A 72,089-nucleotide genomic window follows, 5' to 3' on the forward strand; every position below is an offset into this window, starting at 1 on the left:
AATAAGGATTCCTTTTTAAAATCTCCTTTTTTGTAGAACATTAACCAATACTCTCCATCATGATAATTATTATATTTCTAAATTGGGGGAATGGAAACTGGTAGAAAATAAAGCCTTTTATTGTTGACAGTCAATAAATGTTAAAAAAAAAAGAAAAGAAAAACAAAAACTGCAACAACCCTAAAAACAGAAGTAGGATCCTTCAGAAGGGAGAACTGAGAAAACAGGATAGACCGAGATGTTAACCAACAATCATAATTGATAAAGTGCAGTGTTTTTTTCATATATATATGCACGCACGTGCACACACACACACGCACCAGTGCTAATAATGTATATGAAAATTTGATAGAAGAAAGAAAGGAATGAGGGCCTCCTTTATTTTGTGGTTTTTAAAATAGGGATTTATAAGAAAGGAGTTCACATAACATATTAAGAAAAGCAGATGAGAATTATCTCTACCTTTGTTTCAGTGCTTTGACAATTACACTAGCAAGTATTGATTAGTAGGTATTATATTGATAGATACTCAATACACCCTGTGGGATGAGTTAGTACTTTTAGATCATAGAATACTTACATAAATTTTTCTAAACATAATACAGTTTCATTCGAGATGCTATCTTCCACCCATAGCTTTTGAGAAGCAGATATGCTCAGTGATTGAAATTGTCTTAGAGAAACTGAGTGTGGGGTTTTTGAATCCCAGTTCTACCACTTGTTAGCTGTATGATGGAAGGTAAGCTTGTTACATCCTTGAACCTCAGTCACTGGTTATTTGTATGTAAAATGTGTACCAGTGCCATCTCCACTGTGTTATGGTCACAATTTATACACGATACCAGGGTGTCTTCTTTTTACTAACTGTAGTAAACATTGTATCTCTTCTTTGCTCGTTTTCTCATTCTCCTTCTCTTCATCCTTCTTCTTTCTAATTTTAATTTCCCTCCTCTGTCTTCCTATTACTACTATTACATTCTGACATGTCATTTAGAATCACCATATGATTTCTGCCCCTTTTTAAATCAAAATTCACTAGATCAGACAAATGCAGCACCACAGCAGTAGCCAAAAATAGTCACCTTAATGGATTAATGAAAAAGAAATATAGGGAAAGGAATAGTGATATCTCAGTTTCTCAGACTTCCTCCTTCCATTGACTCCACCTTTAAAATAGGTGCAATAATGCAGTGAAATGACTCTGAAGGAGTCTGTCAGAGGATCTGGCCTGAGGATTGCATTGGGTGGTGCCTGTGGTCCAAACAGCCTTGTTACCAGCAGAACTTTATACATAGTATCTCTTCTAACATCTCTTCTGCCCCACTATACTTATAGACTGGTGGAAGGAGTTAAGAATCTCCTTTTTGGAGGGGGTGGCAGGAGGAGTTAAGAATTCAGTGGCAAAAGTTGAAGAAATTATGAGGATTCTGACATTTAAGAATTTCTTTTTGCTGTGCCTTATAATTTTTAAATGTCAGAGAGAATGGAATGGCTATTAAGTCTGAAGATCTTAGCACGCAGTTAGGTCAGTTTTATTTTACTAAAATTGGCTTGTTTATTTCTAGCAAGTAAGCATTGTATTTCTTTTCTTTATATGTTACTACTTCATCATTGGTTGTAAGGCAAAGGGCCACAATTTCAAAGACAAAGCAATAAAAAACAAAAGTAGATTTGCTTTATTGACTATAGGGATTTTTGTCTATTGGGGCAATAAAACAGGAAAGAAGCTAAAATCTTTTATGTGTTTCACATTCAAATAGTTTTATTATTGAGAGTCTTATCAATAAGGCATAAGTGCACCTATTCAGAGACCCCAGGGTCATCTTTAAAGTAATATTGATATTTAGATTTTCTATACCAATCAATTAGGCTGTAAAATAGTGTTCTTTGAAAAGTGAGCCCAAAGAAAAAAACCTGGTAAACTACATTTTCACTTGATTTACTACCAGTAAAAGATGAGAAATTTCTGAAGCCTGTAATAAACATCAACTTAGGGTGCAACTTGCCAACAGGAGGGGGAAATTCTGAATGTAAGAGCTTCTGCTCTGACTTTTTTCTATTATCTTGTACACATACAAATCATTTTGATATGAGTTGTTCTCCATCCTTAAGACTTGGTTCAAAGGCTATATTCTTGATGAAACCTTCCGTATGGAAGCTACCCCATAGGGGAACACTTTATCCCTACTTTGAATGACCAAAACAGTTCACACCTCTTGTTCACTACTCATACATATTTTCTACCTTATGTTGTTATTTCTATACAATTTGTATATTACTTATTATGTGTTAGTCTAGAGAAGCAAGACATTTGTCTTACTTTTATATTCACCACAGTGCCTTACAAAAATAAACAATCAAATTACTAAGTATATGAATGAATGGCTGCCACTTGAGGTCCATCACTTTGGGGCTAAATGTCAAAGGGAGAGACGCACACACACATGCACATACACACACCACATGAAACAGTCTGAAATGTGTGCCATAAACAGAGGTCGAAAGTTTGGAGTGAGATCTAGAGATCTTTTTAAGTATTGGCCCATATTTTACTCAATAATATGCTGAAGCTCAGGGAAATTAAATACAAACAGTGAGATGAGCAGTATGGCTAAGAACATAAAACACATAATATAATATATTATAATAATACAATATTATGTATAAGTGAATATTATATTATTCACTTACTATATTATTCATTTTTTCAAGTGTTCTTGAACTGTAAGAAAAGTTGAGATTATATTGTTTAAGGCTTTTATTATTTTCAGAACCATTTATATATGAATGTATGTATATACATATCTATGTGTCTATGTGCATATGTATGTATGTATTTCCTCTTTTTAATGAAAGAGGCCCTAAGAGGCAAGTGACTAGTAAAGGCCGTATCAGGAATTCCTGGCAAAGCTAAAACTAGAATCCTGTCTCCTAGCCCTGGTGTTTTACATCCTGGAAATATTACTGCTTCTCAATTGCCTGGACCCACTATTTATTCCTGTATTTGGCTCAACTAAAGCACCCAGCTCACATATGTTATATGGGAAACGGAGCTGAATGAGGATTCCCAATATAGATAAGTATAGGAGACAGATAGGATAACACAGATTTCTAAGACTGTAAAAACAAATTTAAACCCTATGGGCTACCATTTACCTTTATGTTAGTATATCACTTTACTCTTCTTAGAAAAGAATCTCTAGATTTTGTTGTAGCTGTAAGAAAGATGTGAGTTCTCACAAATCTCCTCTCACATGTGATGAAGCAAAAGACACAGAGATGTTTTCAGAATTGTATACTGAATTGGAGATAGTACCAGGATTTGAGCCTAAATGTTTAAAGTCATGGACTTGTGTCCTTTCTTTTTCCATTGATGCCTCCAAATATGTCTGAATAAGTAGCATATGAAATAAAGAATGAATACATTTATTTAGAAATGTTATCAATTGTCCTAACAGACTACCTTTCTATTGAGGAAGTCAAAACCTCTTGAACATGCAGCTTGAAGATTCCAGTAGTTATATTTTATAGGCCATGAAAGTTAGAAAATGTGCTTTAATATTGCATTCTTTATCCAAAGGGAGATTCAAGCATAAACATTATTTTTATTTATTAAAAGATTCAATTTATTTTTTTGGCTTTTGTTTACCAAGTATTGGTAATAGCTAAGTGGCTTTTTACATACAACAAAAACAACAACAAAATCAAACAAATAAATTTTGTAGGTGTTATTTTCTGTATCCTTCCATTTTTACTTTGCCATAAATAATTATCTGAGACCTGATAATATTTTTAAAAAGGAAGTGTAATTGGCCCACAGTTCTGCAGGCTGAATGGGAAGCATGATGCTGGCATCTTTTGGGGAGATCTTAGGTAACTTAGAATCATGGTGAAAGACGAAGGGGAAGCAGGCACATCACACGGCCAGAACAGGAGCAAGGGAGAGAGCAATAGGGGTGGGGGGACTATACACTTTCACAAAACCAGGTTTCACAAGAATTCACTCACTATCATGAGGACAGTACCAAGAGGGATGGTGCTAAACCACTCATGAGAAATCTGCCCCATGATCCAGTCACCTTTCACTAGGACCCACCTCCAACACTGAGATTACATTTCAATATGATATTTGGGTGGGGATACAGATCCAGACAATGTCAGTCTGCCTGGTACCTCCTAAATCTCATGTTTTTCTCAAATTTCAAAATACAATCATGCCTTCCCAATAATCCCCAAAGTCTGAACTCATTCCAGCATTAACTCAAAAGTCCAAGTCTCATCTGAAATAAGGTTAGTCCCTTTTGCCTATGAACTTGCAAAATCAAAAAACAGTTAGATACTTCAAGATACAATCGGGGTATACACTTTGGGTAAATACTATCATTCCAAAAGGGTAAAATTGGCCAAAAAATGGGGGGCTATAGATCCCACTCAAGTTCAAAACCCAGCATGGAAGTCATCAAGTCTTAAACCCCCAAGATAATCTCCTTTGACTCCACGTCGCAAATTCAGGGCATACTGGTTTAAGAAGTGGAATTTCAAGGCTTTGGGCAGCTCTATCCCTGTAGCTTTGTAGGGTTCAGTCCCTGGAGCTGCTCTCATGGGCTAGCATTGAGAGCCTGTGGCTTTTCTAGGGGCAGAGGGCAAGCTGTTGGTGAATCTACCATTCTGAGATATGGAGGAGGATGGCCTACTTCTCATAGCTCCAGTAGGCAGTGTCCCAGTGGGAACTCTGTAGAGGGACTCCAGCCCCACATTTCCCCTCAACACCACTTTAGTAGCAGTCCTCTGACAGGGCTGTGGCCCTGCAGCAAACTGCTGCCTGGATACCCAGCCCTTTCTGTACCTCCTCTGAAGTCTAGGTGGAGGCTCCCAAGGCTCAACTCTTGCACTCAATGCACCTGCAGGCTTAATACCACATGGAAGCCACCAAGGTTTACAGCTTGCACTCTCTAAAGTATTGGCCCTTTGAGCCATGGCTGGAGTGGCCAGGTCCAGGGAGTGGTGACCCAAGGTTGTGTAAGGCAGCAGGGCCTGGCCCTGCCCATGGAATCCTTCTTTCCTCCTAGGCCTCTGGGCCTGTGATGGGAGGGGACCCTGTGAAGGTCTCTGAAATGCCTATGAGGCCCTTTTCCAATTGTTTTGGGTATTAGCACTTAGCTTCCTATAAATTATGCAAATTTCTCTAAAAAGTGGTAGCTCCACAGCCTGCTTGAATTTCTCTCCAGAAAAAGGTTCTGTGTGTTTGTTTGTTTTCTGTGCCACAGGACCAGGCTGCAAACTTTTCAAAGTTAATCTGCTTCATTTCCCTTTTAAATATAAGTTCCAACTTTATATAATTTCTTTGCTACTGCATATGAGCATAGGTTGTTAGAAGCATCTAAGTCATGTCTTGAATGCTTTGATACTTAGAAATTTCTTCTGCCAGATGCCCTAGATCATTACTCTCAATTTCAAACTACCACAGAGTCCTAAAGCAGGGGCACAAGGCAGCCAAATTATTTGTTAAAGCATAACAAAAGTGATCTTTGCTCCATTTCCTATTAAGTTGTTCATTTCATCTAAGGCCTCAGCAGCCTGGACTTCATTGTCCATATTACTACAGCATTTTGGTCACAACCATTTAATCAGTCTCTAAGAAGTTTCAAATTTTCCCTCATCTTCCTGTCTTCTTCTGAGCCCTTCACACTTTTTCAGCCTTCTCCTGGTACCTAATTCCAAAGCTGTTTCCACATTTTCAGGTATCTTTATAGTAATGGGTCACTCCTGGTATCAATTTTCTGTATTAGGCCATTCTTGAATTGCTATAAAGAAATAACTGAGACTGGGTAATTTATAAAGAAAAGAGTTTTAATTGGCTCACAGTTCTGCAGGCTGTGCAGGAAGCATGGCAGCATTTGCTTCTAGGGAGACCTTAGGGAGCTTTTATTTATGGTGGAAGGCAAAGTGGGGCAGGCACATCACATGGTGAAAGCAGGAGCAAGAGAGAAAGGAGGGAGGTGCAACATACTTTTAATGAACAGATTTCTCAATAACTCACTATCTGGAAGACAGCATGTATTAGTCTCTTCTGAAGCTGCTAATAAAGACATACCCTAGACTGGGTAATTTGTAAAGGAAAGAGGTTTAATGGACTCCCAGTTTCACATAGCTGGAAAGGTTTCATAATCATGGTGGAAGGCAAAGGAAGAGCAAAGGGACATCTTACATGGTAGCAGCCAAGAGAGAGTGAGAGGCAAGTGAAAGTGGACACCCTTTCTAAAACCATTAGAGCTTATGAGACTTGTTCACTACCATGAGAATAGTATCGGGGAAAATGCTGCCATTGGTTAATTATCTCCCACCAGGTCCCTCCCACAACACATGGGAATTATGGGAGCTGCAATTAAAGATGAGATTTGGGCAAGAACATGGCCAAACCATATTATAGCACCAAAAGTGTAGTGTTGAATTATTCATGAGAAATATGCCCCCATGATCCAATCACCTCTCACCAGGACCCACCTCTTACATTGGGGATTACATCTCAACATGAGATTTGGGTGTGGGCACACATCCAAACTGTCTCAGTAGGTGAATACCTGGATAAACACTGCTGAGCACTTCAAGTATTCTTCAAAACCTTTTTATGCAGACATAAACATAAATCTAAACATATTATGGGATATTTAAATTTTTAGTGGAATACTATTTTATTACTGGCTTATTAATTTTATGTATGTAATGTCTTTAATCACTCTATTACTGGATATTTAGCTTGTATTTTTTCTTTTATATACTAATTTGTGAAGGCACATCCTTCCCCTTATACCTTTATACACTTTTGCACTTATTTCCTTATGATAAAGTCTTATATATAGAAAAGCTGGTTGTTTCAGATTGGGTTTCCCAATAGCATACTTTGAGGTGAAGGTGAAGATTGTATTTATTTAGGAGTGCTGGTAAAGCCAACACCTGTGGGATATAAGTGAAGGGAGGAAGCAGAATTAGTGACATATTGACTCTCAAAGGAAAGCTAAAATCTCAACTTTTACTCCAGGGAAATTTTAAGCTGGAATGGCCTCTTAGAGTCATCTCAAGTTGGAGTGAGGTGGATTGGCTCTGAATTGATTAGTCATTGACTGCAGGCTGCCCAAGGAAGGGCTGCTCTGCCTTTGAGCAGGTGGTTCTCTTCATCCAGAGTGATTCCTGAAGACAATGGACAGCTGAAGACTATCTGGTAGAAGCACTCCCAGCAGCTGTGGGAATGAATCCCACATTCCTGAATGTGGTTGGGCTGGACAGCATGTCACTGCACTAGGTCAAAGGCAATGCATGTGATATAAGTGATAAAGTGTGCCAGATTACCATCCAAAATTTGCTAAATTGTACTAATTCCTTTAGCAATGTGTGAGAGTTTTTGTTGCCCCATACTTTTAACATTCCTGAGAAGTATCAATCTTTAAATTTGCCAACATGATGGACAAAAACATCATAGCTGTTTTAATTTGCATTCATTTATTAATGAGATTAATATCTTTTCACATACTGAAAGGCCATGCATATTTCTTCTTCAGTGACTTGCCTATTTATGCCTTTTTTGCCATTTTCAATTCTTGTGCTAATCTTTATGCAGTAAGAACATTAACCATTTACTTGTTACATATATTACAAGTACTATTTTCAGGTTTATAATTTGTTTTTTAGTATTCTTTATTTACCCATCATCGTAGTCTTTTATATAATCAAATCTTTTTCTGATATCTACCCTTTATGGTAAGAAGACACTTTTCTTACTCAAGATTATAAAAAAAACTTCATATGTACACTTTCGATACTTCATGCTAAGTTGAATCCATTTTGAATTGATTTTCCTAAATATATATGTGATACTAAAATTTAAGTTGTGTTCAGACACCAAGATATAAATGATCCCTTATTTCTTAAGTATCTAGAAGGCCAGACATATGGAGCCATTGCAGTTTCATATCATGATGGTTGCAGCACTTCAACCTCTAATGACATCAGGAATACATGAGGTTCAGGAGCTACTGACTAAAGGAGAGCATGGTCATTGGATAAAGCTCTTACTGTCCTATGAGTCTCACTATCATTCTGGGGGAGGAATGGTATAGATGGATCTCCTTTCGCTTTAAGGAGACTTCTTAGCAAGTAAAATGAGTGCTCTCTGAAATTTCAGGATGTGGTGGATCAGTGTCTGATGCATGATAGAGAACTTAACTTCAAAAGCATGCTTAGCTCATTAGCTTCTTTGACACTAGAATGAAGGATGGGTTGCTGCTGAACTGTTGATTGGCATTCCCAGAATTTCTCAAAACAGAGGTTCCTTAGTGTTTCTCATGCAGCAGAGGCAGATACTTGCTCCTCCAAAATACCCCTCAATACAAAAGCACACAACATGGGACAATTTGGGCCCTGTGTCAAAGGGCCACCAACAAGGTAAATAGATATTATCAGACATCAGCTCACATTTAAAGGAAAAAAAAAGAAGAGACAAAGTTGGTTTATAATTGCAACCTATGCATTCTGCCTCTTCAAAAGAAGAGTTACAATGGTATGAGACAAGGCTGTAACTATTTCTTCCCCTCAAAAGCAACCAATTCTTTCAGTATTATTTACATAGAGATATACCACCTCACCCATGGATTTGATATGCCACCATATTTATATATTAAATTTAAATACCTATGTACTTTTTCCTGTATTCTATACTATTCCAGGCATATAATCATTATTCTGCATTATGAATCCCATTAATAAAATTAGTTCATAAAATATTTTAATTTCTGGTCATAGAAATTCGTTATTCTCTTCCTCCAAATATTTTTGTCTATTTTTTGCATCTCTTTTTTTCCAAATGAATAACATAAACTTTGATCAATCATTCAAAATCATAGATTTTTTTTTGAAATTACATTAAACTTACAAAATTATTTTTGGAGAGATTTGACTTTTTTACAAAATTTAGAATTCCCAACAAATACCTGGTATGCTCTTCTGTCCTTCAGTAACTTTTTACCACTTTCTTCATGTATATTTGCACAATTTTCTTTATGTTTATTCCTAGATATCTTATATTTTAATTACTCCTAGCTAATTAGATTATCAATTTTCATATTTTCAGACTTTATAGGATATTGTATATATATATATGTAACAGCGATATATATATATATACTGGCATACTAATAAATGCTTAACTGCTGACTTTCTTGAGGAAATTTTTTTTAACTCTGATTTTTAGAGTTTGCTAATTTTTCACTGTATTTCAATGGCTAATTTTAAGATGTTAGCATTGATGCGACTGAGTGTGGCATTAGGAAAAGTATGCCTTATTTATCATTAATAATAAATAACAATTTATCAGTCACTTAAATGTAATAATTATTTATTAATAATAACATTCATAAATAAATTCTTTCTTGTGAGCTATAATAAAACAATTTCAGGATATCACCGTCACATATTTTCTAGTTAAATGACTCAAAATAATTACAAATGACTACTTGCACAGTTCAAAATGAACTTTAGAAATGAGAGTTTAGAACCTAAGAATTAGTCTAAGAATTAAAATTAAAAAGCATTAAGACAAATTGTCCTTAAATATTTTTTTTTGTTTATTTACTAGTCACTACTATTTTGGTGTACATTAGTTAAAAGAACATTTATGCTAATTGTTTTTCATAAATTCCCTCTTAGGAGCCCTGATTCTGTGGTTTTTCCTTTTCCTGTTGGTGCTTATTCTACAGTTGGATTTGTAGATGAGTTAAGTATGACGCATCAGATGCTGGATCCTACCATACTCAGCACACTCAGTCTCCACTCCACTATGCAATCTCCCTGTACCAAGTAAACATTGAGAGAAAGCACTTAAGGCATAGAATTCTCGCACAATTCTCAAAGCTTTTCAATGTATTCTCTGCTGGACATGCTCCCCAAAGTTTCCTCCAGCCTCTGCGGATTGGATTTTACTGGTGTCTGTATCAAATCAGAGAGGAAACATGTAGTCAGATGACAAGGAACGCTACGGAAATTCAGTAATGTTCTGAATCTTTCTCGTTAGTTTGTTTTAACGTTTTTGTTGTGGTAACACAAAACCACTTGTTAAGGTGCTGGGCTCATGTTCTTTCATCCTTATCTCCCACATTAGGAGCCATTATGTTTACATTACATGAAATCTGGGGACAAATACTGCATTCATTTGCTTCGGGTTGAGTTAAATCGAACTCCATCACCTTTCCCTGCTTCCTGTTAGCTCCTCCCAAGTTAAGGTTATAGGGCATCTTCCCAGCCACTATTATGCTTCAGAGTTTTTAGGGCTTTGTTTGGGAAACACTTGCACTTAGTTTTGAGGTAGGTCAATCTTTTGACAGGTGACTTAGCTTGCTAGGGCTGTCATAATAAATTACAACAGGTGGGATAGATTACACAACAAGAATTTATTTCTTCACAGTCTGGAGGCTAGGGGTCCAAGATCAAAGTTTCAGGTTGGTTTCTCGTGAGGTTCTCTCTTTGGCTTGTGGCTGTCTTTTCCTGTGTCTTCCCATGGTCTTTCCTCTATGTGTGTCTATGTCTAATTCACCCTTCTTATAAAGACACCAGAGTCATCCTGGATTAGAGCTCACACTAATGAGCTAATTACCTCTGCTGAGACCTTGTCTCCAAATATAGTCACGTTCTGAGGTGCTGAGTTTTAGGGCTTCAGTATACAAATTTTCACAATTCAACCCATAACATCAGGGTTAAAATTCAGATTATCGTCCATTAATTGACAATTTACATAATCTGCTTCAAGGATGATATCTAATCTGATTCCCTATTTTTAATTATTTCTCATTTATGTATTTCCCTAGACTTTGCAACAGGATTAAGAGTGAAGGAAAAGATAAACACATGGACTCAAAGCGCTATCATCAGAAATCTTCGGATATTTTCTAATGCCTGTGAAAAAAAAAGGGAAGAGAGAGCAGACTCTCATGATCTCTAAAGTGTACTCATCTGCCCTAACCACACAGCAGATGCGCTAGCATGTACATGAATCTTCAGAGACAAATAAAACTGAAATTTCATCACATTTAGTGCTCACTGTTTGAATTGCTCCAAAATATTTAGAACCCATATTTTAATGTTGATTAATATATAATTAAATATTAATACAATCTTTAAAGTTAAAGAATGAAATACAATGAATTATTTGTTAATTTTCTGGGATTATGGCCAGAATGTCACAGCAACACTTAATTTCTTGGAGTAATTACTGCATATACACAGTAATTTACTGTGCTTCTTTCTGTCTACTTGTGTCCAATTTGCAATTTTATTTTTTCATCATATGCAGACATCAGTATTTATAAACTGCACATGCACTGTTAACAAGCATGGTTAAAAATGGCTCTTAAACTTTCACATTGTAAGACCATTTTCTGTGAATGTATTCTATTCTTTCTTCTTTGATGTCTCAGCTCACACAAGTAATACAGCTGCTCCCTTTAATTAAAATGGGAAAATATATTACTGTTAAAGCTTAGTCTTAAGCAGAGCCAGGTGCAAAATCTATAGTTCCCATAATAGGAGATAATAGGAGATGTACCATAAAATGGAATAAAATAATACATTGATAAATACAGTATATAATTATTTGTTCTGTGTTGTTATCTATTTTTATTAGAAACAAGAAAGTACAAAAGAATTAGAAAGTCTCTGTTTAATACAATAAAAATCTATGAATTATATAACTTATGGGATCTACAGTTTACAAAAAAGTCTTTGAACTTAAAATTCTCCCTATAGCTTTTTACCCTTGATCTATTTTTTCTCTTCTCTTTTTAAGACTTAATACAGTCTTTTTAGATAATTTATCCTATTATTTATTTCATAAGAGCCAATTTATTTAAGGGAAATGTGGATTCAATGCCATGTACTTTATTTTGTATCTGCCCATACGTGCTTTGGCTATACATTGGAAAAAGGAAGAACAAAAGCGGTAATACTAGAAGACAAACTTAAAACACCAAGTAAATATTCCCTGGAGGAGAAGAAACAGAAATATCAGCTGCTTATTCTGGGAGTTGTTCAAATCTTTTAATCTGTTTAAGATTATTCTGATGCTGTGATTTTAGGTTAGAGTTTGGTCGCTGCCTGCATGCCTCAGTCTGCCTCCCGCACCTGTGCTGTTTTTCAGTGGTTAGGATTCTGGAGTCAGGATTTCCCTTCATTCTGCTGTTGGCTGTTTTTGTTCAGTTGGGTGTTTCTACTATTATATTTTGACTCTAATGAAATTTTCACATTTCTGCCCATAAAATAGATATTTCCTGAGAAGAAAGAGAAAGAAATGTGGAGATTGGGGGAAACAACCCAAATAGGCTATTATGGTCACATATATCTGATCATACAGATTGATGAAAATATGCTTCTATAGCTTTTTAAACTGTAAGTTTCATTACAATAAAAAGAAACAGCACGGAAACAGTAATGCAGAGGTATATTTAGAAAAATACTCAAAGAATTTTGAAGATGTTTCTACCACAATATAAAAACAAATAAACTGCACCATTATTCTATTTTGTTTACTTATCCATAGTCTAGTGTGTAGGGATAGAAAACTTAATGGCTCCTCCTTAGAAAAGTAGGGTATAGTATATATTTCATTTTCACTCTGTTTAAAATAAAATGTCAAACTGCTGCACAGCTGTAGAGGACTCTTGACTTAATCCCTGCTTTGTAAGGCAGTTTCTGAAACTCTACGGTTTCCAAACTATCTCCTGGAAAATAACATAGAGACTAGGTTGAATCTATCTTCACCCTCCAGTTATGAGAAACAGAATAATCAAAATAGCATTTATTGAATTCCTACTAAACATCAGACACATTTTCCTATTTTTTTATGACCCTCAATTACTTTGTTAAAATAAGTTATTTTAGCTACTTTCAGAGACAAAAAAAATTGGCACAGAATAATGGTGGTGTGAAGATTTGAATATAGGACTGTTTTATTCAATTACCACGATGATTCCAACTCAAGTAGTTGTTTTGGAAATGCTACTCAACAGCCTGTACTGATTCAGTGCCTTGACGTTACCACAGTACATATGGACTCACAAGAATAGGGGTGAAGCATAGCTGAGGTAGGTCACAGTTCCAAACTTTCTACTTAAAAGTTTCAGCCTAGGAGTAGTAACCAAAGAAATGAGTGAAAACATCTCTCTATAAATCTATTACCCATTGTTCAGTGAGTTCTCATCATCCAAAGGAGACCTTCCCAACTACAGTGTCTGGCAATTCCTCAGATGAAACAGATGTGCTGAGATGAACAGAATTAGAATATTTGACTTCTTGAGATGGTGTGGCTGGTCCCTGGCCCAAGCTGCGTGTCTCCCCTCTTCTCGACTACCACACCATGGTTATGAGTATAGAAATCCTTTACATATCCAGAACATTTTTCACCTCTCTTGCCCTGTCCTGTCTACTGCCACTCCTGGCACAACAATATTAAGCTACTGCATTTCTAGGACATATCATGTTCTTTTAAATCTCCATGTCCCTGATCAAGCTGTGATGTTAATACCACACCCATCTTCTTATGAACACAGTTTCCTATGTCAGGTCTCAGATCAAAGGCAATTGTCTCTGTGATTTCTTTTTTTTTTTTTTTAATTTTTTATTGGATTTTAGGTTTTGGGGTTCATGAGCAGAGCATGCAAGACAGTTGCGTAGATACACACATGGCAGTGTGCTTTGCTTTTCTTCTCCCCTTCACCCACATTTGGCATTTCTCCCCAGGCTATCCCTCCCCACTTCCCCCTCCCACTGGCCCTCCCCTTTTCCCCCCAATAGACCCCTGTGTTTAGTACTCCCCTTTCTGTGTCCATGTGTTCTCATTTTTCATCACCCACCTATGAGTGAGAATATGCGGTGTTTCATTTTCTGTTCTTGTGTCAGTTTGCTGAGGATGATGTTCTCCAGATTCATCCATGTCCCTACAAACGACACTAACTCATCATTTCTGATTGCTGCATAATATTCCATGGTGTATATGTGCCACATTTTTCCAATCCAGTCTATTATCAATGGGCATTTGGGTTGATTCCAGGTCTTTGCTATTGTAAACAGTGCTGCAATGAACATTCGTGTACATGTGTCCTTATAGTAGAACGATTTATAGTCTTTTGGATATATACCCAGTAATGGGATTGCTGGGTCAAATGGAATTTCTATTTCTAAGGCCTTGAGGAATCGCCACACTGTCTTCCATAATGGTTGAACTAATTTACACTCCCACCAACAGTGTAAAAGTGTTCCTTTTTCTCCACATCGTCTCCAGCATCTGTTGTCTCCAGATTTCTTATTGATCGCCATTCTAACTGGCGTGAGATGGTATCTCAATGTGGTTTTGATTTGCATCTCTCTGATGACCAGTGACGATGAGCATTTTTTCATATGATTGTTGGCCTCATATATGTCTTCTTTCATAAAGTATCTGTTCATATCCTTTGCCCACTTTTGAATGGGCTTGTTTGTTTTTTGGCTGTAAATCTGTTTGAGTTCTTTGTAAATTCTGGATATCAGCCCTTTGTCAGATGGGTAGACTGCGAAAATTTTTTCCCATTCTGTTGGTTGCCGATCCACTCTAGTGACTGTTTCTTTTGCCGTGCAGAAGCTGTGGAGTTTCATTAGGTCCCATTTGTCTATTTTGGCTTTTGTTGCCAATGCTTTTGGTGTTTTGTTCATGAAGTCCTTGCCTACTCCTATGTCCTGGATAGTTTTGCCTAGATTTCATTCTAGGGTTTTTATCATGCCAGGTCTTATGTTTAAGTCTTTAATCCATCTGGAGTTAATTTTAGTGTAAGGTGTCAGGAAGGGGTCCAGTTTCTGCTTTCTGCACATGGCTGGCCAGTTTTCCCAACACCATTTGTTAAACATGGAATCCTTTCCCCATTGCTTGTTTTTGTCAGGTTTATCAAAGATTGTATAGTTGTATGTATGTTGTGTTGCCTCCGGTGCCTCTGTTTTTTTCCATTGGTCTATATCTCTGTTTTGGTACCAGTACCATGCTGTTTTGATTACTGTAGCCTTGTAGTATAGTTTGAAATCCAGTAGTGTGATGCCCCCCGCTGTGTTCTTTTTGCTTAGAATTGACTTGGCTATGCGGGCTCTCTTTTGGTTCCATATGAAGTTCAAGATGGTTTTTTCCAGTTCTGTGAAGAAAGTCAATGGTAGTTTGATGGGGATAGCGTTGATTCTGTAAATTACTTTGGGCAGTATAGCCATTTTCACGATGTTAATTCTTCCTAACCATGAACATGGAATGTTTCTCCATCTGTTTGTGTCCTCTCTGATTTCGTTGAGGAGTGGTTTGTAGTTCTCCTTGAAGAGGTCCCTTACGTTCCTTGTGAGTTGTATTTCAAGGTATTTTATTCTTTTTGTAGCAATTGCGAATGGCAGTTCGTTCTTGATTTGGCTTTCTTTAAGTCTGTTATTGGTGTAGATGAATGCTTGTGATTTTTGCACATTGATTTTATATCCTGAGACTTTGCTGAAGTTGCTTATCAGTTTCAGGAGTTTTTGGGCTGAGGCAATGGGGTCTTCTAGGTATACTATCATGTCGTCTGCAAATAGAGACAATTTGGCTTCCACCTTTCCTATTTGAATACCCTTTATTTCTTTTTCTTGCCTCATTGCTCTGGCTAGAACTTCCAGTACTATATTGAATAGGAGTGGTGAAAGAGGGCATCCTTGTCTAGTGCCGGATTTCAAAGGGAATGCTTCCAGTTTTTGCCCATTCAGTATGATATTGACTGTTGGTTAGTCATAAATAGCTTTTATTACTTTGAGATACGTCCCATCGATACCGAGTTTATTGAGGGTTTTTAGCATAAAGGGCTGTTGAATTTTGTCAAATGCCTTCTCTGCTTCAATTGAGATAATCATGTGGTTTTTGTTTTTGGTTCTGTTTATGTAGTGAATTACGTTGATAGACTTGCGTATGTTGAACCAGCCTTGCATCCCTGGGATGAATCCTACTTGATCATGATGAATAAGTTTTTTGATTTGCTGTTGCAATCGGCTTGCCAATATTTTATTGAAGATTTTCGCATCAATGTTCATCATGGATATTGGCCTGAAGTTTTCTTTTCTCGCTGGGTCTCTGCCAGGTTTTGGTATCAGAATGATGTTGGTTTCATAAAATGATTTTGGAAGGATTCCCTCTTTTTGGATTGTTTGAAATAGTTTTAGAAGGAATGGTACCAGCTCCTCCTTGTGTGTCTGGTAGAATTCGGCTGTGAACCCATCTGGACCTGGACTTTTTTTGTGAGGTAGGCTCTTAATTGCTGCCTCAACTTCAGACCTTGTTATTGGTCTATTCATAGTTTCAGCTTCCTCCTGGTTTAGGCTTGGGAGGTCACAGGAGTCCAGGAATTTATCCATTTCTTCCAGGTTTACTAGTTTATGCGCATAGAGTTGTTTGTAATATTCTCTGATGATGGTTTGAATTTCTGTGGAATCTGTGGTGATTTCCCCTTTATCATTTTTTATTGCATCTATTTGGTTGTTCTCTCTTTTCTTTTTAATCAATCTGGCTAGTGGTCTGTCGATTTTGTTGATCTTTTCAAAAAACCAGCTCTTGGATTTATTGATTTTTTGAAGGGTTTTTTGTGTCTCAATCTCCTTCAGCTCAGCTCTGATCTTAGTTATTTCTTGTCTTCTGCTGGGTTTTGAGTTTTTTTGATCTTGCTCCTCTAGCTCTTTCAATTTTGATGATAGGGTGTCAATTTTGGATGTCTCCATTCTCCTCATATGGGCACTTATTGCTATATACTTTCCTCTAGAGACTGCTTTAAATGTGTCCCAGAGGTTCTGGCATGTTTCGTCTTCGTTCTCACTGGTTTCGAAGAACTTCTTTATTTCTGCCTTCATTTCGTTGTTTACCCAGTCAACATTCAAGATCCAGTTGTTCAGTTTCCATGAAGCTGTGCGGTTCCTGGTCGGTTTCTGTATTCTGAGTTCTAACTTGATTGCACTATGGTCTGAGAGGCTGTTTGTTATGATTTCAGTTGTTTTGCATTTGTTGAGCAGTGCTTTACTTCCAATTATGTGGTCAATTTTAGAGTAGGTGTGATGTGGTGCTGAGAAGAATGTGTATTCTGTGGATTTGGGGTGGAGAGTTCTGTAAATGTCTATCAGGTTTGCTTGTTCCAGGTCTGAGTTCAAGCCCTGGATATCCTTGTTGATTTTCTGTCTGGTAGATCTGTCTAGTATTGACAGTGGAGTGTTAAAGTCTCCCACTATTATTGTGTGGGAGTCTAAGTCCTTTTGTAAGTCATTAAGAACTTGCCTTATGTATCTGGGTGCTCCTGCATTGGGTCCATATATATTTAGGATCGTTAGCTCTTCTTGTTGTATCGATCCTTTTACCATTATGTTATGACCTTCTTTGTCTCTTTTGATCTTTGTTGCTTTAAAGTCCATTTTATCAGAGATGAGAATTGCAACTCCTGCTTTTTTTTGCTCTCCATTTGCTTGGTAAATCTTCCTCCATCCCTTTATTTTGAGCCTTTGTGTATCCTTCCATGTGAGATGGGTTTCCTGGATACAGCACACTGATGGTTTTGGATTTTTATCCAATTTGCCAGTCTGTGTCTTTTGATTGGCGCATTTAGTCCATTTACATTTAGGGTTAATATTGTTATGTGTGAATTTGATACTGCCATTTTGATGCTAAGTGGCTGTCTTGCCTGTTAGTTGTTGTAGATTCTTCATTATGTTGATGCTCTTTAGCATTCACCGTGATTTTGGAATGGCTGGTACTGGTTGATCCTTTCTATGTGTCGTGCCTCTTTCAGGAGCTCTTGTAAAGCAGGCCTGGTGGTGACAAAATCTCTGGATACTTGCTTGTTCGCAAAAGATTTTACTTTTCCTTCACTTCTGAAGCTCAGTTTGGCTGGATATGAAATTCTGGGTTGAAAGTTCTTTTCTTTAAGAATGTTGAATATTGGCCCCCACTCTCTTCTGGCTTGTAGTGTTTCTGCCGAGAGATCTGCTGTGAGTCTGATGGGCTTCCCTTTGTGGGTGACCTGACCTTTCTCTCTGGCTGCCCTTAGTATTCTCTCCTTTATTTCAACCCTGTTGAATCTGACAATTATGTGCCTTGGGGTTGCTCTTCTTGCGGAATATCTTTGTGGTGTTCTCTGTATTTCCTGCAATTGAGTGTTGGCCTGTCTTGCTAGGTGGGGGAAATTTTTCTGGATGATGTCCTGTAGAGTATTTTCCAGCTTGGATTCATTCTCTTCGTCCCCTTCTGGTACACCTATCAAACGTAGGTTAGGTCTCTTCACATAGTCCCACATTTCTTGGAGACTTTGTTCATTCCTTTTTGCGCTTTTTTCTCTAATCTTGGTTTCTCATTTAATTTCATTGAGTTGGTCTTCGACTTCAGATATTATTTCTTCTGCTTGGTCAATTTGGCTATTGAAACATGCATGCTTCACGAAGTTCTCGTATTGTGTTTTTCAGCTCCTTTAATTCATTCATATTCCTCTCTAAGTTATCCATTCTTGTTATCATTTCCTCATATCTTTTTTTAAGTTCCTTAGTTTCTTTGCATTGATTTAATACATGTTCTTTTAGCTCATAAAAGTTTCTCATTATCCACCTTCTGAAGTCTAATTCCGTCATTTCGTCACAGTCATTCTCCGTCCAGCTTTGTTCCCTTGCTGGTGAGGAGTTTTGGTCCTATCTAGGCGGCGAGGTGTTCTGGTTTCAGGTGTTTTCCTCCTTTTTTCACTGGTTTCTTCCCATCTTTGTGGATTTGTCCGCTTGTCATCTGCGTAGTTGCTGACTTTTTGATTGGGTCTCTGAGTGGACACCCAGAATGTTGATGATGAAGTATTTCTGTTGCTTGATTTTTCTTCTTCCAGTCTAGCCCCTTCGCTATATGACTGCTGAGGTCCGCTCCAGACCCTGCTTGTCTGGGGTGCACCTCTAGCAGCTGTGGCACAGTGAGGGATGCTACCAGTTTCTTTTTCTGCTATCTTTGTCCCAGAATGATGCCTGCCTAATGTCAGTCTTTTGGATATAGAGGGGTCAGGGAGCTGCTTGAGGAGACAGTTTGTACTTTATAAGAGCTCAATTGCTGAGCTGTGAGCTCTGTTGTTCATTCAGGGCTGTTAGGCTGCTATGTTTGATTCTGCTGCAACAGAGCTCATTAAAAAAACCCTTTTTTTTCTCAAATGCTCTGTGTTGAGGGGTTTGGGCTTTATTTTTGGATGTCCGTTGAGGTCCTGCCCAGCTAGGAGGCAGACTAACCACTGTTTGCCTGCTGAGGCTCCGCCCTGCTGTTGTGAGGCTCTCCCTGGTTCTGCTGTTCTGCTGTGTTCTCCGCCACACCCTGCCGCGGAGTCTCTCTGTTGTAGCGGGTTGCCTCGGCAACGGCAGGCTGCTTCAGCAGTGGGCGTGTATCTCAGTAGGGACGGGTTGCCTCGGCAACGGCTGGCTGCGTCAGCAATGGGCGTGTATCTCAGTTGGGGTGGGTTGCCTCGGTAATGGTGGACGCCCCTCCTTCACAGAGCGTCTCGGGCCATCTGCATGGGGCTTGTTTGAAATTGCGGTTTTGTTCGTCCCACTAGGCCACCCCTAACCCTCTGCCCCTGCAATCCCCTGGGCTGGCCCACTATCCAAGTCTAGCTCTGTCTCAAGTCTGGCCCTCTCACGTCTCCGGTTGCCGGTTCAACAGGGCACCCGGACAAGCGCGCCCTGTGGGGAGCGCTGGGCAGGGCCGGCCGCTGCCACCCCGGCTGCCAGCTTTGCCAGGTGGAGGTTCTGCCTGGCATCCCGTGTCTCCTCTTCACTTGGGAATTTCCCCGTTCCGTGGGCAACAAAGATCAGTCTGGAAATGCAGCTCTGACTCACCTCTCTGCAGACTCAACGCGAGCTCCAATCCTGGGTTGTTCTCACAGCGCCATCTTGAGTCCTCCTCTGTGATTTCTTTAATAAATCCTTAGATAAACCAGAGCAATCCTTGTAGGGTCTAACACACTTTGTGTATATCATTATAAAAGTAATAATTATTCAAATTAAAATGATTAATTTTATATTTCATTCATATCTTCACATTATACTCAACTTATTCTGGACAGAAACAATATCTTCCCTGCCTAAAATGGTGACTAGATCAGAGAAGAAACTCAATAAAATTTGTTCAATTAATTAATTAATGACTGATATAAAATAAGGCCACAGATTCCCTTTCTTTTCAGAGTTTTTTGGCACTGAAACCCCATTATATATACCATCAATCTAATAACTAATGATACCTTAATAAGAATGATAACATACATTCCCAGGAGTATGCACTACAATGAAATAAAAAGTGTTCATTGGGCCGGGCGCGGTGGCTCACGCCTGTACTCCCAGCACTTTGGGGGGGCCGAGGCGGGTGGATCACTAGGTGAAGAGATCGAGACTATCCTGGTCAACATGGTGAAACCCTGTCTCTACTAAAAATACAAAAAATTAGCTGGGCACAGTGGCGTGTGCCTGTGATCCCAGCTACTCAGGAGGCTGAGGCAGAATTGCCTGAACCCAGGAGGCGGAGGTTGCGGTGAGCCAAGATAGCCCCATTGCACAGAGCGAAACTCCATCTCAAAAAAAAAAAAAAAGTGTTCACCATAATTTCAAGATTCCATTTGATAAGAAAATTAAGAAAACAAACTTATTAAGGACTTAATCTTTCTTTTAATAAGCAAAGTCCTATAGTCTTTAAAAATTCTATTGATTATTCTTCCTTTCATGATATTTTATTTCAGTGTTTTATAATTTAAACACTTGAAGTGGCGACATGAATATAAGGTAAAAGAACAGAATGTTTTCTACTTTATGTTTAACAGTAGAACCTTCCAAAAGGAAATACCAAAGCACTAAACCATTTTCAATTAATTGCCTCAAAGAGGCTTTTGTGTACTCCTTTCAGTTAGAGTTTTCAAATTCATATTCAGAAAATTCTGATATTGCTTTGTTTATTTTTAAGTAACTTAAATTTGAATTATTTTGAAAAACATAATCACAATAAAACAATAATATGCCTAAAATTATTACTATTCAAGAAGTATCTTAGATATTTGTATATCTGACATAAATATTTTCTTAAAATGTTTTGGAAAACAGCACTTTGAAAATTATTTTTCTGTGCTTAATTGCACAGCACTTATTCACATTGCACGTAAACTTTTTCTCCTATCACTTCTCAAGGATACCCAAGAGTCTAGCGATATAAAATGAATCCCATAAAATTCAGAGAGGACTTTTATACTGAAGGCTTGTGAAAGTCTGGACATGTTGTTTAGTAAAATTGGTTTGTGTGGAATTAAAGAATAAGCATTGGGAGCCACACAGAGGTCACCAGGAAAACTTTATCAGAGTTATCTCATTTTGCTTTGCCTTGAACAGTGATAGGATAAATATCCTTGTAATTGCATTCCTTTTTTTTGCTCATTCTTTAGACAACTATTTAGAACTTTGGCTAAAAACACAAACAAAATTCAGAGGTTTTAAACTCTATTCCCAAATTATACTTCAGAAACTCTTCATACATTTTGTATACTCTCAATGGAATAAGACCATTTGTTTTACGTACTTTCATCAAAACCATGTGTTATTTTTAAAGAATATTTACCTCTTGATCACTGAAAAATACATCTTATTTAACTCGCATTTTTGATTTGCGATGAAGCTTAGTATGTTCACCTTGCTATTTGTATCTGTGCAAGGGTACATATGTGATTATCTGAAACTTTTCTCAAGGTGGAAAAACTGAATGTCTATCTCTCTTGTGAATTTCAAAAGTTTTGTATATAGTACATGTGCTAACTTTTGCCTTTAATATATTTTTCAAATTCATTTTTCACCTTGTTATTTAATTTTCAGTCTTATTTATATTGGTTTTTGATATGCAAAATTTAAAATTTTTAGTGTAATCAAAATCAATGTTATTTTCTTTTATGGTTTCTGGGTTTCATTTCCTGCTTAAAGTAAAATAATGTTCACCTCTACTTTCTTGGAGTGTGTTTGGCTCATTCTGATGTGGATAATTGTGTGTGTGATTATATTCTTATGCTGATGCACACCTTAGTATTGAGCATAAATAATCCCATGCTGCTGCTTTCCAATCACATGAGGTTTTATGCCTAAGGATGTTTAAAGTTACTTTCAGTTGAGACATGTATGGTCTTAATGTTTGTGTCGCCCACAAATCAAATGTTGAAATCCTAACCCCCTATGTGATGGCATTAGGACAAGGGGCCTTCGGGAGGTGATCAGGTTATGATGATGGAGCCCTCATAAATGGGATTAGTTATAAAAGAGACTCCAGAGGGTTCCCTCATCCCTTCTGCCATGGGAGGACACAAGTAGAAGATAGCCATCTTCAAACCAGGAAGTGAGCTCTCACCATACACCCAGTCTCCCAGTGACTGATCTTTGGATTTCCAGTCTCCAAATAAATTTCTGTTGTTTATATGACGCAGTCTATGGTATTTTGTTATAGCAGACAGAACAGACTAAGACAAAATATTTTTTAATTTTATGATTCTGCATAGTAACATTATTGCTATCAGCGTAAACCTTCATAAATTACTAAGTGCATTGGATGTTAGTTGTGACCAGATTTGGGATTTTGTGGAATTTCCTTTCTCTGGCCATCCCTTCCATGATAAGGGCATAACAACCATAATAACTTAAAGTCATTCAGTGCTCTGTTAGAAATTAGGGAAAACAATTAAAATTGTGGGAGTTTTGACAGAATGGCAAGTGAGTTTCTTGCCATTGCCCCTGTAGGCAAAAGCAGCTCAAACTGCCACCATAATGCTGCTTAGAAAGCGTTTAGTCTCAGAAAGAATTGTTTTCTTCTGTGCTACCATGTCAGTTCTGGTTGTCCTATTTTATTTTGTCTTATGATTTTTCCCCTTTGATGCTCACCTTACCTCTATTTGCTCTCATGATTATTTTACTTGAATCACAGACACGGGGACTATGGGGAAAATGACAGGTCATTATATTCAGACCTCTGTACCTAGTGCATGTTATTGCCAGACACTTATATTATTCCCTTTAGAATTATATTTAATCTCTTTCTGAATGTCTTATTGATGTTTTCTCAATGACCTCTTTGGGTGGCTATTCCATTGTTAAATTGCTCTTGCCTTTAGGACACTTTCTCTTATAAGTAATTTAAACATGCCTTTCTTATTTCTTGTAAAATATTCCAAGTCAACCACAAATGATTCTTCACTTTACTGTGTATTATTTCTTTCTTCTCCAGTAAATCCCATGTCATGGGAGGCAAGCTCTCCATTCAACATGTAGGCCATTCAAAAGAAACCTAACAGATTAATGCCATTTCTACATCTATAAAAGAAACATTTAATGTTCTTTAAAATTCCTCTCAGCACTAATTTTGTGATTCTATGATTTTTACATTTGGTTGTAAAATTATTTCTAAGTCTGTGTTCCAATTTGTTATACCTGTGAAACTAAGTATCGTGTACTTAAATCTATTATTTTTAAATTTCAATCATCAAAAATTATAAATTATATCATGTAGAATTATTAATGCCTCCTTTTATTGAGTAGTCATGATGCACTAGTTTCTTATTAGATATTTGATATTTATTTATATATTTGAGACTTCTCCTCTAATAATATTTTATAGAATCCTGTTGGAGTTAAATATACATACACATGTGTGTGTATATACATATGTTATATATACAAATATATATTTAAATTTCTTCTATTCAAATAACATTATTTTCTTATATGGTTTCTTGGTTTCATTTCCTGCTTAGAAAGATTTTTCACACACTGAGATAATGTTAATGTTCACCTATATTTTCCTGGAGTGTGTTTGGAACCATTGCATTCAATACATTCTTGTTTTATCTTTTATTCCCTTGAGCCATCGTATCTTTTTTGTTTCTTTGTTATGGAGAATTTCTGAGAACACTTGTCCCATGAAGACACTTTACAGAACTCTTATTCTATTTCAGGCTACATGATTTTCCAATGCTTTTCCCTTTGTTTATCGCTAATAAGAATGTTTGTTGACGTAGGTTGATGGAAGAGAATAGAGAACCCAGAAATAAAGCTATGTATCTAGGGCTAACTGATCTATGACAAAGTTGACAAAAAATACACTAAGGAAAGAATAACCTTTTCAATAAAGGGTACTGGCAAATTGGATAGTCATGTATAAAAGAATAAAACTGTACGCCAATCTTTTACAATATAAAATCAACTGATGAGTTAAAGATGTAAATATAAGGCCTGAAACTATAAAAATACTGGAAAAAAAATCTAGGGAAAACACACTAATCTAGGTAAAGAATTCATGACAAAATCCCCAAAAGCATAAGCAACAAAAGCACACATAGACAAATGGGACTTAAACTAAAGCTTCTGCACAGCCAAAGAAAAAATCAACAGAATACATAGATGACCTGCGAAATGGGAGAAAACATTTGCAAACTATTCACCCAACAGGAGACAAATATCTAGAATTTACAAGAAACGTAACAACAACAACCACAAACCAAATAATCCCATTAAAAAGTAGGCAAAATACATGACAGAAACTTTTTCAAAGGAAGACATACAAATGTACAAGCATATAAAAAATGCACAACATCACTAATCATCAGGGAAACACAAATTAAAACCACAATAAGCTATCACCTTACACCAGCAGAATGGCTATTTCTAACAAGTCAAAAAATAACAGATGTTGGCAAGGATGCAGATAAAAAGGAACGCTTATACAATGTTGGTGAGAATGTAAATTAGTACAACCTCTATGGAAAACAGTATGGAGATTTCTCAAGGAACTAAAAGTAGAAATACTATTCAATTCAGAAATTCCACTAATGGCTATCTACCTGTAAACTAGAAGAAATCATTATATGAGAAGGATACTGGCACTTATATTTTTATCACAGCACTATTCACAATAGCAAACACATAGAATCAACCTAAATTTCCATCAGTGGATGATTGAATAAAGGAAATGTGGTATGTATATACAACGGAATACTATTCGGCCATAAAAAGAATAAAATGGTATCTTTTGTGGAAACATGAATGGAACTGGGGCCATTATCTTAAGATTAACAGCTGAGAATTAGAAAGTCAAGTACTGAATGTGCTCATTTGTAAGTAAGCTACATGATGTGTACACATGGATGTAGAGTATGCAATAATAGATATTGGACTCAGATGAGAAGAGGGGTTGTTGGGGTGAGGGATGAAAAATTACTTAATGACATAATTGTAATTTTGTGATGGTTACACTAAAAACCCAGATTTCACCACTATACAATATATTCATGTAACAAAACTTCACTTGTACCCCTTACATTTATACAAAAAAGACTTTTGTTTACATCCACATTTTTTAAAGAACTCTATAGCTATCTAATATTTTTCTAAAAATAAATGTTTTTATTAAAAATTCAAATTGAAACGTTAATCGTTTAATTGATAAGCTCACAGTGAATTTGTTGTATGAAACATTTGTTTTATAATTGATTAGACAATATGGTGTGTGAATAGTGGTAATGTGATTGGGCTCTCATATTGCCTATACCAGTAAAGCTTAGACTTATCAAATTTTTTAAAAATAATTAAATAGTATTAAACTGAAGGCCATTTCTTGGTATGCTCTTTAGGCAACATTCTCAGGTATTTTATTCAATGAAGTAGAAAGCTGTGTCCAGGAAACTCACATGTTCTTAGGGCATCTGACAATAGAAAATAGTTTCAACGCAGTCCACAGCTCCATACTAGGTAAAGTCAGAAGGCACAGAAGGCACAGATAATTCCAGTCTCTGTGTGTTTTAGTGATTTGAAGATGTTGCAAAGAAACTATGCACCTACCTCTTTCTTCTAGCAAGTCTTCTATCTCATTTTCTTGAAAGTTCAGTTTCTTGAAAAATAATTCCAGTTAGTGGAATTCCATAGCCTTTCTTCCAACTCATTCCTCTTTCTATTACAATGATCTCCCCATTTCTCTGTCCTAATCCATACCTCCAACACCCCAAACTATCCTCAACAATGTGGCTTCTTTGGGTTTAAATCCAGTGGACACATTTCAATCCTCACCCTACATAATATATCTGAGCAACTGCCACTATTGGCCATTTCTTTATTCTTGAAACTTTCTTTGTACTTTGGCTTCTGTAACACAATGCCCTTCGGCATTGTGTTAACACAGCTTTCTACTTCATTGAATAAAATACCTGAGAATGTTGGCTAAAGAGCATACCAAGAAATGGCCTTCAGTTTAATACTATTTAATTTTTTTAAAAAAATTTGATAAGTCTAAGCTTTACTGGTATAGGCATTTTCTTCCTAGTTAGGTAAAAATAGTGGCTAATGAATTAACAGTGGTTAATGGTTAAATAGATCCTAGAGACAGATTGTTTGGATTCAAATTCTGACTCTTCAATTGCTGTATAAACTTAAGGATATCAATTTCTCTGTGTAAAGGGTTGAAGCTGAGAACAGTAATTACTTCCAGTGGTTGGTGTGAGGCTATAGCTAGCATTTATAAAGATACTTAGAATATTCCTGGACACACAGTAGGCATTACACATATTAGCTATTTTTATTCTCAGATTTATTCCTAGGATTTTCTTCCTCTTTGGACTCTTATTTTTTGTATTCTTGAAGTTTCTACCTGTGGCTCTCTTTTCTCTTTATAATGCAAACTATTTTGTGGGTATTTTCATTTTTTTCCTAGGATAAAATGACCAACAGTATATGGATTATTTTAGAGCAAATCTGTCAATTGTTATCTAGACTTAAATTTGTAACTACCAATAGGTTATTAACTGGACCTCAAACTCAACATTGTCCTAGTTGAAATCCCTTTGCTCTCCCTTTTTTATCATAGTCAGGTCACTGACTGGCAACACCAGCTATGCCAGTCTTCTCCAGTGTGGAATGCACAACCCACAGGGGAGCATCTAAAATGGAGAAAGAAAATAGTAAAACCTCAAGAATGAAACCAAGCTTTCAGATAGTTAAAATTTGGATTGATGCTGGCTTCCACACTGAGCTTTGAAAGGACGAGACAGCCTCTAAGAAGCAGGAATCCGCAGCAAGGAGTTCATCGTGACGCCTTCACTCTTGCCTTTGCTTTGAACATTTTGTGACACACTGCAGCTTTCCTGTGCCTGATTAAGCTGATCTGGCTTAAAAACCAAATGGAGAATTTTCTGAAAAAGATTTCTTCATCTAAAGCACAATATAAGACAGAATTTAACTTTCTAACTTCAAACTCTTAACTACATTTGGGTCTCTAAATTCAGCAAACTCCAGTGTCTTTGCTCAGTCATTCTGCCCATACCTTAGTTGAAACTCTCCTTACTTGTAATCTGGGTGGTTAGTAGATACTGTCCTCAACAGTCCTCCACCTTCAGTTTTACTCCTTCTGCAATCTACTATCTACCCTAAGTACACTCTTCATTTGATACCCATCATGTGATATGCATGCCATTCCCTTGTTTGACATGATTTGTCTTAGTAAGCACAGGTTACTGTAATAAAATACTATGGACTAGATGGCATAAACAACAGAAATAGATTTTCTTACAGTTCTTGCATCTGGAAGTCTGAGATTAGGGAGGCAACATGGGTGGGTTCTGATAAGGGCTCTCTTCTTGGCTTTCAGATCCAATTTCTCACTGTGTCCTCATGAGATCTTTCCTTGGCACATGCACATGGAGAGAGAGAGAGGTATCTTTCACCCTCTTCTTATAAAGCCACCATCCTATCAGATGAGGACTCCACCCTTATGACCTTATTTAATCTTAGTTATCTCCTAAAAGCCATGTCTCTAAATAGTCACACTGTATGTTAGGACTCACCCCTGTGGGATTGGGGGAGCAGGTATCATTCAGCCCATAGCATCATTCCTTGGTTCTCTATTTTCCATTTTGTTAGATGCGTGGCTCCTGTTCATGGCATCCAAGACTTTCCATGAGCCCATGCCAACCTGTCTCTCCTGACTCAGTTCAAATGGTGCCTAACCCAGTATGTTGTGGCTCAAACCCTACTTACCAGTTCTCAGAGTATACATGTTTTCTCTGGATTCTTTGCCTAGTTTGTCCTCTTTTTTTTTCTGAGACGGAGTTTCGCTCTTGTTACCCAGGCTAGAGTGTAATGGTGCAATCTCGGCTCACTGCAACCTCCGCCTCCTGGGTTCAGGCAATTCTCCTGCCTCAGCCTCCTGAGTAGCTGGGATTACAGGCACGTGCCACCATGCCCAGCCAATTTTTTGTATTTTTAGTAGAGATGGGGTTTCACCATGTTGACCAGGATGGTCTTGAGCTCTTGACCGCGTGATCCTAGTTTGTCCTCTTATGCCGAATTTGAATAGTTTCTCTTCATCCTTGTGAACAGGAAATAGGCACTTTTTCTCCAAGAATCCTACACTAGTAATACTTTCTTTTTTTCTATTTCTTGTTCCTCTACCTTAAGTCTGGGTTAGAGGCCCTTCTTTTCTGCTCTCTGTGTAGGTTAATATCACACTACATTATAATCGTTTGTTTACTTGCCTGCCTCCTGTTAGATTATAAACTCTTTGAGGGTAGTGGCCATGTTTTATTATTCTTACTATTATTTATATTCTCATTGGTTAATATTAAATGATTAGATGTTCATTAAATTTTTTGTTACTGAAAAACGTTTTTAACTGTGTAAATTGATAGGTATGAAAATCAATATGGTTGTTATAAACTACAAAGTCTCTTACTCTCCATAAATGTGTTGAATAATGTCACTGCACTTTATTGGACATGGGTATAGAGTGACTGGAAAGGAGACAGTAAGACACTGCTTAACTGTGCAGAAACAAAGCCAAGGGCAGTGGGTGGGGGACAGGGCAGAGGGAAGAAACATAAGTTGAATTTGTTATCATTGAACAAAGCAGAGTAACATATTTGGGAAGTTTTACCTAAACCACAGCTGAGTATCATCCCTCCACCGTCCACTAGGAAGCCTGGATTCCCTATAGTTGAATTTCTGTCCTTTGGTCAGTCAGTACCTAATCACTTAAAACCTACCAACATTTTCCCCTCTGTAGTCCATGCAATCCAAAGCAATCCTGGCTTTCTTTGCATCGAGCCCCCTGCAGCATGGGTGTGTATTAGTCTGTTCTCATGCTGCTAATAAAGACATACCAGAGACAGGGTAATTTATAAAGGAAAGAGGTTTAATTGACTTGGAGTTTCACATGGCTAAAGAGTCCTCAGGAAACACAATCATAGCAGGAGAGGAAGCAAACACATCCTTCTTCAAATAATGGTAGAGAGAAGAAGAAATGAGAACCCAGCAAAGGGGGCTTCTAAGTTTTTATAAAACCCCTTACAAAACCATCAGATCTCATGAGAACTCACTCACTATAAGGAGAACAGGATGAGGGAACTGCTCCCATGATTCAGTTCTCTCTACCTCTCTTTCCTATGACACATGGGGATTATGGGAACTGAAATTGACAATGACATTTGGGTGTGGGGACACAGCCAAAACATAACAGGGTGTAACATTGCTTCTCTGGATTGATTTGAATCCCATCACTCTAGAAAGCCTGTTACAATGCCTCAACTGAGAGGGTTGAAGAAATCATAGCAGTTACATATGTACAGTCTAAAGGATAAAATGCTCTTGCTATCCCAGGATAAGGCACATGGCCAAGGCCTTCCCTTGCCAAATTTGCTGCTGTGTATGCTTTCTTGATTTTACTCTCAGGTTTGGAGGCGGTGGATAGATACTCCAGTTAAGCCTTAACCATTTTTACTTTGTTTTGAATTCTCTCTTCCTGGGACTGGAGTTTGGAGAGAAGTCTAAATGGAGCAATTCTCTACAACATACACATACCTGCTACCCCACTCTCTTGCCCCATAGCTAAGAAAGAATGTATTTACCTATAGAATTGCCCTGGTTCCTTCTTCTAAATTGGTTGTATTATACAAGAACAACTATTTCAAGGGTAGGTCATCAAGAGAGCAAAAGGTCATCATTTGCTCTCTTCCTGTTCTTTAGATGACAGTGTCATTTTCACTTTCCTCCTACATCAGTTTTTTTGACAACTATCAACTTTTCCTAACAAAATATTGACACTATTAAGACAAATGTTTAGTTATTAGAAGGTATTTCCACAAAGAACCAATTTCTATATAGGCAGTCAGTCATCTTTAGTGTTGTTAGGAAGATGAATATCAGGGTATGGCCAACGAATTACAAAAATGGTTAAGTTGAGAATAATTATTTCATAATCATTGGTGAAGTGTTTTCAGAGTTCAACAATTTCCAGAATTTGTTCCTAATAGTGGATAAGGGAAGATAAAACACAGTAATTCACTTACAAGATTTTGTGTGTGTGTGTGTGTGTGTTTGTGTGTGTTTGTTTAAAATAGATAGTTTATCATATATACATGGTCCACTACATAGTCAAACAATTTCTATATTGTGCAGTAAATGGCCACCCAAAGTGCACTCACACATCAAGAAATGTCCTCAGCAACACAGTTGACGAGATGGTGCTTCCAGAATGGATCCGCCACCAGTGAGTCTGATTCCTGTGTCCCACAGGTCCACAGAGCAACTTCCCCATGCATCCCTACCCCCATTCAAACCCATTAGAATTCACACACAAGGTTGTGATGTGCAAGGCACTTGGCAAGAGGAGGGTCTTCAGAACACACTTTCCATCTTGGCGTGTACCTCCCACTCTCCTACCCTGAGGGCACCTGGCAGCAGATGTGACTGTGGACACACTGGAGCACATGGGCCTCTTTACTGTGTGCCAAGCTCAGCCACCTCTGAGTCAGCACCCACTCCTGTGAGAGGGCATACACGATGTTCTTTGCAACACCTGCAAAATACAGCTGTGGGTTCTTTCTTTAGGTAACATATATTTCTGTGTTTTTTGAAGTGATTACCTTTTGCTCTTCTCACATACCAGCAAAACAAAATTACCTTAGAATGAAAGAAATTTTAAACATGTCAAACATATATGAAGCTGACAATTCTCTAAGGCACAGGAATTCACTTTTTAAGAGGGTAGAGAAATAAGCAAAATGACCCAGACATAAAACTTACCCTAAGAAAGAAAATAGCTGGGAGTGGAAAACCAATTCTTCAGAGGACAAAGATAGGAGAATAATTGGTTCAGAAGAAACACTTCCACCTGAAGTATAGAAAAAGCAGGTTGATAACCCTTGTGGAACTATGAAGGAAGAGAACCAGTGCTGTCTTCATAATCATGGAGGCTGGGATGGCCCCCAGTATTAGAGACTCTATTGTGGATGTTGAAAGAGTAGAAGAAAAAGAAGTCATTGCTCACTTGGAAAGGAACTAAAATGTTTTCAGGCCAAAGAAAATTCAATACTCGAATTGAAACTATGAGGGAAAAAAAGATAAATGAAATGCTAGAGTCAAAAAAACAAAAATTTAAAACTTTTAGAGAAATTATTGAAATAATATGTATTCCCCAAATTATTGAATTTATTTACATTTCTGTGTCTATTAAACCTATGTATCATTTCAAAATAAGTGAAGTCAGCGATAGTCTTTCCCCTTTCTACATACCAATCTATAGGTGTGTATTGAATACTTACATATGTCAAATATAATGCCTGCAGACACTACTCAATGCTATTTGAAGTGCCTAATGGCTAAGCTCTGGAGCAATTAGAGTTGGAATGAGAGATGTCTGTGTGTTTACATGTATTATACTTGGAATGGAATGGCATCTAAGTAATTCTGTGAACAGTTTATATTTGGACTACTTCTGGATTTTTTTGTCTCTCTTTCCAAAAGCAAGAAGAATAAAACTCTAGTATAGCAGATTATGGATTATGGATTTAGAAAAATAAACAGATATAATAGCATTAAAATGAAAAAGCAATTCTTGGAGAAATTAGATGTCTTTAAATGCCATTTATAAAGATTATGTATTTAAAATAGAAGGATGACAGCTTTTACACTAGTTTTAACAGCATTATGCAAAAGAGAAACCAACCTAAGATGCCCTCAGAAACACTCTGGACAGAAAACATAGATATTTGGAAGAGAATCATTGGAAGCTGAAGGTTGCAGAAGGAAAGTACCAATCAGACTCTCAAGTAACATATTCCCTATCCTCGCCCTATCTGTGTGAAGACTTTCTTCTCCTTTTTTAATTTTTAATTTTTATGAGTATGTAGTAGTGTATATATCTATGGGGTACATGAGATGTTTCGATACAGACATGCTGTAGGTAATAATCACATCATGAAAGATAGGGTATTCATGCTCAAGCATTTATTCTTTCTGTTACAAACGATCCAATTAGCTATTTTTAATACTTTTAAAATGTACAATTAAATTATCGTTGACTGTAGTCACCCTGTAAAAATATGTATATATAATGCTTCACAAATTTGCATGTCATTCTTGCACAGGGCCATGGTAATTTTCTTGGTATTGTTCCAATTTTAGTATATGTGTTACCAAAGTAGGACTGTATAAAGACTTTGTTAAAAAGAATCAATTCCCTGTGAGGACAAACTTAGAGCAAAATAAAATATTGCAATGCCATTCAGGAGATGGTGAGAGTTTCTCTGATCTTCAGAAATCTATTAAATTTTGTCTTGAAACTTATATCAATTTCAGAGCCAATGGATGCCCAAAGTCCACAGAGTAGGTGATGTTGGTAATGTGCCCATATTCCCTAGCCCAAATTTCAACTCTAAGCACTTGCATATATTTACCATATTTGCTGGGGCCAGAGGTGTCAAGGAATCTCCTCTGTGAATAGTCCTCAAATAATGACCAACAAGAATTATATATAAATACCCTAGTTCCTTGGAAAATACCTCTGAATGGTGTGTTTTACATGGATTCCCCTTCCCTAACATGATGAAGTCTACATTCACAGTAGTAAATGACTTAATAATGAACATCTTTTACTACCTTCTCTTCCTAGTTTCAGTTCCTCCCTGAGTTAGTTGTGTGTTTTTTTTTTCTCCTCCTGAATAAACAATTTTCACTATAGGCTGGGTGAGGTGGCTAATGCCTGTAATCCCAGCACTTTGGGAAGCTGAGCTGGGTGGCTCACCTGAGGTCATGAGTTCAAGACCGGCCTGGCCAACATGGTGAAATTCCAGCTGTACTAAAAATGCAAAACTTAGCTGGGCATGGTGGTACATGTCTGTAATCCCAGCTACTCAGGAGAGTGAGGTAAAAGAACTACCTGAACCTGTGAAATAGAGGTTCCTGTGAGCCGAGATTGTGCCACTGTACTCCAGCTTGGGAAACAGAGTGAGACTCTGTCTCAAACAACAACAACAACAACAACAACAACAACAACAACAACATCAACAAACAGTTTGCACCAGAGTTCTTGTCTCAGTGTCTGCTTCTGGGGACACACAAACTATGGTACCTTCTCTGAGATCTGTATGTATTCCCTGGGTAATTACATTTGTATAGGCCGCACATCCTCATAAGCTAACTCAGTTCCTCATCAGCAGAACTCCACTGCTTCTTCAGATTCCCCAAATAAATATTTCTGGATGTGTATTAGTCTGTTCTCGTGCTGCTAATAAAACAAATATTTTTTGGATATTTATAAAATAAGTTGTCTCTTCCACAACTTTTATAAATTCTAAAGGCTTTATTGAAATTTTGGAAAGGCCAGGCATGGTGGCTTAGGCCTATTATCCCAGCACTTTGGAAGGGCTAAGTGGAAGGATCACTTGAGCCCAGGAGTTTGAGACCGGCCTGGGAATTGTAGAGGGATCCCATCCTTACAGAAAGTTTTAAAAAATAATTAGCTGGATGTGGTGGTTCATGCCTGTAGTCCCTGCTACTCCAAAGGCTTAAGTGGGAGGATCACTTGAGCTCAGGAGGTTGAGGCTTCAGTAAGCTGAGATCACACCAGAAAAAAAATTTGGAAGGCTCTCTGGAAGTAGTCACCGTGACAATGTGCATCTATTCTCTTTCTTCCCTAACTCTTTCTCAATCTCCCTTTTGCAGACTACTTAGGGGAACTCCCATTCTTCTCATTTCAAGAGAGTAATTTCTTTCTTTCAGAGTTTCGGGCCAGCCAGTCAGTGTCTGGAAGTCCCACATACTATTCCAAAAAATTTGTGCCTTTTCTCAAAGATAATTATATCCCCTGGAGGAATTCTGGAGTCAGCGTTTGAAGTAATAACAATTTTTTTTTTTTGAGACAGAGTTTCGCTCTTGTTACCCAGGCTGGAGTGCAATGGCACAATCTCTGCTCACTGCAACCTCCGCCTCCTGGGTTCAAGCAATTCTCCTGCCTCAGCCTCCTGAGTAGCTGGGACTACAGGCATGCATCACCATGTCCAGTTAATTTTTGTATTTTAAGCAGAGACGGGGTTTCACCATGTTGTCTAGGATGGTCTCGATCTCTTGACCTTGTGATCCACTTGCTTTGGCCTCCCAGAATGGTGGAATTATAGAAGTAATAACATTTTATGCACTTTGTTATGTTCAAAACTTCACTGTATGTTCATACATTACTTTTTTCTTTTTTTTTTTTTCCTGAGAAACAGTCTTGCTTAGTCACTCAGGCTGCAGTACAGTAGTGTTATTCATTGATCACTACAACCTCTAACTCAGGGGTTTAGCAATCTAATTCCTATATTTTAAAACTGTTATTGATTATTCTTTAAGAATAAGAATAAAGCAGTTATTCTCAAAGTTTTGTATAGAGTAAACTGAATAGATTCTTTTTTCTCGATTAAGTATTCAATCATTTTCAACTTTCTTTTTTGTCATCTTGGTAAACTGAGCTAAATAAATTCTCCTAGTATAGTTATGAATAATGGTCTGGAATGAGTCCACTAAACTTGACCAGAGGTGGAACCACGTTTTACTTTAGTCACCCAGGCTGGAGTACAGCCCACCCAGGCTGGGCTTGGAGTAATACAACTTGGGGTGTGCTCTTAGAAAATAAAATATAAGAAAAGGTAGAGGAGCCTTGGAAAGTCCAGAACCCTGAAATTCACCTCTAATTAGCTTCACGGTAAATCTGCTTTAGTATCTGGCTTTCTGACAAGAAAATAGCATGTTTTAAAATCATCCCTTCTAAAACAAGAAAGGGTATTTAGAACATTCCAAGAATATAGCAAGTCTTAAAACCACTCCATCAAAAACAACCACAATATTGAGTACTTACAATCTTTCAGGCATTGTAAGAAGTTTCCTAAGACTAATTTATTTAATTTATTTTAATCCAAAATTTACAGACGAGGATACTATAGGACAAAGAAGTTAAAAAACTTGATTAAGGCTGCACAAACTGTGGTTTGGAGTGGCTCTAAAGCCAGCACACATAACCTACACAGGTGTATGTTGTTTCATTGCACTTTGCCTTATTGCACTTTACAGATAATGCTTTTTTATTTTATTTTATTTTTTAACAAATTGAAGGTTTGTAGTAACCTTCAGAAAGTCTATTGGCATCACTTTGCCAAAATCATATGTTCACTCCATGTCTCTGTGTCACATTTTGGTAATTCTCACAATATTTCAAAATTTCCGATTATTATTGTATATATTATGGTGATCTGTGATCAGTGATATTTGATATTAATATTATCATTGCTTTGGGGCACCACATATGGTGCTCATATAAGTTGACAAACTTAACTGAGAAATGTATGTATTCTTACTGCTCTGTCAGCTGGCCATTCTCCAGTTTTTTTTCCTTCTTCTCAGGCCACCCTATTCCCTGAGACATAACAAAAATGAAATCAGGTCAATTAATAACCCTACAAAAGCGTCTAAGTATTAAAGTAAAGGAAGAGTTGCATATTTTCCACTTTAATCCAAAAGCTAACAATGATTAAGGCTGGGAGTGGTGACTCATGCCTGTAACCTTGGCACTTTGGGAGGCTGAGGCAGGTGGGAGACTTGAGGTCAGGAATTTGAGACCAACCTGGCCAACATGGCAAAACTCTGTCTCTACTAAAATACAAAAATTAGCTGGGTGTGGTGGCGCATGCCTGAGGTCTTGGCTACTTGGGAGGCTGAGGCATGAAAATCACTGGAACCAGGGAGGCAGAGGTTGCTACAAGCCGAGATCACATCACTGCATGCCAGCTTGGGCAACAGAGTAAGACTTTGTCTCCAAAAATAAAAAAATAAAATAATAAAATAATAATTAAGATTGGTGAGGAAGGTATATACAAATCTGAGAGAGGCTAAAAGCTAGGCCTCTTGTGCCTAACAGCTGAGTCATTAATGGAAATAAAAAGTTCTTAAAACAAACAAAAGTGCTGTTCTCTTCTAGTGAACATACAAATAAGAAAACAAACAGCCTTACTGCTGATATAAAGAAAGTTTGAGTGGTCTAGGTAGAAGATTAAACCAGCCAAAACATTTCCTTAAGTCAAAGCCTAATCCAGAGCAAGGCCCTAACTCTACAGTTCTATGAAGGCTAAGAGAAGTAAAGAGCTGCAGAAGAACAATTTGAAGCCACAGAGGTTTGTTCATGAGGTTTATTAAAGAAGCCATCTTCATAACATAAAAATGCAAGGTAAAGCAGCAAATGTGAAGTAGAACTGCAAAAGTCATCCAGAAGATCCAGCTAAGATTATTGATGAAGGGGGCTATACTGGACAACACATTTTCAATGTAGACAAAACAACTTTCTATTGGAAGAAGATGCCATCTAGGACTTTCATAGCTAAAGGAAAAGTTAATGTCTGACTTCAAAGCTTCAAAAGACTCTCTTGTTAGGGGCTAATGCAGCTGATGACTTTAAGCTTAAACTAATGCTCATTTATGACTTCAAAATCCTAGAAGTTTTATGATATAGTTTGGCCGTGTCCCCACCCAAATCTCATCTTGAATTCCCATGTGTTGTAGGAGGGACTCAGTGGGAGGTAATTGAATCATGGGGCAGGTCTTTCCCAAGCTGTTTTCATGACAGTGAATACCTCTCACAAAATGTAATGGTTTTAAAAAGAGTTTCCGGAGAGGACTCAAGATGGCGCTGTGAGAACAACCCAGGAATGAAGCTCTCGCTGGATGCGCGGAGAGGGTGAGTTGGGGATGCATTTCCAGACGGATCTTAGTTGCCCACAGAATGGGGAAATTCCCAGGTATAAAAGAGATGCAGGGTGCCAGGCAGAGGTCTTGGCTGGTGTAGCTGACAGCCGGTGCAGCTCCGGCCTGCGCCGGAGCACAAAGGTGCTCCACAGCGCTACATACAAAAGCGCACTGTTATGGGTGCCCTGTTGAACTGGCAAACTGAGACCTGAGAGGGCTGAACTTGAGACTGAATGGGACTTGGACAGTGAGCCAGCCCAGGAAATCCCAGGGACACAGCGTTTGAGGTAGCGCAGTGCAACAAACAAAACGGCGATTCCAAACGCTCCCGGTGAGGAGGTTTTCTTAAAGCGCAGCTCCATGGGGGAGGGGCATCCGCCATTACCGAGACAATCAGCTCCTACTGAGGTAGACGCCCATTGCTGATGCAGCCTGCCATTGCCGAGGCAACCCGGTACAACAGAGAGACTCCACCGCAGGGTGTAGCCCGTGGAAACAGGGCGGAGAGTGCAGCAGAAGGGCAGAGCCTGCAGCAACAAGACAAACCTCACACCAGCAGGGCGGAGCCTCGGCAGGCAAATAGTGAATAGACTGCCTCCTAGCTGGGCAGGACAGTGAGGCAGACACTCACAAGGAAAGCCCCAACCCCCATCCCCAGACAGAGTATCTGAGAAAAAACGGTTTTTTTTATGAGTTATGATGCAGCAGAATTAAACATAGCAGCCTAACAGCCCTGAATGAACAACAGAGCTCACAGCTCAGCACTTGAGCTCCTACAAAGTACAGACTGTCTCCTCAAGCAGCTCCCTGACCCCTCTATATTCAAAAGACTGACATTTGGCAGACATCATTCTGGGACAAAGATAGCAGAAAAAGAAACTGGTAGCATTCCTCGCTGTTCCGCAGCTGCTGTAGGTGCACCCCAGACAAGCAGGGCCTGGAGTGGACCTCAGCAGTCATACAGCAAAGGGGCTAGACTGATAGAAGGAAAACCAAGTAACAAAAATACTTCATCATCAACAATCTGGGCATCCACTCAGTGACCCAATCGAAAAGTCAGCAACTACACAGACGACAGGTGGATAAATCCACAAAGATGGGAAGAAACCAGCTCAAAAAGGAGGAAAACACCCGAAACCAGAACACCTCGCCACCTAGAAAGGACCAAAACTCCTCACCAGCAAGGGAACAAAGCTGGATGGAGAATGACTGTGACGAAATGACAGAATTAGACTTCAGAAGGTGGATAATGAGAAACTCTTGTGAGCTAAAAGAACATGTTTTAAATCAATGCAAAGAAACTAAGAACCTTGAAAAAAGATTTGAGGAAATGATAACAAGAATGGATCCCTTAGAGAGGAATATGAATAAATTAAAGGAGCTGAAAAACACAATACAAGAAATCGTGAAGCATGCACAAGTTTCAATAGCCAAATTGACCAAGCAGAAGAAAGAATATCAGAAGTCGAAGATCAACTTAATGAAATAGAACGAGAAACCAAGATCAGAGAAAAAAGCGCAAAAAGGAATGAACAAAGTCTCCAAGAAATGTGGGACTATGTGAAAAGACCGAATCTACATTTGATAGGCATACCAGAATGTGACGAAGAGAATGAATCCAAGCAGGAAAATACTCTTCAGGACATTATCCAGGAAAATTTCCCCCACCTAGCAAGACAGGCCAACACTCAATTGCAGGAAATACAGAGAACATCACAAAGATATTCCACAAGAAGAGCAACCCCAAGGCACATAATCGTCAGATTCAACAAGGTTGAAATAAAGGAGAAAATACTAAGGGAAGCCAGGGAGAAAGGTCAGGTCACCCACAAAGGGAAGCCCATCAGACTCACAGCAGATCTCTTGGCAGAAACTCTGCAAGCCAGAAGAGAGTGGGGGCCAATATTCAACATTCTTAAAGAAAAGAACTTTCAACCCAGAATTTCATATCCAGCCAAACTGAGCTTCAGAAGTGAAGGAAAAGTAAAATCTTTTGCGAACAAGCAAGTACTCAGAGATTTTGTCACCACCAGGCCTGCTTTACAAGGGCTCCTGAAAGAGGGACTAAACATAGAAAGGAACAACCAGTACCAGCCATTCCAAAATCACACTAAATGCTAAAGAGCATCAACATAATGAAGAATCTACAACAACAAACAGGCAAAACAGCCAGCTAGCATAAAAATGGCAGTATCAAATTCACACATAACAATATTAACCCTAAATGTAAATGGACTAAATGCACCAATCAAAAGACACAGACTGGCAAATTGGATAAAAAGCCAAAACCCATCAGTGTGCCGTATCCAGGAAACCCATCTCACATGCAAGGATACACGAAGGCTCAAAATAAAGGGATGGAGGAAGATTTACCAAGCAAATGGAGAGCAAAAGAAAGCAGGAGTTGCAATTCTCATCTCTGATAAAATAGACTTTAAAGCAACAATGATCAAAAGAGACAAAGAAAGCCATTACATAATGGTAAAAGTATCGATACAACAAGAAGAACTAATGATCCTAAACATACCCAATACAGGAGCAACCATACATACAGCAAGTTCTTAACGACTTACAAAGAGACTTAGACTCCCACACAATAATAGTGGGAGACTTCAACACTCCACTGTCAATATTAGACAGATCAACCAGACAGAAAATCAACAAGGATATCCAGGGCTTGAACTCAAACCTGGAGCAAGCAAACCTGATAGACATTTACAGAACTCTCCACCCCAAATCCACAGAATATACATTCTTCTAAGCACCACATCACACTTACTCGAAAATTGACCACATAATTGGAAGTAAAGCACTCCTCAGCAAATGCAAAACAACTGAAATCATAACAAACAGCCTCTCAGACCACAGTGCAATCAAGTTAGAACTCAGAATTCAGAAACCAACCCAGAACCGCACAGCTTCATGGAAACTGAACAACTGGCTCTTGAATGTTGACTGGATAAACAATGAAATGAAGGCAGAAATAAAGAAGTTCTTCGAAACCAATGAGAATGAAGACACAACATGCCAGAATCTCTGGGAGACATTTAAAGCAGTCTCTACAGGAAAATACATAGCAATAAGTGCCCATATGAGAAGAATAGAGAGATCCAAAATTGACACCCTATCATCAAAATTGAAAGAGCTAGAGGAGCAAGATCAAAAAAACTCAAAACCCAGCAGAAGACAAGAAATAACTAAGATCAGAGCTGAACTGAAGGAGATTGAGACACTAAAACCCTCCAAAAAATCAATAAATCCAAAAGCTGGTTTTTTGAAAAGATCAACAAAATCGACAGACCACTAGCCAGATTGATTAAAAAAAAAAGAGAGAACAACCAAATAGATGCAATAAAAATGATAAAGGGGAAATCACCACAGATTCCACAGAAATTCAAACCATCATCAGAGAATATTACAAACAACTCTATGCACATAAACTAGTAAACCTGGAAGAAATGGATAAATTCCTGGACTCCTGTGTCCTCCCAAGCATAAGCCAAGAAGAAGCTGAAACTATGAATAGAGCAATAACAAGGTCAGAAGTCGAGGCAGCAATTAAGAGTCTACCACACAAAAAAAGCCCAGGTCCAGACGGGTTCACAGCCGAATTCTACCAGACACACAAAGAGGAGCTGGTACCATTTCTTCTGAAACTATTCTAAATAATCCAAAAAGAAGGAATCCTTCCCAAATCATTCTATGAGACCAATATCATCCTGATACCAAAACCCGGCAGAGACCCAACAAGAAAAGAAAACTTCAGGCCAATATCCATGATGAACATAGATGCAAAAATCTTCAATAAAATATTGGCAAGCCAATTGCAACAGCAAATCAAAAAACTTATTCATCATGATCAAGTAGGATTCATCCTGGGGATGCAAGGCTGGTTCAACATACGCAAGTCTATAAACATAATTCACCACATAAACAGAACCAAAAACAAAAACCACATGATTATCTCACTTGATGTAGAGAAGACATTTGACAAAATTCAACAGGCCTTTATGCTAAAAACCCTCAATAAACTCGGTATCGATGGGACGTATCTCAAAGTAATAAAAGCTATTTATGACAAACCAACAGCCAATATCATACTGAATGGGCAAAACTGGAAGCATTCCCTTTGAAATCCAGCACTAGACAAGGATGCCCTCTGTCACCACTCCTATTCAATATAGTACTGGAAGTTCTAGCCAGAGCAATCAGGCAAGAAAAAGAAATAAAGGGTACTCAAATAGGAAAGGTGGAAGCCAAATTGTCTCTATTTGCAGATGACATGATAGTATACAAAGAAGACCCCATCGGCTCAACCCCAAAACTCCTGAAACTGATAAGCAACTTGAGCAACGTCTCAGGATATAAAATCAACGTGCAAAAGTCACAAGCCTTCCTCTACACCAATAACAGACTTAAAGAGAGCCAAATCAAGAACGAACTGCCATTCACAATTTCCACAAAACAGTAAAATACTTTGGAATACAACTCACAAGGAACGTAAAAGACCTCTTCAGGAAAAACTACAAACCACTGCTCAGCGAAATCAGAGAGGACACAAACAGATGGAGAAACATTCCATGTTCATGGTTAGGAAGAATTAATATCGTAAAAATGGCTATACTGCCCAAAGTAATTTACAGAATCAATGCTATACCCGTCAAGCTACCATTGACTTTCTTCACAGAACTGGAAAAAACCACCATGAACTTCATATGGAACCAAAAGAGAGCCCGCATAGCCAAGTCAATTCTAAGCAAAAAGAACACAGCGGGGGGCATCACACTACCGGATTTCAAACTATACTACAAGGCTACAGTAATCAAAACAGCATGGTACTGGTACCAAAACAGAGATATAGACCAATGGAACAGAACAGAGGCATAAGAGGCAACACAACATAGCTACAACCATACAACCTTTGATAAACCCGACAAAAACAAGCAATGGGGAAAGGATTCCCTGTTCAACAAATGGTGCTGGGAAAACTGTCTAGCCATGTGAAGAAAGCAGAAACTGGACCCCTTTCTAACACCTTACACCAAAATTAACTCCAGATGGATTAAGGACTTAAACATAAGACCTGGCACCATAAAAACCCTAGAAGGAAATCTAGGCAAAACCATCCAGGACATAGGAGTAGGCAAGGACTTCATGAACAAAACACCAAAAGCATTGGCAACAAAAGCCAAAATAGACAAATGGGACCTAATGAAACTCCACAGCTTCTGCACAGTAAAAGAAACAGTCTCTAGTGTGAATCGGCAACCAACAGAATGGGAAAAAATGTTTGCAGTTTACCCATCTGACAAAGGGCTGATATCCAGAATTTACAAAGAACTCAAACAGATTTACAGGAAAAAAACAAACAAGCCCATTCAAAAGTGGGCAAAGGATATGAACAGACACTTTACGAAAGAAGACATATATGAGGCCAACAATCATATGAAAAAATGCTCATCGTCACTAGTCATCAGAGAGATGCAAATCAAAACCACATTGAGATACCATCTCACGCCAGTTAGAATGGCGATCATTAAAAAATCTGGAGACAACAGATGCTGGAGAGGATGTGGAGAAAAAGGAACACTTTTACACTGTTGGTGGGAGTGTAATTAGTTCAACCATTGTGGAAGACGGTGTGGCGATTCCTCAAGGCCTTAGAAATAGAAATTCCATTTGACCCAGCAATCCCATTACTGGGTATATATCCAAAGGACTATAAATCATTCTACTATAGGGACACATGCACACGAATTTTCATTGCAGCACTGTTTACAATAGCAAAGACCTGGAATCAACCCAAATGCCCATTGATGATAGACTGGATTGGGAAAATGTGGCACATATACACCATGGAATATTATGCAGCAATCAGAAATGATGAGTTCATGTCGTTTGTAGGGACATGGATGAATCTGGAGAACATCATTCTCAGCAAACTGACACAAGAACAGAAAATGAAACACCGCATATTCTCACTCATAGGCGGGTGATGAAAAATGAGAACACATGGACACAGAGAGGGGAGTACTAAACACTGGGGTCTATTGGGGGGAAAAGGGGAGGGCCAGTGGGAGGGAGAGGTGGGGGGATAGCCTGGGGAGAAATGCCAAATTTGGGTGAAGGGGAGAAAGGAAACAAAACACAATGCCATGTATGTACCTATGCAACTGTATTGCATGCTCTGCACATGTATCCGAAAACCTAAAATGCAATAAAAAAAAAAATAAAAATAAAAAGAGTTTCCCTGCACAAGCTCTCTTCTCTTATCTACCACCATGTGAGACATGCCTTTCATTTTTCACAACAATTGTAAGGCCTCTCCAGCCATGTGTAACTGTAAGTTCATTAAGCTTCTTTCTTTTGTACGTTGCTCAGTTTCAGGTATATCTTTATCAGTGGTATGAGAACAAACTAATAGATCTTAGAAAGTGTGCTAAATCTACGTGGACTATGCTAAGTGAAACAGAAAGCCTGGATGACAGCACATCTGTTGTTAGCATGGTTTGTTGAATATTTTAAGCCTATTGTTGAGAAGTACCACTCATAAAAAAAATTTCTTTTAAATATTACTGCTCACTGACAATGCACCTAGTCACCCAAGAGCTCTAATTGTGATGTATAAGATTAATATTATTTTCATGCCTGCAACACAACGTTCATCCTGTAGCCCATGGATCAAGGAGTCATTTTGACTTTGAAGTTTTATTATTTAAGAAATACATTTTGCAAGTTGATAGCTGCCATAGATAGTGATTTCTCTGGTGGATCTGGGGAAAGTAAGTTAAAAGCCTTCTAACATATTCACTGTTCTAGGTAAGAATATTTATGATTCATGAAAGATGGTCAGGATGTCCACTTTAACAGCAGTTTAGGAAAGTTTGATTCTAACTTTCTTTGGATGAGTTTGAGGAGTTCAAGACTTCAGTGGAGAAAGTAACTGCATAAGTGGTGGAAATAGGAAGAAAACTGGCATTGGAAGTGAAATACATCTTCAGAAATGTGACTGAATTGCTGCAATCTGATAACACTGATGAATGAGGAGTAGTTTCTTAAGGATGAGCACAAAAAGTGGTTTATTCAGATGTAATCTAATCCTGATGAAGATGCTATGAACATTGCTGAAATGACAACAAAGGGTGTAAAATTTTATATAAACTTAGTTGATATAGCAGGAGCAATGTTTGAGAACATAGTTTTGAAAGATGTTCTAGTGCCCATACAATGCTATCAAACAACACTGCATGCTACACAGAAATTTTTCAATAAAGGAAAAGTCTATCTCTGTGGTACACTGCATTGTTATCTTATTTAAGAAACTGCTTCAGCCTCCCTAATCTTCAGCATCCAATACCCTGCAGCAAGACCTTCTACTAGCAAAAAGATTCCAACTTGCTGAGGGCTCAGATAACTGATAGTATTTTTTTTAGCAATTAAGTAATTCTTATTTAAGATATGTAACTTTTTAGACATAATGCTATTGCACAGTTAATAGACTACAGAATAGTATAAACATAATATTTATATGCACTGGGGAATCAAAACCTGTACATAACTTGCTTTGTTGCAATATTCATTTTATTGCAGTGGTCCAGAACTGAACCAACATATATTCAAGGCATGCTTGTACACACTATACTGCCTCGGAAAACTTTATCTTCTTGGTTCCTAAATAGCTCACTATCTGTAAATAGAATATAAATCAAATATAAATTCATCATAAACAATGAAGCTCTACTTTTTACCTTAGTGCCCAACCCATATTACTTTGGAGGTAATCAGATCAGCCATATGCTCACACAGAGGGACACTAAAGGCCTAGTCATCTCACCATTCCTTTTCTGATTTTCTCCAAAATAAAACTAAAATGTATGTATGTCCTGTTAAGCTGAGAACACTTTTATTAGCTCAGGCCAGTTTTTCTGTGCAGTAGAGTAATAGTGCAATCACTGAAGAGAAGTAGGTTCAAATAGGGAGTCTCTGAGGTAACTCAAATTCTTGTGTTAGTGAATTGACTGAGAGCAGTGAGGTATAAATTTCTACTAGGATTGGCCGGGCGTGGTGGCTCAAACCTGTAATTCCAGCACTTTGGGAGGCTGAGGCGGGTGGATCATGAGGTGAAGAGATCGAGACCATCCTGGTCTACGTGATGAAACCACGTCTCTACTAGAAAATACAAAAAATTATCTGGGCATGGTGGTGTGTGCCTGTAATCCCAGCTACTCGGGAGGCTGAGGCAGGAGAATTGCCTGAACCCAGGAGGCGGAGGTTGTGGTGAGCCGAGATCGCGCCATTGCACTCCAGCCTGGGTAACAAGAGCGAAACTCCGTCTAAAAAAAAAAAAAAGAAAAAATTCTACTAGGATTGTAATAAATACCCTGTGGGGCATTCTCCAGTTTACAGATATCCACATCCCATTATCCTTTGTCAGCTATGGTTGAGCATAATTGTCTTCCTCCAGTTGATTGAACCAAAACAGGTAACTTTGCCTAACCCGAGCCAAGCAGATGTTTCTAGGGAATTCATAACTGATACTAATCTATTTAATCTATTTTTGTTCAGTTGGGAGCAACTATCAACTTAAAAATGTAGGGTGACTCTCTACCGTCTACTGCATCAGAGTCAGAGAAAGCCAATTCACAGCGGAAGAACCTGCCAATGAAATTTTCTATTCAGGGAGCTTAACTGTATATTTTCTACTTTGAGATCTATAATATATCTCTGTAACATTTATAATGTTTGGGATTTTTCTGTTTGTTTGTGTCTTAATCTAGCTTTAGTTCATTTCTGTTCACTGAAACCCACAGAGTCCTAATTAATACAAAGATATAACCCCAAATTTACAATTATTTTATTTAAAAACTTTTTTATGAAGTTTACTCTTATTCAGAACTGTAGCTAAAAACTGTTATGGCACTTTTAGAATATAATCAACAAGAACCAGAGTATTCAGAGTCCTCTATGACTAGGGATATAACTCAGTGTGATATGGTCAAGACTGGTAATTTCTGAAGGTGATGGTTACCTCAAAGTGTGTAGCATCAAATGTGTCTTTACCACATACTTTCATAACTCCATGTTCTCTTTTTAGAGACGGAGTTCGTCTTATTTTAGTTTCTTCAAATCATTAATATATTCCTATTTTTCTTCTTCATAGAAACTTTTGATAATGAATCCCTGCTTTATTAAAGCTTTAGGCTTTTTAAAAGTTCAATTTCACTGTGAAGTCAAGGACTTAAAATTCCTTATGGGTAAGTGTTTTTTACTTTATTTTCATCTCATTTACTAGATTAGTGATAGCCTGAATATCAAACTTTCATTTGATATTTTGTGTGTTTTGTGTGCATGCACACATTTCTGTATGCATGTATAATAGTAACTGTCTAAAATAAATTATGATACTGAAAGCAAATGACAGGGGAGTATCATCATTATTAAATAATTAAATAAAAGTAATTTCACTACTCAGATGTAATCCACATATGTTTATTGTTATTTGGGGGTCTAGGGTAATTTGAGTATTTTCCAAAGTACAGATGTTTCTTCTACTAATAATGTCTATTTTTGTTTGAGTCTGTTAAATTTTTCTACTTATGAGAAATATGTATTTTAGAAAAATGTGATAAAAAACATTTTACAAGGAAAATATCACTCTTCTTTTAGCAAATGGTGATATATTTTAGTTACAAAAATTGGAAAATAGGTTTATCTTTTCTTCAAATATTATGCCTCATGAGTAGATTAAAAGTTTTGGATTCTCATCCTTATACCTTCAAAAAAGACAAGAAAATAAAATTACACAAAGCAAAATACAGATTTAATTCTTCCAGGAGGAGCTAATGGTATTCCTATATAACAGACCCTATTGTTATTTCTTAAACAGAAGATATTTAAATTTGGAGCTATATTTACTAATAAAAGTTTCATAATGAAATAGAAATAGTAGGAACCCTCACGCCACATCTCTTTACATCTCTAATATCTAAGTAATGTGTCCTCATATGACATTACTAAGCCAAAAAGGGAAGATACAATTTTATGATAACTGATTGCAATTTTCTTGTAGCAAGCTGAACTGGGAGAACCTTATGCAAAATAGAACTACAGTTGAAGCTAAAGAGGGTGCAGTATACAGCAACAATTATGCAATAAATACCTTAGTTCTGAAGCATGACTTTTTTACTGATTTTATTTTTGTGTGTGTGTGTGGAACAGACTGTATTAGTCCATCTCACACTGCTGTAAAGAAATACCTGAGACTGGTTAATTTATAAAGGAAAGAAATTTAACTGCCTCATGAATCTGAATGGCTAGGGAGGTCTCAAGAAACCTACAATTATGATGGAACCTCTTCCAGCAAACACATACCTCATCACATGGCAGCAGGAGAGAGAAAATCCAAGGAAAAGGAGAAAAGCCCTGATAAAAGCATCAGATCTTCTGAGAACTCACTCCGTATCATGAGAACAGGATGAGGGTAAACACTTCCATCATTAAATTACCTTTCTCTAGTTCCCTCTCGTGACACATGGGGGTTATGGAACTACAATCCAAGATGAGATTTGGGTGGGGACACAGCCAAACCACAGAAAGTACATAAAACACATAGGTACAATTCGCTTGTCTTTATATAGTTTTGTCACATACATATTCACCTTAAAATAATATGTGTTTACCTTTTATTACTTTTGAACTTTATATACATGAAACTTATTGTTTATATCTTTCGAAGAATTACTTAATGGAATTAATGTTTTTCATTGCACATTATGGCTTTATTTTTAAAAAGATTTATCCATTTGTATATCCTCAGTTTATTCATTCTCACTTCAAATAATAATCTAATTTTTAATACACATTTTTAATCCGTTATGCACTTGGTAAATATCTAGATTGTTTGCAGGTTTAAAAACATGTTTGCTTTTGGTATGACGATATGGTTGTGAATATTTTTATATTTGTTTGCCTCTCTTTCTGTGTGTGTGTGTGTGTATAAAATACTTTGCTCCAAGCTATATATTTAGAATTAAAATTGCTGAGTGAAAGGATATGTGCACATTTGAATTTACTAGATAATTAATGCCAATTGTTTTACATTTTATACTATTTAATAATTCTGGCCTTATGTGAGAGTTTTCCTACTCTAAATAAGTCAGCATTAAAATTTACTAAGGTTTTAATTGTAACCAACCTAATGAGTGAGTAGATGATACATAGCACATGCTTATGAGTTTAATTTGCCTTTCTCTGATTACTAAAAAGTTTGAATAACTTTTTAAATACATTGGCATGGTATTTATCTTCTTTAAAATATTTGTTTACATCTTTTGCTCAATTTTCCTATGAATTTTATTATTGACTTATAAGAATTCTTTATATGTTATAAATGTTAATTCTGTGACACTTCAGTGTTTTGCAATTACTTTCTTCCAGTACTTAATAGTTTGCATTTTTCTTCTTATGCTGTCATTTAATTGATATAAAATTGAAGTTTTATTTTACATTTCCTTTATGTTTTGAGCTTTAGTGTTTTAATTAAGAAATACTTTCTAACCAGATAATAGTTTTTTCTAAAATATAAAAACTTCTGTTTTGTTAATGTATGTTTCTAATTCTTCCATAATCAATTTTTGTGTGTAGTTTAAAGTATCTTTTTTTTGTTTTTATTTATTTCTGTGTGAATAACCAATTGTAACTATACAAATTATGGGACATTTTATGTAATCCAACCACTCTGACTATCCTGGTCTCTCATTGCTTAAGTCTCCATGTACTCATGAGGCTCTTTTGGTGCTTACTTCTGCTATCGCATTGGCCTACCTATTCATGTGACAATATAACGCTGATTTAAACATGTTAACTTTATTCTTAAGCATGATATTTAATGGGAAAGTCCTCTATCTTGCTCTTCTTAGTAGTATATCAGATATTCTTTCTCCTCAATCTTCCACATGTACAATAGAATCAGTTAATTGGCCTCCATTAGGAAAAAAACCCTATATAATTTGGTTGAAATTGCCTTCAATCTACAGATCCATCGGGCAAAAAAATTATAAGTGATTTTACCTATGTACATGGTGTACTTCTGTATTTGGTTAGGTCTTTAATGTCTTTCAATAATATTTTCTAATTTTCTATGTAACGTTCTTATATATCTTTTTAAGATTTACATATACTATGTTATTTTAAAAATGTTTTGTAACTTACTTTTGTATAAATAACATTTTCTGAGTCATTCTCTTACATAAATTTGAACTTTCATACATTTGTATATTGAACTTTCTAATATTTTTTCACCTAAGAAAATTATTTCTTAAATTCCAGTATTTGCCTATAATAGGTCATGGCTATTCTTTGTAGGAAATCATAAAAGTTGAAATTATAACAGTTGAGTTCCTTCTTTGTTGAATTACTCAAGATAGACTAGATTATACTGAAGTAAGTAATGACCTCAAGATAACAACAACTTAAATCAACAAATAAAAAAAGTAAAAATGTTGATTAAGATTAAAATTCACAAAATATAAACAAATAGAAAGCATGAAGAAAAGGAAGATTCTCTCTTTCCATCAAAAACATTTGGATTGGTTAATAGTTGCTATTTGCTCTTACACTTTTCTGAATCAATTGGGAAGTTATATATTATAATTTTATTAATTTAGGATATTTCATGTGTATTAAATTTAAACAAATCTAAAGTTAATAAAATCTTCAGCACTCTCTTAAATAATGCTAGAATTCAAATGTTTTAATTCTGATCACCTGCTTCTTAATATGCTATTGCTCTACAGGATTTTTATTATTTCTTGATTTTATACCAACTCCACAAAGTAGTTATTTTTATTATAGTTTTACAGAATAAATATGTCTAGTTTAACATTTTCCTCCCAACCCCCACTGCTTTGATTTTTTTGTTTGTTTTTGCATCTCAGACATTCCTTCTTGAAGGAAGTACATCCTTGAGAATTTCTTTAAAAAATTATTTTTAGAGACAGGGTGTTACTCTGTCATTCAGGCTGGAGGATAGTGGTGTAATCATAGATCACTGCAGCCTAGAACTACTGGGCTCAAGTGGTTCTATAGCCTCAGCCTCTTGAATAGCTGGGACTAGAGGTGAGTGGCACAATGCCTCCCTATTTTTTTTAAGAAATATTTTTTTGAATCAGGGGTCTCATATTTTGCCCAGGCTGATCTCTAAATCCTGGTTTCCAGCAATCCTCCAGCTTTAGCCTTCCAAAGGATTTTGTCTCATGAGAGCCTTTTAAATTTGCACACTCAATTTTACTAATAAAAAAATCTTTATTTTCTCTTACTTGAATATTCTTTTGCTAAATATGTAATTCATTATTTCCAGTTATTTAGCTGATTGAAGGTATGCGAGCTTCTTTCCCTTTGTTGTTCTTACTGAAGGACCAGTTATCTTTATCATTTTTATTTCTTTGTACCTAGTCTGTCTTACATCTGGCTACTTTCAGAATCTTTCAATTTAATGATTTTCTCTTTAGCTTTGTCTAAATGTTCTTTTTAGTTATCTCATAATCTTCTTAATACAATTATTATAACTGATTTTTCCAGAAATTCTATTTGATATCTTTCCAAATCTGCCCAGTCTTCATTTCTTCATCATATGAATAACTCTGTATTTTATTTTTAAAAATATGTTAAATATTCCCATTTAATATTCTGTATTTATTAGTTCACATATCTTCAATCTTTGTAAGTATGACTGTGAAGTTTTATTGTTTCTGCTTTCACTCTTTCTTGGTGGCTTCTTACCATATATTTTAGAAACAGTTTCAGTTATGAAACCGTGTTTTTAAGTCTTGAAATCTTACTTGTGATAATTATTAGAGAACTGAAGATTGTATTTAAAGACAGATTTTTCATAGAAGATTTGTATGCCTATGCCTATGCTAGGAACCTGGAGAAATAGTTAACTGAGGTATATTTTAAACTAAACATTTGCCTTGAGATTTTCAGGGGCCAGATAGGAATTTGAATTTCAGTTCTCAAAACCTATGAGTACAGATTCAAAATTAGGAATTTTGGGGGGAGACTTTTCTCCTCGTTTTTTGCTAAATTTACCCAGAAGCAAAGCTAAAACAGATAAGTGCTCTTTAAAGTGGTAGGTTGTTTCTTAGGTCACTGACAGAGGGCTTTATACTTGTGGGGGTCCCATCTTTTTAAGAAGATTATCCTACCTCCAACTAGTTCTGGTCCTAGCTTTTCCCTGTCCTGTTTCTCATAATGGCACCTTTGACAGTGACAGGTCAGCAGATGCCTTCAGGGCAGAAAGCTTCAAGGCTTCCTTGCTACTGTGGACTGACTTTCTTGTGATTCCTTGCCTCTGAGGAAATCTCTTATTATTCCCATTATCTCAGATATTCTTTTTGTCCAAAATTTTTTAGTGTTTTATATGGGAAAAGATTTCTTTGCACATTTAGAATTTTCTTTTTTGAGAAATTAAATTTTCTCTACAAAATTTAGGCTATTTGGGTGCGTCAGAGATTGTAATTCTAAAAACAAGCATGGCACCTGGCACTATTCCCTTTTGGTTCAAATTGTGCTTTGGGCACTTATTAGTGGTATAAGCTTGGGAAAAGGACTTAACCACCTCTACTTCAGTTTCTTTATGGGGTTAATATTAGTAACTGTACCTAACTTATAAGGTTGTTAAAGTTACTCAGTGAGTTTAATAGTTAAAATGGTAACATACATATTGTACATACTCAATAAGTGCTAGTAGCAGTATTGTTCTCAATGACGAAGTTGGGGAAAAAAACCCTGAATGTTGTTTCTTGTTAGGGTAGTTTGCGTAGGCAGGAATTTTTGAGTTAAGAAAGTCAAACATTGTAAAATGTGTACTTGTAGTTTGAATGAATCATGAGGGGATCATATTAGTAATGAATGCTGTATCTTGCCTTTTTTACTGTCTCAAATTGGAGGTTGTACACTTTGATTCTAAACTTGCTTCCCATAAAGATCAAATCATTGATCTTGATGGCATTAAGCTCACTGTGCAAAATTTGCCAAAGGTTTCTGATAAAGATCACCTGGACCCTTGAGTAAACTGCTTTTCTCAAAATCCTTCCCGGAATATTCTGTTTCACAAGGCCTGTGTTGGGTCCTAGGAAACTTATTTTAATAAGGGTCACGGAAGAATCTGGGAGCTACAAACATGTGGCATCAAGTAATAGAATAAATACACCATGTGCCCTGGTTTCACTTTTATCTTATTACATTTATAAGATATTAATTACATATATATAAGATATATATGTAATTAATATATAAGATAGATATGTAATTAATATATGATATATTAATATATAAAAATATATATCTTATATATGTAATTAATATCTTGTATATATAATTAGATAAAAATGTCTCAGAGAAGTCATTTGCATTTCATTGAATTTTATTTAACTTTAAAAAGGAGATAATTATTATGGACTTTTGTCATAAGCCAGTTAAGAAAAAATGAGTATGAAACACCTCTGTGCATTTTGGAGAAAAATAACAAATTCAATTGTAGCCAAATGATTTTCTAATTTCTATAATTTTGACCTTCCTTTAAAGGTTTGCATTTTAGTTATATGCTACAAATGTATCCAGCTGAACCAATAACATTTCCTTGAATCCTCTTATACTATTGTACAAGTTCCTCTGCCATAGTGTCACTCACGTTGTCCCAAACTTTCTTCCATCATCCCAGAGGTGCTTTAAAAATAAACACCATTAGAAACTTTACTTAAAGTGTATTTGCCATAAGAGTGAATTCACAGTCAGATCAGCTCAAATTTTATAAAATGTGGGTTGGTTGAATCCAGTATGATTAACAATGGTTGTCTTACTTATTTCACTTTGTAAGGACAAGTTTGTGAAATTATAGGTTGACATTACTAGGTTTCTACATTCATAAAGCAGAACTATGTTATGCATATTAGAAAAAAATCTTTTAACTACTAATATAAAGGTGTAACTGCTTTCTATAATATATTTCTGATTGTACTTCACCAAGTTCTTATGAGTTGTTTTCACCATTGCTTCCTCACTTTATGTACAATTTTAGGACAATGAGGTACCAGACATATACATACTAAAATATATATCTATTCAAAAAAAGTTCTCAAACCAATAAGAAGGGTTGCAATTTAGATACTTCCAGTCCATTTACTGAATGTTATGCATGTTACATTGAAAAAATGGGTAAGACGATGTGGTTCCTGCCCTTGTACTAATATAATTTTGCTCCCACAACTCTACTCTCCACCAATCTCACTGGAATAAAAAGTAGGAATGACTTTTAATAACAAGTTTCTTCTTTCTTCCATATATGCATCAGTTCTGATTATTAAGTGTAGCCCTGTGGTTCATTTATAGCCAACGTTGTGAGTTCTGAGGAAGGAGCAATTAGACTCTAACAATGGGATTTCAGAACATAATGGACAATATGCAAGGTATTTAGTTTCAGGATCTTCATTTCTATTCACATTTCTATGTACTGTGCTATTTTTTCTTAATTTAATTTTAGTGCCATTATTGTGTCTTGTTTAATTTTTTATAGCTTCCTATAATTAAGCCTTTATTTGGAAGTCATTTTAAAACCACTGCATCGTTGCCATGGAATTGTTGGTAATATGTGATTACATTATGTTGTCTTTTCTGGGGACACTCTTGTAAATGAAGCATTATCCTCAGAGATTTTCTTGGCTGAAAATGTAAGTAATTAAAAATGTAAACAAATATTACCTGTTACATATGCTGTAGCAATAAATACTTCAGTATAACACAAGATCAGGTTTCTTTTAGGATACAGCTTAATCCTTCTACAGCATGTTTTATAATTGGACAAATAAGCCAGTAAACACTTAATATCTTATGTACTATCACATGCAGATGCCCAGGGTTTTTTATGCTCTATCTTTGAGTACTATACATTTCTTAACTGATATTATCAATAATCTTTTAGCATTATTTGTCATTTTAACAAGTACTGCTAAGGATATGTAAAAAATAGAATCACCCAGCAAAAATTCACAAATAATAGCCAATATAACTGATAGTCAAGGAAAATGGGAATTCTTTGTCTTTAGCTGGCAAGTTGAAAATTAATACATCCTGTTTGGAAGGCACTTTGATAATATGTATCAAAGGCCTAAAAATGTACATAATCTGTTACACATTAATTTATTTGTTAAGTATTATCCTAAAAGTCATTGAGATATACACAAAGAAGTGTGTACATAATACTCATCATTATATTATTTCTAATATCCAAATATCATGAATAACCTAAGCATATACCTGCAGAGAATTGGTTAAATAAAATATGGTAAATCCAAGAAGAGAATACTATACAGCTTTTAAAAATCAAAATGTAGGGGAAAGTAAATAATATAGCATAAACAGTTTATATAACATGAATAAACAACAACAATTAGAAATAGGATAAACAAAGGACACTTTTTTAATGATTATTCAGATGTGTGGAAAATAATTCATGACGGGAACATCAGCAAGATAATCAAATAAGTGATATCAGCCTTCATTCCACCACACAAAAAACAGAAATTAGATAGCTATCCAAAAATGGAAATAGCCTTAGGAAGGCTCAAGGGTCCAATTAGGAACCTACAGCAATACATTGGAGCAAAAAGCAACGAATAACCACACAGATGATTGTGGGGGAAAATGGCATAGTGGAGACATCTAGAGATAGCTAGGGACAAAGAACCAGAGTGAGAATTCTCAGTATTAGCCACATGGTGGATCCCATCACTGTGCCCAGTGGCTTGCTTTGCAGAGAACTCCATCAGCCTTTGCTGCTACGGACCTCAACAGCACCTGTGGCAGTTTTGAACTCCCTGCAGAGTCCCCTTAGTGTTCATCAGTAAAGATCTCAGTGGCCTGCTCCACGGAGGACACCATTAGCTTTTACCATTAACGTAATTAATGGCCTTTACTGCTGCAGACCCTCTGGAGAGAGAGACACTTAGTTTGCCCTTTATCCCCAGGAAGGAGTCGGAATTGCTGTTGCACTGCTGAGACCATTCCACGCCCTGCAGTCTTTGCATACTCCCCAGACCCTGGAAGTGTGGCCATTCTGTGTGCATCTGTGCCTCAAACACTGAGGCTACCATCACTTTGTGACAGCATGTGCCCTAGACACTAGAGATATGGTCACTCTGTGTTTATCTATGCTCTAGATGGTGGTTTTACAGTAACTCGGCAGAGCACACTTGGCAGGCAAAAGCACTACCACTGCATCAGGCCATCTGCATTACAGACCCTGGAACTGTGGTGGTTTCACACACACCCACTTTCTGGACTCCAACTCTGTGGCCACTACATGACAGCCCATGCCTAGAACAGAAAAGCCACTGCCACTGTGAAAGCTTCCATACCTGGATTCTAGACCTACGACTCTTTGTTTGTTTGTACTCTGTACCCCACACTCGAACTACTTCATAAGCATTCATGTCTTACACACAGTTACTAACATTGCAATGGGGGTGCTTGCATGACACCCCTGCTGCTCTGGGCCCTGGAGCTTCGGTCCTTCCACATGAGCCTGCACTCAAGACCCTGGCTCAATGACTTTTCAACAGTTGTCACACATCAAACACCAGTGATACTGCCAATGTGAGCATGCAAACAAGATACTACTGGTACCATGAAGAATCTTCCTGGCCGTGACAACCTCCATGGACAGAAAGAGAGAGAGAGATTGGTAGGATCCCAGCGGTCTGCCACCAAAGACCACCAAAGTCCTCGCTGCTGCTGCAGAAACCCACAACCTTGGCCACTGAGGATCCCTGACATCTTTGCCAATACTAACCTCAGATAATAGAGCTATGTAGAGACTATTCTCTTCCCTCATCAGAATCAGAACCTCCACAACACACTGAGCCAGTACTATCATACCTACTCACACTGACGTTTTCTTCCCCAATGTAATCCAGCATATCAACAGATTAAATAAGAAAAATAATATTATTACATGAATTAGTACAGAAAAAACAATAGACAAAGTTCATCTACTATTTACAATAAAAGCCCTCAGCAAAATAGGAATAAAGAGAATCATAGTCTTCAATCTAATGAAAACATCTACAAAAGATGTGTTAGTATAGCTAATACATTAGTAATAAAACATGGAATATTTCACCTTTAATTTGAAAAGCAAAGCTAAGGCTGCCTGCTGTCACTGTTCTTATTACATACATCAAGTACTGGAAGTTCTAGCCACTGCAATAGGATAAGCTAAAGAAATAAAAGACCTTTATATTGGAGAGGAAGAAATAAAATTAGCTTTATTTTCAGATGACATAGTTGTTTATACAGAAAAATTTGCAAGGAATTTTGCAAGGACTCTGCAAAAAACATGAAACAAAAAAAATCCTGTGACTTACAAGTGAGTTTTGAAAGATGGCAGGGTAAGAGACCAACACTCAAAAATTTATTACACTTCTATATACTAACAATGAACATGAGACAACTAAAATTAAAAACACATATTATTTATAACTGCTTTAGATAAAATAAATTTTTAAGTATAATTCTAATAATACATGTATATGATTTGTATACAGATAATACAAAGCTGCTGAAAGAAATCAAAAATTTAAATAAACATTTAAGCCTATATAAATATAAACCATATAAATGTTTGAACATTTATATAGGTGCCTTTTTGAACATTTATATAGGTGACTATTATGGTATGTTAATTATTTATCTCAATAAATCCATTAAAAATGAACATGATATTATTACCTGTGTCACTTTTTTAAACACATTTATACTACACCGGTTTTGCAATAACGTCAATTAATTCACCATCTTTTCGTTGTAATGCTAATGAGAAAAAAGATGGATTCTTTGCAGGTCACAGTCTGTGTGGATCTTTGGCTTCTCCCCATGTCTGTGTATGTCTTTTCTTGGGATGCTAGTTTCCTCCCACATCCCAAAGCTGTAACTAATGGGTTCATTGCACATCTACATGGTCCACTCTTAGTGAGTGTGGATCTGTGTGAGTGAGTCCTGTGATGGGATGGTGGCCTGGCCAGGACTGGTTACCCTCTGGAGTCCTCAACTGCTGGCATAGGCTCCAGTAACCTGCAACCCTGATCTAGAATAAGCAGGTTGGAAAAGTAATGAATGAATGAATGAATACAAATTATTGTGAAATAAAAGTTTGCAAAAGATATGATAATCATACATATGCATGAAACTAAGTGATGTGGCAGGAAGGTGCTCAGTGAACCCACCATATTTGTTCTTGTTTGATTTTGTACTGCATAGTAGTAGGAGCTATTCCTTATAATTCTCACTTGCAAACATTTATTCCCTGATACAACTCACTACCATTATTACCATAGTCACTGATTCACCATAAATTGGGTAATTATCTTAGGTGTTTTTATTAATCTTTCTTAAATGTATGTGTAGCTCACATTTATTTCAGTATTAAATCTTTGAAGTGTTTTGGGTCTTTAGAAGTTCGGTGACATCTTTGTGACCAGAAATGTGCTTTAGAAACTTCTGTTTATGACAATTAGTCTATGGTAAAATTGGTTTCGTTATACATCGTTTTGCTTGAAGTAGAAGTTTCCAAGAACCTATTGAAGACATTAAGTGAGGTCTTGTCTGTACTAGGGAAAAAACCCTAAATCCTTCATTCTACAGTTTTATGATCCAGAATTTTGATGACTACTCATTTACTTTGTTTTGTTTTCTATATTGTATGATGCTCGTTGTTCATGTCATAATTTTCCTCTGAAAAGATTCACTTGATAAATGAGTAACATGTGCTGTAAAAAAAATTGAAAAGTTAAAATTTACGTTCTTTTTTCAGATTACATTTTTGTGCAACTCATTTATTCTATCATTTTTTAGAAACATGGTTCACATTCTAGTTTTTCTCCCGATGCTTCTATAGTTCTTTGTGCAGGTGAACATGCAATTATGTAGCTACCTTTATCAGGAAATATTTGTTTAATGTAGACCTGTGCATATTTATATCAAATATTCAATTTATTAATTTTGTTTTTTGCATCCTTGTAGGGTAAAACTTGCTATAACAGCATTTTCACATAAAATATTATAAAACCATACATTAGAGAAGCCCTCAGTAATACTGAAGTACTAGCAGATGCAGAGTGAGAGAGTGATAATAAGTAGCAGAAGCACTGAACCCAAAAAACTCCTCGAGGATTACTGGATTAAATCCTGTTTTCTTGTCTTTAATATGCAGGTCTATTTCACTCATTTTCTCTTTAGGTTAATACACACACTTTTAACTTTAGTATCAGATCATCATGTAAAGCCCTTTTTATGCATCTTACCTGTACCAAATGGCATGCAGAACTGGTAAAACATACGTGGTCTTTAACCTCTGAAAACATATAGTTTAAGACAAGTAGCACATATCTGAAAGGCACTGAACAACTAAGTATATATTATTCTAGTATAAGGTTTTGGTTCTTAAATTATGCTTTAAATATGTACTTTTCATTAATATTTTGTGAAAATATTGATGGGCATTCACACAAACATTAAGTCATTTTATTTCACATTAATTTTTATAATTTTTATAACGCCATATGAGAATTTCTCAGAGAAATGTAAGGGACAGCACAAAGATTTTATATAGCTAGTTTAAAAATGAGACCTCTTTTTTGTTGCTGTTATTTTTATCTGTTTTGAAGATGTGTCTTGTTTTTGGAGGGTTTTTTAGTCTTAGAGAAGAGGGTCAGCATTTCCAGTAATGTAGGAAGTTGAGTTTCTTTGCTGAATGTATGGGAGTTCACTGGCTAAGCAGTGAATCAAGTAGGGGAAGAGGAGAAAAAGAAAGCATGGTGGGATAGAGGGGTAAGTACTCAGACTGTAATCATCTTCTCCACTGCAGAAAAACATTTGCAAATGCTGTCATGAATTAAATCCTTCATATAAAGGCCAAATATCTTCAAGTAAAGGGCAATGGAAGTAAATAATTTTGATGAAATGAATGGATGTTAAACATACAGATATGCTATCTCCAGTTCTCTGGTGGTGGAACCAACTGATGCTTTTAAAGCATTATAGGAATCTCAGCAGGCACCCATGATTGGTATTCCAAAGCATATAAAAAGAGAGAAGGATATTATTAATCAGTAAAAAATGAAATTAATTTTACGTGAAGAGGAATGGAGAAATGCACCAGTGGAATGCAGTAAGATATTTATATTGTGTTTATTGAATGCCACAAATACCTAATAAAAGTGTCCCATATTTGTATGCCACTTCTTGATACAGGTTGGAAGTTTAATAAAAAATAGTGACCTATTTTTTTACATCCACTGGAAGGATATCTGAAAGAGGTAGGCTTTTAGTCCTTATTAATTCAAAATTGCTACACTCATTCTTTTTCAGGATAAGACCACATATCAGACATTAGCCCTCCTATACTCTTATTTCCTTTCCCCCCTTCCTGTTTGCTCTGTAGATGATAAGGGATATGAAATCAATAGCTGTGTAGAAGAAGCAGATATAGCATTCCCAGAGACACTGAAGACAGGAAATAGAAGCAACAATTCATTTTTCTGTCTCAGCTTAGATTGTATTTATACCTGCTATGCCTGTGGGAATGGAATCTATAGTAGCGTCTTTAGACACAAACTTTCTCTTAGTGACTTTCCTTTTTTTATTCAGTGTGATGGGATTTTTTTTTTCCGAGAAAAGTAGCCTATGGCACTTGGCTGAAGAGATGAGACTTCAATGAGATATAGGAGACAACGAGTGACAAATTAAAATGACAAGGCTGTCTTATACGATTGTGATCTAGTGAAATGAAGTATTTCTGGTCCAGTCAATGTAGACAGCATTATGCTATGTGGTAATAGATTGCAAGACCTGGGCAGCCTGCATATGTCTTTCAGATAACTGAGTTTGTCGCTATCAACACTCTTTCAAATTGTGTCTTTCCTGGCTTTTGAGAATGTGAGTATAGACAAAAGTTTTTATAGATGTCTATTATTTAGGGATACTTTATTTTTTTCTTAAAATTTGTTTATCAAAGAAAAATTTTAATAATATATTAGTCATTGGCATAATGTTAATCCAAGAGGAAACCTAAAATTAGGTAACTAATAGTCCTAAAAGTGATGGTGAACTTTGGCACTGTGTCTTATTGAATGTCTTGTTGCATCTGCTTCCTCATAACTCTGAGAGGTGGTTGACCACACACTCTGCTGAGCTTCAGTCCTTCCTGCTGGGTATCTCCAGCTGGTGTTAACACCATAATTCCAAATTCAATATAGCTTAAATAAAATACATAAGTTGCTTTTTTAAAAATTAGTGGAAATGTGTTTGTTCATTATCATGCAGAAGTTTAAATTGAGTTTAATCTGTTTTTAGCTGCTTAGAACCAAATGGGGTAGAGAAAGAAAGTAGATTTAAGAGCACTCTACTAGGGAAAAATTTGGAATCATCTCTCCTATGTCCTTCTTTTTCATCCCCTGAATATAACTTGCTAAGTCACCTAGTCTTATATAGGTAATTGTTTTTCTGCAATGTTTCTTAAGGTTTTCTCCATTCTAGTCTTACTTCTTCACTCCTAACCCAAGCCCTAATTTATTTCAGAAGTAAGAAATAGAATTCATTTGAGTCCTCTAATGGTGTTATAAAATACTTTGGCACACTGAGAATTTATAAGAGCATTTTTTTTCTTTTATTAAAATTCCTCCTGATAATTGTGACCAATTATATTAGTACATTGAAAAGCGAGCCAACCATTATAAGCTATATTTGCTGTATATATTGGAAATATTCTAAGACTTCTTGACACTTTGAGCCAAGAGAAAGTGATACTCATAAAGTAATGGGTATCTCTAGTGGATGGCCATGTTTATCTTACCTTCAATGATTATACATGTACCATTTTTCTGGTTGCAAATATTTAGTTGTTTCCTAGTTTACTGATGCAATCACTGTGAAAACTAGAGGACAGTGTGCTGCTTTCAGAGCTATGTGACAGTGGTAGTAATGTCGAGAATATTATTATATTTGTGCTTTACTTAAATATCATGCTCCTTTTCCCCGGTAAGACTATATATTTCTTTTTTTCATATATAGTAAGAGGAATATTTCAGATTATTTCTTTTCTCCAAAACCAAATACTGAAAGTCTAGGTATAGTAAAAAAGTTGAATAAATTAATGTTAAAATGAATTGTTGCAGAAATCTAAGACTTCCTAAAATTCAGGAATCTTATGGCATCTCTTTCATGCACATCTCTAGGAGTGAGTTTTTAACAACAATGCTTTGGATACAAATCGATTTGCACAGGGCAGTGTTTTGAAATTCAGAAAAAAAGGAAAAGTCAAGGTAGGGGTATCATTCTTGGTAATATATGGGTTCCTTATGCTGAATAAGGAAAGTTTCCATACATATTTCCGTAATAGAAGGAAATAGAAATTACTCTTGAATGTTCCTATCTTTAACCTATTCTTATTTTTCAAAAATCTAGATTGTTTTAATCAGTTCCCATTTTTTGATTTTTCCAATGTATTCTGTAAAAGAAAATAAAAGGTAAATTATAAAATGTTACCAAGAAATTTTTAAAGACTCATATAAAATACAAAATCCAAATGTGGATTACTTTTCATAGCCAGGCAGATTAGAATAGTGACATGTAATCTATCTTTGGTAACATTAATATTTTTAAATTATATATTGTTTAACATATAACTTTTTTCCTAGTACCAATGGGGGAAAAGATGAATTACTCCAACATGAAAGATAATACTATATGAATGAGCTCAATTATGGTTATAGTAGGCTCAATTAGATTTAAGATGAATAAACAATTTTAATAAATTGAATTAATTAGATTGGGCTTAAGTGTGCAAGTAGTCCATTTTCTGAAATAATGTACAATAACTTCTTCAAGAAGTGCTGGTGTATAATTGCCTGAAGTCAGATGATAAAAAACAGAAGAAGCTGAAAATCCATTATATTTGTGTTAACAGTCTAACTAGACTAATTAACTGCTATCTGAATTTTCACACCTCTATATCATGATCTTTCTTGCCCCAAACCTCCCATCCTCAAAAGCAACAAACAAACAAAAAAAGCATTTGAAAGAGAAAAGTACTAAATATACTGCAAAAAAATCTCATTTTGAAAGTAATCTACTCTTATTTATCCACCTTCCAGTGTTTACATTGCTTGACAACAGCTTTTCATACATGCTCTCTCTATAAACTTACGTACTAACCAGTAATGTATGCACAGATAAAATAACATATTCTGTATACAGCTATCAACTTATCCTGTCTGTTATGTGCATAACTTTTTAAAATTTAATACTGAAAGTGCTCAGATATTCTAGAAAAGCTTGGAAAATTTGCAAATTCAAACTTTTAAAATAAATAAAAATCTCACATCAAATACCAATACTCAGTCCTCCACATTTGTTACAAAACATTATAAATGTGTACAGTGATTTATTTAGTTTCTATGTGGATTTTGATACATTAATCTCTCATTATTATCTCTCATTAATCTCTCAATTTCACACAGCTTCAGTAACTGAGATCCTCCTTTTATACTTGATTTTTGAAGAAAAAGATATGTGAAAAGAAACAAGTTTGTTATGTAAGAAGTTATGTTTATTTAAATAGGAAAGTGATTAATAGCCAACAAAAATCAAAGCCAAAATTATTACATTGAACCATAAAAAATCACTAATATTTAACTATTTCTGTCTTAAATGACTAGATTTTATTCTGGTTTAAATAAGATTTTCTCACTTCCTCTGTATTCCAGTTAATGGAGGTATTATGTATGACATAATAAGAGAACTCCCAAAAGCCTCACAAGTTTTATTACCATTTTAATAGTCAAGATGCCAACTGTAGCTTTGAAAATTTGAAGAGCATTCTATAATATACCTTGATCTACAAATAACACTGTCTTCTGTGTCACTGTAATAAAATTTCATTTATTGAAGGTACAATTATTCTCATAGTATATTTTAGTTTCTCTTCTAGAAAATATGTTCTATTACTCAACAATTAGTTTTAGAAAGATATGTTTCATTGTGATTTACTTTGTATAATGTAATTGAGTCAAATTTCATTTGCAAGAAGAGAATATTTATATTTTACATATCAATAAATATATTTGCATTAAAATTATTAGTACAATATTTGTATTATGTAAAATATAAAATTATATTTTTTATGGTTTGTTTATAATTTCAGAAGCACTTTAGAGTTGATGAAACGAATCTAGCTATGAACAATGTTTATACTGTTATTACTAAAAATTATTCCTTGTTGATGACTTCATCCATGATCCATGAATAAAACTGTTTTTGAAAATACATAATGAATTTAAACAAATTAGAGAATCACAAACCACAAATTGTGTTATATTACAAGAGTTGAAACTGCTATTAGTCAGTGTTATATACATGAACTGAAATCTGAGAATGATCAGTCCCTAATTCTCTGTATTGCTATCCGTCTTTCATACTTTCCCCTGTAAAGATTGTCTGGCTAATCTCTAAAGTTGAGTTCTGACCAAGAAGTGGCATTGAAGTTCAGCAGGACACATTTCCTGTACATATCTATGGCTGGTTTCTCAATTGGTGAGAACGCATAGTTAATAAACCTAGGGTCAAGATTTCACTACTGTGTGGACCCATTTGCTTTGTTGTATGCGACGGATACGGATCACACCGCTCATGACAGGTAACTTTCTTGCACATATATGTTACCTGTCACAAGGGAGATCCATGTGATGGTGTGTGGAAGGATCAAAGGAAACTCATATGCACAATTGGGAAAATCATTCACAGTAAGTACTCACTGGAGACATAGTCCACATCTTCTTCACCCTGAATTCCTGCTGTTCTTTTTTCACAGACTTTCTCCACTGATGTGACTCTTCAAGTTGGCAGAAAGAACTAGTCACTACTCACATTTTCCACTCTCTCATGACCACAGGAATGAAAAGGTCAATGTAAAACTCACAGTAATTGTTAGGAATTTTGTTCTTCCTGCCTTTATGTATGCATTTTGAGTTTTAATGATCATCATTAAGAACACAACATTTTTCAAATCAAGAGTCATAAACTCCACAAACCCAGGAAATTCTTATGCATTATGAAAGAAATTATAGGGGTCAAAAATAAAATTTTTCTTTCTAATCACTCATAATATGATTTTATAAAACTGTTCTTGCCAACACCATTTAGATATAAACTCAGATAATACAATTTAGAGATGTTTGTTTTTAAAATATAAACAGGAAAATTACCAACTATGAATGAGTGTGGTGGTACACACATGTAGTCCCAGCTACTGAGGAGGCTGAGGCAGGAGAATTGCTTGAGCTTGGGAGGCAGAAGTTGCAATGAGCTGATATTATGCACTGGAGTCCAGCCTGGCCAACAGAAATGAAACCATCTCAAAAAAAAAAAAAAGAGTAGTTATTGATTAGTGCTGAAATGGAAGCCTCTGAATGAAAAGATTTGGAATAGCTCCAGATCTAAATAATAGTTTATAAATACATCAGAGCAAAATTTGCAAGTAAAATTTTTACAGTCTATATATAAGATTGTTAAAGCAGTATTAATTAGGCATATTAATCTGGAAAATTTCATGTAAATGTTAAAAGTGATGTCATGACCAAATAGGATAACATCTTTTTGGTAATGAAGTACAGAAGGATTTCTTGCATATACTCTCAAAAATGCAAAACAGGATCACATTTTACACTTAAAAAAGAACTTATAAAACAAAAGCAGAGAGATAAGAAACAAACTAGAAAAATAGGCAGAACATTTCTGTTAGTAAGGAGAAGAATGCCAATAAAAATAGCAATACCTTGGCTGGGCGCGGTGGTTCCTACCTGTAACTTAGAACTTTGTGAGGCTGAGATGGGAGTATTACTTGGGCAGAAAAGTTTGAGACCAGCTTGGGCAACGTGCCAAAACGCTTTCTCTACAAAAAATATAAAAACTAGCCAGGCATGGTGGTGTGTGCGTGTGGTTCCAGCTACTTGAGAAGCTGAAGTGGGAGGATTGCTTTGGTCTAGGAGTTGGAAGCTGTAGTGAGCTGTGATGGCGCCACTGTACCACAGCCTGGGCAACAGAGGCTCGAAAAGAAGAAAAAGAAGAGAGTGATAATTTACCTGTATGATTATGCTATTATATATGAAATGGGTTGTGCAAATTTCTCTACCATGGGACCTCACAATTCCACTCTTGCTCCTGTACTCCAGACAAACTCTTGCTTGCTTAAGTTCATAATGGGATATGTACAAGGGTGCTTTACTGTGTGTTGGGCAGGGAGGGCAGAGCCATCTAAGAGTCCATCAATAAGGAGACAGGTAAGTAAATGTGTAGATGCACACAATGAAATACAATGCAGCAATCAGAAACAATTAACTAGAAGTAACCAGAAGGAGGAAAGAACCTTAAAACTAAGGGCTGAATGAAAAAACAAACAGGCAAAACAGAAAATTTAGAAAAAGGACTATAGTAACAGGCATTACATAAATGTAATATCTTGATGTACTCAAAGCAATCTTTTTAAGGATTCTTACTTAACCGTTGACCTTTACATTTAGAGTACATGCCTATTGAAAAGAGGAAAAGGAAAAGAAAAATGTAGATAATGAAGAATAAAACAAATGGACTTAAAAGAGATGAAAGAGGATAATGTGTCATAAACTGAGAAATGTAACATTTTCCTTTACATCTGAGGTTATAAATGAGAAAGTGGAAGAGGAAAAGAAAATGTAGAAGTTCCAGAGGAAGAAGAGAAGTAGGAGCATGTATGTTAATCCGTTCTGTGTAAATTGTTAAAGATATCATTTTAGGTAAATTTTTAACTCAAAGCAAAAGTGAAATCAACTTTCTCAGAATGCCCACTGACACCAGTGTGCTCAGGGGATGGGAGTGGTGGAATTTCCCTTGTACTTTCAGCAAACATGCTGATGGCTCTCATTCATCACATGCTCCCTATGCACATCCTGGCAATGAAAGTCTCCAATTTTATTAATTCAGAATTGTTTTTCTGATAAAACTATTTGTGTGATGACATGCCCATGTGACTTAGAATACATTTGATGAACTATTAGAATCTTAAAAGAGTACTTTGAGTATATTGAGCATGATTAGAAAAAGTGCTACTGATTGCCCTACAGCTAAACTCTTTATTAATTTGTACCATGCAATTTCTCGTTTGAAATTCATAGGCATTTAGAAAATTAATTCTTCACAGAGAGAGAATAATTCAGGTGGTGAACTCAGTAGAAGAAAGGCCTTTTGGGTATTTACTTTGGACACATTATCCCCAGCAGACCTGAATGAAGAGCACTCTGAATCATTTGCTGCAAAAATTCCTTCAGCAAGTCAAGTTCAGACATTGGCCTTCATAAGCTTATGGTGAATGAATAAATCTTGCATTTACATAGGTCTTTGCATTTCAGAGTCCTAAAGTGCTTTGCATTGTACACCTCACTTAAGTGGGAAGACGTATGAAATCTCAGAGGCTAAGGCAAAGCAGCATTGATCTATTCACTACCAAAAAACGAGAGAAGAAAAGAAAGAAAGAAGAGAAAAAAAAACCAGTTTTTGCTCAGTGGTAGAAATCAGTGTTGACAGGATAATCTTTCACAGAGACGCCAACTGTGATATCACAAGCATGAGATTATAGGCAAATATTCTGCCAGCCAGTTAGGTGAAAACTTCAAACTGAATTCTGTTATTGGTGATTTCAGCTCAATTCTCACAGGAGTTTTGTGGCAGAAATATCAAAGTGCAAAATTGACTTTGGAGCAGAAGGATATGAAAAAAGATCTGGTTTTCATAGAAAAGGCAGTGGTATGATTAAATTCATATGCAATAACTATTTGATGGTTCCATATCTTTTTATATAACTAAAAGTAACAAAAATAAATTCACATGGCATCAGAAAATCAGTGTGTAAAGAGGTGAAAACATAGTTCGAAGGCATTAATCTCTAAGATATTTTCAAAGTGAGTAAGAACAGATACACCTTGGCATTCAGTCTTGGCCAGATAATGTGGTTTCATACTATATGCATATAGTATAAAATGTATACTTACATGTATAGTTAGCTACACACATACTTTCAGAATACAACACAGTAACACTAATGCAGACATCACACACACACACACACACACACAATGGGCAGCTTCCTGTGAAATAAAAGCATAAATTTGATGACACTTGAATTAAACACAAGTGTGTCTTTATTTTTGCAAAAAATCAATATTCAGTTGACTAGAAAACATTAAAAGTATCTGTTAGGTAAAGTATTTTAAGTAAAGTTTTGCTTATTATATTACCATTGTTCATGCTGACAAAAATTCTTAGAAAAGTTAGTGGATGATACCTTAAAACATTCTTTTCAAGTCTGTGGTATCTCTTTCTCTGTAAACATGTTTTAATATTGTGACTAAGCTAGTCACAAAGAGACTTTTTGTTAGCTGATGATTACATTGCTCATGAGGCTGTTGACAAATGAAACCTGTCTCCTGAGAGAAAGTGACAAAGTATATCTGTTTGCTTTTTGTTGGTGTTGTTTTAAGAAAAATAATTGGTGCTTAACAATGACAATTTCTAATGAGAAACTATATTGGGAAATGTGTGACAGTGCAAGTAGAAACTTAATTTGAACTAAGGCAGTTGATTGACATTAGCTGGGATATATAACATTCAAGGTATGTCTGTGTCAGTGTTGACTATTCACTTATTAATAGTTTTATTGGGTTTCTTTTTTTGGGGATGGTGTTTCACTCTTGTTGCCCAGGCTGAAGTGCAGCGGTGCGGTCTCAGCTTACTGCAAGCTATGCCTCCAGGGTTCAAGTGATTCTCCTGCTTCAGCCTCCCAAATAGCTGGGATTACAGGCACCTGCCACCATGCTTAGCAAATTTTTGTATTTTTAGTAGAGATGGAGTTTCACCGTGCTGGCCAAGCTGGTCTCAAACTCCTGACCTCAGGTGATCTGCCTGCCTTGGCCTCCCAAAGTGCTGGGATTATAGGCATGCACCACTGTGCCTGGCCAGTTTTTATTAGTTTCTTAACTGCAAATAACCCTCTTAGCTCTTTAGATAGATAGATGATAGATAGATAGATAGATAGATAGATAGATAGATAGATAGACAGATAGGGTATTGCTCTGACACCTGGGCTGTGGTGCCATCATAGCTCACTGCAGCCTCTACCTCCCTGGTTCAAGTGATCCTCCCACCTCAGCTTCCTGAGTGCTGGGACTACAGGTGCATGCTACCATGCCTAGCTACTTACCAGTCTTCAGCTAAGTTTACATCTGTTAATGTTTGTACAGAGAATGAATGGTGCTGATTCATTTTTGATAATGAGGTGATAATCAAATATGGCTAGCTCACCCCGCCAGTCTTCATGTCTAACACTTGATTTTCTGATACTTTCTTAATATTTATTTTAAAATAAAATAATGTGGTCTACTACTAATATGGTAACGGATTTCCTAAATAGGTATCCTGGAAAAGGTGTCAGCTTTAGAATTAAGGAGGTTAGAGAGCTGTTGCACATCTGTGGCCAATTCTGAACTGATAGCTACAACTTTTCAGCCATAGACACTGCTCTAAGTTGCCAGGTTTGTAAACATCTTTAGGAAACAAAGTGAGTGAAAAGGGTGAGGATTATTGATATTGTAGCAGCCAGATTACCGGCACAGCATTATTCGCTTTAATTTCCAGTTTTTTTTTTAAAAAAAAATGCTTGAATTACTTTACTTAGCCCATATAGAAGAACAAAAGAAATCATTTAAATGTCTATTACTACCTATTATCTGGGACTACATTAAGGAGGTGCTGGTCAGCTTGGCTTCATTTGTCCTCCAGATGCTGCAGAGATGTGAGACCAGGCCAACTGGGGTTAAAGCAGGCAGGGAACTGATACAGCTGGGGATGGTTAAGAATGATCAAGGGCCAGCAAGGAGAAAAAGTCAGCTGAAAACAAGGCTGAGAGCTCTTCTAGGCAGAGCAACAGAGTAATGTGCATTCAGGAAACAGCCTAACCTCATAGAATGAACTTTGTTGATTTAATTAGATTTTGTTTAAAATTCCAGAGTAAGAGAGGCTTGGTCAGCTTTGATGCAAAAATTGGCAGGGGAAAATGATTTATGATTTTTAAAAGTAACATTATTGGAACATTTAAGAAATGTTAAAAATCTTCCTCCTGCTGATAAAATATTATCATTCCTTGACCAATTAACACATAGATTGTGTATTTTAGACTAGGAGACTGCTAATTTATGCACTTTAATTTATTGGCTTTCTTATTGTATCTGTCTCGATTTTCCACTCTCATGGCACTTCCTAGATGACATTACAAATAAATTATTTGCCTGAAAATCCTTGTCTTAAAAACCATTTCATGAGACTAAATCAAGACACTTGAATCCCAGTAATTGAATTTAATTATTACTTCAAAGGGATATTTGGGGATCACATTTGATAATACATACAAAAATGGTTTGTTAATAGTAAAGTGATATGAGTGGAAATTATTGTTTCCTCCAGCAAAACTATACATTTCAGATCCCAAACTGATCTTTGTACCTAATATACATGGCAGGTGTACCAAAATAGAGGAGGAGTTTAATAAATGTCTGTAGGAAAAACGAAAGAATAAGCTAACACTCTTGACACTTACTTGGGGGCCTGAACTGTTCGGAGAATAAAAGAGCATGTTTTCCTCGTGGTCACATATCTACAGAAGATACTGCTACTGAGTTGTAGCTTCCTCTGTGTTTCTACTAGAGTAGGGGTATAACACAAAACTGGGGAAAAGGGGGGCATCTAAAGGGGAAAATAATATTAGGTAAAACTAGATCCTCATCTATACTGATCCTTGCCTGTAAAAACATTGCCCTGAGGGCAACACAAACAAATTCTGAATTTCTAGAAGCCAAGTTATTTTCCAAGGATATATTAAAACTGAGAAAGTTGATGAAGGATGAGACAAACACAGTTCATTTTCTTTCTTTCCTTCCTTCCTTCCTTCCTTCCTTCCTTCCTTCCTTCCTTCCTTCCTTCCTTCCTCCCTTTTTTTAATGGATTTCTGAAAATTTCCTCTTCTCTAGAAATTTGGCTGTTTAGGAATAGCTTACACCATTGTTCTCCAAGTGTAGTCTGCAGACCATAAGCGTTAGCATCACCTGGGAGCTTATCAGAAGTGCAAATTCTTGACCCCCACCCCAGACCTACTGAAGAATTAAAAGCTCCGGACTTAGGGGCTCAGTTGTGTATGGTTTAACAAGCCTCCCAGGTGATTCCAAGACACACTAAAGTTTTAGAATTACTGACCCATAATGGTCTTTTTGAATTAATTGACAAATCCCTGGGTTTAATAAGAGAGTCCTAGAACCAATCTAGTCTCTTGAAATTCTATTGAACCAAAGCTTCCCTGTGTTCTTAGAGCATCTAATGTTGGAGATCTGACTCACATTATCTAAGCTTTTAGGTACCAAAGCAATAGAAGGAAGCATTCAGGATTTTATTGACTAGGACATTGGGAAATCAGGTCATGTATAACTTGGTGAGAGTGAGGAAGAGAAGTCGTCTATGTGCATCTCCCAAGGAGAACAAAGTTCAGTTAGCAGTGGGAAGGGATGTGTCTCTTCTAAGTGACCTCGGCATGGTTAACAGTCAGGAAATTATACCTTCCTAGTGCTGTATGAACAGTAAAAGAATGGTCTTGCTAATGAACAGCTTCTCTCCCCCAACCTATCTCAATGATATCCAAATGGATCATTTTCTTGGAAATGAAGAATATCACATATTATTATTAATGTTGCTTATTTTGCTTGGTAAAAGTTTGGGTGTGACAGTTGTTTACAGTGATTGCTAACATTCTTAATAAACACTTGATCTTAGATAAGCAACTCTATTATATTTGAAAAGTATATTCAAGTTAGATATAGTGGCAGTAATTTCTGTTGTGTTTTAATGCTTGTTAATATGTTTAAACTTAGTATTCTATGACCAGTTTGGTGCTTGTGCACTGTGGTATTAATGCTGGGACTGTATTAACATCTGAGATCTTCACATTGAGCCGAATGTGGAAAAATGAAGAAAATATGAACAAAAGAGGTAGAAATAAACAGAGAATTTGAAAACATACTTTATCAAGAACGGTTAAAGGAGTTCAGATTAACTGATTTAAAGAAGGGAAGACTGAGAGATAGACTACCTCTTTCCTTCAAGTTTATGGAAAATAGTCGCTAGCAGTTCATCTTTTTCAAGGAAAAAAATAAAAAATCAGCTGAAATTTCTGTATGTAGGATATACGTTAACTAAAATGACCTTCTTGGAATTAGGTTAAAATGGAGTGCCTCATAATTAATGGATTAAGATTTCTTCCGCAGAAAACCAGGCAGTGACTTGAAGAGATGGCTGCCTCGGCATTTTTATTCCTATTTCAGGTAGGGGAGTGTTACTGTGGATGACCACTCTTAGAAAGTCTACAATGGCAAGGTATTATGGGAGGTGATCAGTTCTACCTCATAAGCTATTCAACTCCAATTATTCATGGAGACTCAAAGATATTTACAGTCTATCATTTAGGAGGTTTTGAATCAATTGCCTACCATTCAACCAAATATTTATTATTTTTATTCTAAATTTGATTACTATAATAGCCGTCATTATCAAACACTAATGTTTGAATATTTTCCCTTTGAAATTCTTCCATTTTAAAAATTAATTACTGAATTTTGTGAAACTGTTGTTGAAATTCAAAAAAATTGATTAGGATCCAAATAGATAAACAAATACCCACTGGCATGTGAATCCAAAGGACTTTTAAACTCAATAGAGAATTTGAAATGTTTATACCTATTTTTTACACATTTTTGTGCTTAATCTTATTTTTCATATAACAAAGGCATTGAAGA

General features: G+C 36.4%; 1 non-coding gene across 1 annotated transcript; it reads right to left on the reverse strand.

Moving 5' to 3' along the window:
- Positions 1-32,447: 32,447 nt before the first annotated feature.
- LOC118154941 (U6 spliceosomal RNA) lies at positions 32,448-32,552 on the reverse strand. Its single transcript, XR_004745192.1, has one exon. It is a non-coding gene; the product is annotated as a U6 spliceosomal RNA (small nuclear RNA).
- Between the last annotated feature and the right edge of the window lie 39,537 nt (positions 32,553-72,089).

Source organism: Callithrix jacchus, chromosome 6, assembly GCF_049354715.1.
Source record: "Callithrix jacchus isolate 240 chromosome 6, calJac240_pri, whole genome shotgun sequence".
Taxonomy (NCBI): domain Eukaryota; kingdom Metazoa; phylum Chordata; class Mammalia; order Primates; family Cebidae; genus Callithrix; species Callithrix jacchus.